General features: G+C 35.7%; 4 protein-coding genes across 6 annotated transcripts; 3 read left to right on the top strand and 1 right to left on the bottom strand.

Moving 5' to 3' along the window:
• Positions 1 to 7,152: 7,152 nt before the first annotated feature.
• On the top strand, positions 7,153 to 15,136 carry CRT3 (calreticulin 3). Its single transcript, XM_059591239.2, has 14 exons — positions 7,153 to 7,316; positions 7,963 to 8,070; positions 8,609 to 8,801; positions 9,173 to 9,431; positions 9,668 to 9,724; positions 9,810 to 9,857; positions 10,174 to 10,260; positions 10,343 to 10,400; positions 13,812 to 13,879; positions 14,268 to 14,360; positions 14,445 to 14,501; positions 14,618 to 14,701; positions 14,802 to 14,834; positions 14,940 to 15,136. Exons 1-14 carry the CDS (start codon positions 7,196 to 7,198, stop codon positions 14,949 to 14,951), a joined length of 1,278 nt encoding a protein of 425 aa, XP_059447222.2. The 5' UTR covers positions 7,153 to 7,195; the 3' UTR covers positions 14,952 to 15,136.
• A 2,936-nt stretch (positions 15,137 to 18,072) lies between these two features.
• On the top strand, positions 18,073 to 36,209 carry GLX2-1 (glyoxalase 2-1). The gene is made up of 8 exons (XM_059596789.2): positions 18,073 to 18,242; positions 19,278 to 19,460; positions 21,761 to 21,964; positions 22,659 to 22,782; positions 27,687 to 27,787; positions 35,045 to 35,119; positions 35,214 to 35,312; positions 35,815 to 36,209. Exons 1-8 carry the CDS (start codon positions 18,195 to 18,197, stop codon positions 35,959 to 35,961), a joined length of 981 nt encoding a protein of 326 aa, XP_059452772.2. The 5' UTR covers positions 18,073 to 18,194; the 3' UTR covers positions 35,962 to 36,209.
• A 4,279-nt stretch (positions 36,210 to 40,488) lies between these two features.
• LOC132166931 (3-beta hydroxysteroid dehydrogenase/isomerase family protein) lies at positions 40,489 to 49,765 on the top strand. Its single transcript, XM_059577792.2, has 12 exons — positions 40,489 to 40,823; positions 41,110 to 41,199; positions 41,311 to 41,444; positions 41,566 to 41,736; positions 42,229 to 42,345; positions 42,461 to 42,540; positions 43,785 to 43,980; positions 46,890 to 47,007; positions 47,679 to 47,853; positions 48,096 to 48,252; positions 48,828 to 48,891; positions 49,035 to 49,765. Exons 1-12 carry the CDS (start codon positions 40,571 to 40,573, stop codon positions 49,238 to 49,240), a joined length of 1,761 nt encoding a protein of 586 aa, XP_059433775.1. The 5' UTR covers positions 40,489 to 40,570; the 3' UTR covers positions 49,241 to 49,765.
• A 5,100-nt stretch (positions 49,766 to 54,865) lies between these two features.
• On the bottom strand, positions 54,866 to 61,900 carry LOC132166930 (beta-amyrin synthase). 3 transcript variants are annotated; one of them, XM_059577791.2, is made up of 16 exons: positions 61,555 to 61,895; positions 60,793 to 60,978; positions 59,284 to 59,481; positions 58,841 to 58,925; positions 58,517 to 58,683; positions 57,442 to 57,633; positions 57,241 to 57,354; positions 56,931 to 57,050; positions 56,724 to 56,846; positions 56,534 to 56,632; positions 56,285 to 56,341; positions 55,966 to 56,156; positions 55,697 to 55,874; positions 55,514 to 55,594; positions 55,334 to 55,417; positions 54,866 to 55,193 (listed from the first exon to the last, which is right to left on the bottom strand). In XM_059577791.2, exons 1-16 carry the CDS (start codon positions 61,753 to 61,755, stop codon positions 55,041 to 55,043), a joined length of 2,229 nt encoding a protein of 742 aa, XP_059433774.2. In that variant the 5' UTR covers positions 61,756 to 61,895; the 3' UTR covers positions 54,866 to 55,040. The 3 variants fall into 3 exon arrangements, with proteins under 3 accessions (XP_059433774.2, XP_088369927.1, XP_088369926.1); XM_088513800.1 differs by lacking the exon at positions 54,866 to 55,193 and adding an exon at positions 59,607 to 59,696 and having other exon boundaries at positions 55,313 to 55,417; positions 61,555 to 61,900; XM_088513801.1 differs by lacking the exons at positions 60,793 to 60,978; positions 61,555 to 61,895 and adding an exon at positions 59,607 to 59,647.
• Positions 61,901 to 67,874: the final 5,974 nt, after the last annotated feature.

The raw sequence follows: 67,874 nt of genomic DNA, 5'->3' as shown, positions 1-67,874 counted from the left end.
TAGAAGCCTGCTTCAATCCATACAAAGATTTAGTTAACCTACAGACCTTTGTCTCCCCCTTAGTACCCAAACGGGGAGGCATAGTCATATACACTTCTTCATCTAAATCCCCATGCAAAAATGCATTATTCACATCCAATTGATGCAAAAACCAATCCTTGGTTGCTGCAATTGTTAGAAAACATCTAACAGTAGTCATCTTTGCAACTGGTGAAAAAGTTTCATGAAAATCCAGCTCTTCACACTAAGTATACTCTTTGGCTACCAACCTAGCCTTGTACTTTTCAATACTGCCATCAGACTTGTGTTTCACTTATACACCCATTTGCATCCAATAGGGTGTTTGTTAGGAGGCAAATCAGTAACTACCCATGTCTTGTTTTCTTCCAGAGCTGAAATCTCAGCTTTCATAGCCTCACACCAATGTGTATCCTTGACAGCTTGATGGTAGAACTTGGGATCAGGTTGGGATGAAATTATAAGGCAAAAATGCTTATGAGAAGAGGAAATATTATCATATGGAGACAATGGATAAGATTTACCTGAATTAGTAACCATTACAGTAGATTGAGGTGGAGAAGCAGAAACTAATTTGCAATGAAAATCCTGCAAGTTGTTGTGAAATTTTAATGTACTCGCAAGTGCATGAATCATTTTGCAATATAGTATTACAAGTGCGAGGTCGAACCCACAAGGAATTGTGTTTATGAAAACCAAATATTTCCAAATCAATTAAATCTCAACCTAGTTCCGAAAGGTTTATGTGCGGGCTCAAGGTCGTACGTCCGCCCAGAAGGTTCAAGTAGTACCTCATTTGTTCCAAACGTCCTTATATCCTCCCAAACTGGTTCTAAAGAATTTCTAGGACCTTTTATCTCAAAATAATGTCTCCATGCATAAGAAAATATGTTCAACAAAGATGAAACACTAAACCAACTTAAACCATTAAGGGCAACAACATAACTAGAAGCTCTACCAACTAAGCTAACTATGAAAAATACTTAAACAACATAACAACTAAGTAAATAACAAGTTAGGTTTAGAAAATTACTTCCTTAAAGCAAAACCTCCAAGAAATCTCTCATTTTCTTTTAAGAACTCTCACAACTTACAAAATTACTCAAGCAGGGGTTCTATAGGGCAACAGGGGCAAAATGAGGCTTAATGGTCGAGCGGGGAGGGGTATTTATAGGGTAGGAGAGGTTGTGGGTGTTGCAGGAGGTGTCCTAAAATGTAGAGCACATACGGTACTATAGGGGTGTATGTCTACGTACTATTTTCCCAACGGACCAAAGGTTGCATCGTATATACGGGTATTAACTAGTGGTCAACCCAAAAGTTAGTGTATATCTGTGCGGTCCCCCATGTGTACGTCCGTGCACTATTTGCCGACGTACGTCTACGTGGTCCCCCATGCGTGCTTCCAGTCAAAAAGTCTAAAATTTTCAAAATGCCCTTCCAGCTGTTCCTAGTGACCTGAAGCCCAAATTAACCTTCTAACTAAGCTACCTAAGCTTAGTTAATTATTTGGGTCACTACATTTAGTTACCATGCAATAGAGTTGCTTATTCTCGGCTCGGCTCTTGATCCTCGAGTTGTGCATGAGTCTTTTAGAATTGATGATATTTGTCAATTGGTAAACAATTTTTATCCCCAAGACTTTACCGATCTTGAAAAAGAACAGTTGAAAATAGAACTTCACTATTATGAGCATAATGTAGTTCAACATTCAAGTTTTCAAGGATTGTTAAATATTTTTGAATTGTGCCAATGGTTGGTTAAAACTGGAAAATTAACTATCTACCAACTTGTTTTTCGAGTTGTTGTACTTGTGCTTACTCTTCTCATTTCTACCGCAACTACAGAACGAACATTTTTAGCCATGAAAATCATCAAAACTAAGCTTCGCAACAAAATTGAAGATGAGTTTCTGACGGATTCTTTGATGTTGTACATCGAAAAAGAAATTGTTGCGACATTTAGTACAGATTCAATTATTGATGATTTTCGGGATATGAAAGCATGATGGGTTCCATTTTGATAGGCGTTTGAGCTAAAGTTTGAAATGTATTATAAAACAATTATTTATGTATTTTTTTTTTTGTTTATCTTTTTGTTAAAAAGCTAATTTTATTTTTATATATTTTTAATTTATACCTTGGCCCCCATCAAACTTTCTGGTTCCATCATTGACCATGGGTCTCCTTCATAGTCTTGGTTCCTCATGATCCAAGGCTAAGGACTCACAGTCGCCACAACTATGGGTTTCTTTTATAGCAATGTCATGGGGACGCACGATAATGGACTCTCATGGCTACGAAGACCCATTATCATGGGTCTCTGGCCAACTATGGTCATGGAGGAGAGAGGAGGAGGATCCAGTAAGTAAAGAAGCAAATGGAAATAGTTATTTATTTTTTATTGATGATGTGACATGATCCTGGCCTTTCAATTATTGGCCATGATTTAAGAATTTTAGCCCTGACAATACCTAAATTATTGCGTAGATATTCATCCTCTTAAAACTTTACCAAACTAACACTGGCTTCGTTTGCTCCCGGCCATGGCCGGCACGGTAGCTAGAACGGCACTGTTCTAGCTACAGTGCCAACTGACAGGTGGCAGCAAAAATTGACTTTTTCATCTTAATTTTTTTTTTTTTTAAAAAAGCAAAATATTAAAAAAAAAAAAAAAAAAAAAGAGGGGAAAGATGTGGTTCCAGCCACCCCTTGGCCAAAATGGGGTGGCCGGACCACCCCATTTTTGGCCAAGGGGGTGGCTGGAGCCACCCCCTGGCCGATCTGGGGGTGGTCGGCCGAATGGGGTGGCCGAAACCACCCCTAGCCCCTTGGGGGTGGTCCGGCCACCCCCAAATGCACCCAATCCTTTTTTTTTTTTTTTTTTTGGCCAAGGGGGTGGCCGGACCACCCCTTTGGCCACGGGGGTGGTTCGACCACCCCCAGATCGGCCAGGGGGTGGCTCCAGCCACCCCCTTGGCCAAAAATGGGGTGGTCCGGCCACCCCATTTTGGCCAAGGGGTGGCTGGAACCACCCCATCTTTCCCCTCATTTTTTTTTTTTAAAAAAATATTTTGCTTTAAAAAAAAAAATTTAAGATGAAAAAGTCAATTTTTGCTGCCACCTGTCAGTTGGCACTGTAGCTGGAACAGTGCCATTCCAGCTACAGTGCCGGCCCTGGCTGGGGGCAAACGAAGCCACTCTGTACTGCACCACTCACCTCCTCCATCCCAAAACTGACATGGTTTTTGGATTGGTTTCTTCAAAGCTGGATCTCCTTTCCTACACTAGTTCCGGCCTCTTACATGTTAGTCCACCTTCCAACTCCTAGTTGTCATCCTCCGATCATCCATGTCCTACTCAAGCGTTGAGGTGCCTACGCGTGAATCTTACGCGCTAGTCAAATTCCTTCTTTTGCCTTTTCCCCCACCTATTTTTTCGCTGATGTTGCTGTTTGTTGATCTTTTTGTTTTTACCTTTTTTCCAATGTAAATATGTTGTTTTATTGTCTTTGTATTTCTGCTATTTGTTTTATTTTATGTATTGTATGTTGTTTTTCTTGATTTTTGTGGGTTTTAGTTTCTCTGTAATATTGTGGTTTGTATTTGTTGTGGAGGCTTGTACTACCAGAAATAGTACTCTCCCTTTATTGGGTCCAATTTTGGATTTTGACAATGTCTTTCCCACTTCAGCTTCCTTTTTGTAATTGTTGCAGTTTCATAGTTCAGTTAAGTTAAAGGGATCTTTTGAGGTTTGTTCACCTTTAAGTAAGATTGAGGGGCCTCTTGAGATTCGTGTCCTCATCTATGCTTTTTTTTGCTTTAGTAATCGCTTTATGCGGCTCCTCAAAAAACACCATGTCGTTCGTATGGCCTATTTTGTATTTTTTTTGTTGTATTTTTGTACTGTTATTTTTGTTTTTCGGTCCATTGTTCGGAACCCACCCATTTTTCAGCATATTGATTCGGTGTAACCCATTTTCAATTTGATTAGAAAAAATAAAAAAATAAAAAAATAATACCGAACCTTATACATTTTTCCAAACTAAAAGTCTAATTTTAAAGCGTTTTTTGTCTTTTGCCTTTTGTTTTTTTTTTTTTCACGTCCCATTATCATTTCCAAAACTGAAGCCTAAGAGCATGTGCTTTTACAAATTGCAGCCGAGTCCGGCAAAATTTACAATTGAAACAAAAACAACATTTTCAATTGATGAGACCAATTTGATCATCAAGCCAATAGCAGCTTCCAACCTAAAAGGTTTGGCTGGAATTTTAATTTAGAAATATCCTATGAAAGTACATTAATATTACTAAGAGAATGGTTGAAATTGCATTGAAAAATAGAATTTTTAAAGTCAAAAATAGTTTTTTTTTTTTCCTAAAAAAAGGCTTAATTTTTAAGTTTTTTTTTTTTTTTTTTTTTTCTCAATAATATGTTTCGACAATTTTTAGAGTGAATAAGTTAAAAAAGTGTTTTTGATATTTTATACCAAATATGTTAATTTTTTGTTTGACAGAACTTTTTAGGTATTAAAAATACTTTTTAAGTTAGCTGAGCATTCCCATAAAACTCTATATTCTTTAGTTAAAATTTGGCTAAAAAATTCACATTTTTAAGTTTAACTGATCAACTTAAAAATAGTTGTATAAAAATAGAAAAATGTGTCTTTTGAACAGCTAAAATAGCCATCATTGCTAAAGACAATGTCCCCTCAAACTTTCAATTAGAACAATATTTCATCCAAACTACTAAAGATGGTCAATGTTCATTCAAATTCCGAACTTAAAAAACAAGAAGAAGATGAACTAAAAGGCAGCATATGCATATAGTCAAACGGCCCATAGAAACGAATACATTCTTTGGTATGGATAATAGTCAGTTTTTGGATATGACTAACAATTATAAATTGGTTGTTAATTTGAAATATGTATTTTATATGCTTTAAACACATTGAAAACTTTGTCTCCACTTGGCTCTGCAACCATTAAGGTAAGAGTAGATGAGATAAGCTAAGGTTGATTTATTATTTTAATATCTCCAACTTGTTTTTTTTTAATTTCTTTGCAAACGATTACAATAAATAATATTTTTCTGAATTGAATACTTTGGCTCGAGTTTAATCATAAGTAAAGAGCTTGATGAATAAATAATTTTATGATTTTTTTTTTTATTCGAAATTTGGCCAAGCATTACATTACATTTGGGAGATACCATTAAAGATGGTCGCAATGTCAAACATGCCCTTGATGAAGAAACTAAAACAATTGCGTGGGTCGGTCTTTGTGGCCATGCCAATTGCCAAATTTCTACGCTCTCCTAATCCCAAAGTTGACTTCAAAGTCTTTTTACCCTTACTGATTCGGTCTTTGGGCGTTTCCACTACGGGTAAGAAATTCTAAGAAAACGACATTTCATTAAAGTCTTTTCTCTATAATAATAATAAAAAAATACAAAGAACCGACCAAAAACTTTTGCCACTCTTTGCAACCAAAATTACATGAATTTCTTTTTCTTGTCAAACGAAAATAAAATAAATTAGCAAGCAATTGAGGTCAATAAACAATCTGGGGGAGCAAACTCCTTGCTCTTATCAATCCCCTACATTTAATCGATTTTCATATTATTCCTATATAATTATGGTGATATGGTGAAAAAAAATCAGTCATTGAATCAATGAGGGCTTATAACAAGAAAAAATTAATAGCTAATTTTTATTGTTACATTACCGTAGTTGTATGACAGTAGTATGAGAGTCTACTAAATATCATTTCTTATCACGTATTCACCATAAATTCTCTTGTCCAACTTCTTGTACGAGTAATAGTAGAACGAAAACTTATATATTTTTTGGGGGGTTTTTTAAAAATTAATATAGATTTTAAAATTATTATTGAATCAAAATTTAATAATTATTTATCATAAATTTAATGGTAATTTTAAAAGTTATATTAATTTTGAGAGTACAAAATCGTATATGTGTGGCAAAGGAGTGGACTTGAGAAAGTAGACCGAAACTGTAGCATATTTGATTGATGTGAGAAAAAAAAAGAAGAATATTTTGTATAGAAAAGTGAAAAAAATTTGTTTTGTACTGATTTTTTTATTTAAATAATAATAAAAAGTGATTGATGTGATATAAAATGTAAAATTATTGAGATTAATTTTAAGAGAAATTTTTTAAAATTTTAGATAGGATTAGTCTACTCCTTTGCCAAACACACATTTAATACTAATACTAGTTAATCCACGTGGGTTCAATTAATGGGCATACTCATTTCAGTACATTCCCCAACTAACCAATAAACTCAAGTTTAAAACTCGGTTACCTAATTAGTCCTTTTTTTCTCTCATTCTTTCTCATATTCTCACAACAAATAAAAATTAAAAAAAAAAAAATCAAATCAATTCTTTAGGCTTGATAAAGCTTAAAAAAAAGAAGAAGAAGGAATTTATAGGTAAAAAAAAATGGTTAAATACCAAATACCCTCTTGGAATTTAGTAACTTTATTTTTATTCCCCTGGGGTTTTATTTTTATCACAGGACCCCTGGGGTTTTGATAAAGGATCAAATTAGTCAATCCGTTAGTTGACTGTTAGGACTGACACGTGGACCAATCAGATGTTGACCTGTGGCACCTATTTAATTTTTTTTTTTTAAAAAAATACATTTTTTTTTTAATTTTTTAAAAAATTAAATAGGTGCCACGTGTCAACATCTGATTGGTCCACGTGTCAGTCCTAACCGTCAACTAACGGATGGACTAATTTGGTCATTTATCAAAATTTCAGGGGGTCCTGTGATAAAAATAAAAACTCAAGGAGTAAAAATAAAGTTACCAAACTGGGTATTTGGTATTTAACAAAAAAAAAAAAAAAAAATGAAAAAGGTAAGCATCATGGACTTTACTACTTTTGAGAAAAAGGCACTAAAAGAAATTCTAAATTAACAAGACTTTTTTTTTTTTTTTTTTTTTTTTTTTTTTTTCTGTTTCTATTGATTGAGAATTATCTGAAAGAAAATGAAAAGTGGTAGCATCGTAATTAAATGGATATATAGGGGCATACTATTAATGTTTTTGTCCTTTTTCTAAAAACATCTCTCCCTCCCACTTCCAGGTCTATAAAATTTGGTGCAGGACCACTCTGTGAGGGTGTGGAAGAGCTTGGCAATAGCAGCAATGGGAGAGCCCGATGCTCTTCCTCTTCTTCTTCCTCGTCTGCTTCTTCTTTTGACTCTCAGCTCTCTCTTTCTCTTCCACTCTGCTTCCTCCGAAATCATTTTCGAGGAGCGATTCGAAGGTACGCTCCCCCGTCTTTCACCACTCTGTGTTCAAGATTTCCCTGTTTGTTTCTCGGTGTTTGTAGAGATATGAGAGCGCTTACTTCAAGTGAACTTTGTTTTGTTTTCGTTTCTCTTCCTTGCGTTTCCATTTGGTGTGTGTGAAGATATGAGAGCGCTCACTTCGAGTGGACTTTTTTATTTTTTATTTTTTCTTGGATTTTCTCGGCGGCCAATCGGATTTGATTTGTGAGCTAGCCAGTTTACGGTAGAATAATGTTTTTTTTTGGATGAACTAGAATGTGATTTTCTTGATGATATATGCGCGTGTTTCTCTATTATATTTACACAAAGCGGGAGCTTCTATGTTGGATCAACGTGTGAGAGTATGATTCGGTTTTTATCTTTTCAGAATATATTATCGGAAGAATTTGTATTTTCAAGTTTTCTGCGAATTTTGATATCCGCAATTTTAAGTTTTTATTTCATTTCATGTTTCTTTGTCAAAAAGATTTATTGAAGATCACTTCAAAATTGAATAATTGATCGAACCTGGTTGATTTGGACCGGGGATCAACTAACAATAAAATTGAAGATTACTTTAAAATTAAATAAGTTTTTTTTTTTTTTTTCCTGATATTTTTTTTCTGATTCATGTGGAGAAAGATGGGTGGAAGGGCCGGTGGGTCTTATCGGACTGGAAAAGGAGCGAAGGGAAAGCTGGCACGTTTAAGCACACGGTGGGAAAATGGTCCGGGGATCCTGATGATAAAGGTAACATTTATGTGCCAAATCCCGCCTTTTTAGGAATAGAAAATATTTATTGTTGTAAGAATTAGCTTTGAATGACCCACAAAAAAAAAAAAAAAAAAAAAAAAAAAAAAAAGCCTTTGAATGAACATTACTTGTTTATGCCTTAAGGTTCAAGTGTGAAGTGTCTTTTGAACCAGTGTTATTATTTCGAACCAGAGATTATCTTTTACTTATTAAAGCAAAAGGAATATGTAATTTTGAGCCTATGCAATCAAATTTATTCAATTGAAATTACGTTAATTGTATTGGTTTCATGAAGAATTACAATGAGAAAGATGCGTGAGAAGTGCACTCATAGAAAATCGAGCATCGTATGGTTGACATAGCTAATAAGGAAAAAACAAAATGCTCTGTACAAATTCGAGAAATCCCCATAATTTCATTTGCAAGTCACTCAGATGTTCAACTAATGTAGCCTTTAGTACCACTGCGGTTTGTAGTTGGTGTGTGCTGGGATCCTGGAATTAGAGCAGATGTTCATGATGCCTTGGAATTGCAGGTATTCAGACATATAACGATGCCAAGCATTATGCCATATCTGCAAAGATTCCAGAGTTCAGCAACAAGGATAGAACTCTAGTGGTACAGTATTCGATTAGATTTGAACAGGACATTGAATGCGGTGGTGGTTACATCAAGCTTCATTCTGGCTATGTCAATCAGAAGAAATATGGTGGTGATACACCTTACAGGTCTGTTATTTGTTACATTTTATATCTTTCACGATTCTTGCTTTGAGAGATTTGGAGTCGAATTGTCATGTGTGAACGGGTGTTTAGAAATTTTCTTTTGTGGTTACAGTTTTCAATCTTCTTAGAAAAATTATTCTACTTACTATATTCAGAGTATTTTTGGTGTTTTTTTTTTTTTTTTGACACTGGAATAATTTTACATGTATCAGGATTTTGTGTTTTTTACTATCATTTTTTAATTTTAATAACATACATGAGGTTTGGCTGAATCTTACCAGTTTTGGGGTGTTTAATCTCATTAGTATTTCTTATTACGACTGTGGGATTTAAATATATAGTGTTCCACTGACTGATTGCATTTTCTTGTGCAGTTTCATGTTTGGACCAGATATATGTGGCACACAGACAAAAAAGCTCCAAGTTATACTTTCTTACCAGGGGCAGAATTATCCCATCAAAAAGGATTTACAATGTGAAACAGACAAGTTAACTCATTTTTACACCTTTATTCTTAGGCCTGATGCAACTTATAGCATCCTGGTTGACAATAGAGAAAGAGATTCTGGAAGTATGTATTCAGACTGGGATATCTTTCCTCCAAGGAAAATAAAGGATGTCAAAGCAAAAAGGGTACGACCTTGATGGATGCCTTTTTTAGAATTTGGACTATTTATTGACTCTCGGATGAAGATATGTTGGTTCTATGAACAAATAATGAACTGCATATTTCAATTGAAGAAGTGCATTGTTCTAAAAATCATATATCTAATTGGTGATTGCACTATATGTTGGAGCATTCTTTAGCTATCTAGCTCTCTGACAAAGATTTTGCCGTTTTCCTTTATTGACTTGCTTTCCTCTCACAGCCAGCAGACTGGGATGATAGAGAGTACATTGATGACCCTAATGATGTCAAACCACAGGTACCATACTCTTCTTTTTTTTGGAACAGTAATAAGTAATTCTTTACTACATAAATCACACTCATGATCTGTCTTGATGTTGCAGGGTTACGACTCAATTCCTGCTGAAATTCCTGATCGAAGGGCGAAAGAGGTAAGTTGAGTGCTCATGCATATCAATATATTAAATTATCTGTTTTGTCTCACTAAGTGGGGTTTAGCACTGAACATAATGTGTAGCAGGAGGGTTTTCCTGTTTATTATGCATATTACTGTAAGTATTTATTTACTTCTTGTTACATCGTGATGATAGGATGAATTGATTATTAGAAGAATTAGTAAATATTAACATGGGATAAGTGATTGATTAGCAAATAATGACATTTTAATTACTTATAAAAAATAAAAAAGGTGATTGATAGGTAGTCATGAATGGGGTAATGATTTTTTTCTTTCTTTCTCCGTATTAGCCTGATAACTGGGATGATGAGGAAGATGGAATATGGAAGCCACCTAAGATTCCAAATCCAGCATACAAAGGACCATGGAAGCGCAAGGTGCCTTAACCTACACATAGAAAGTTGAAATTCAACTCTTGTTACAATTTTTTTAACTACTGGAATGCATGTTATACTACAGAAAATCAAGAACCCCAACTATAAGGGGAAGTGGAAGACTCCATGGATTGATAACCCTGGTATGTGTGCATTGCTGAGCACAATATGCATGTATTTTTAGCTTCTATTATCACAATATAATTACACATAGATCGACCTGCTGTTCATACTATTATCCTAATCATCTTAATATAAGTATTTTCACCCACTAGTTCATTCATACTGTTATCATCAAATCTTCTACTGCGACTGTTGCTACCACCATTGTGTCACCATTATTGCAAAGGTTAAAGTGCACTGAATTTTGAATTCATGTCTTGCAAGATTTTCTCTTTTAGCCAAGGCCATTCTTGTTTAAACATTATTAGTTAATAAAAGCTTTTATACAGTGTTTTATAATTACCATCATAATTCAGAGGTTAGTAATCTCTTCAAGTTGGCCCCTATTTTCAAAATTATGCAAGCCTGCTTTGAAAGGAGGGTCGATGAAATGTTTTCTTAAAATTTTTATAATAATCTCAGTGACAAATGATGTTGAGCTTTTATTTAAAGCCTCTTAGGGTTTCAAATGCAGCTGTAACTGATCCTCCTTTTTTACATGGTGAGATGCACCATTTACGCCATCATCTTCATACATCAATTCCACCTTTTCTGTTTTGCCATTTTTTCTTCTTTCTTCTTGTAGTATTTGGCATAGTTATAACACCATGATATAATTGAAGACAATTTTGAAGTCTCGTAGTAGGGCCTATATCCCTTTAGGTGTGAAAAAAGGGCAAAAAAGAAATGAGCCCAAACGGAGGGGCCTTTTTTTAACATGCTTAAGAGGTGGTTGACTTACAAAAAAATATATAAAATAAGTTTCAGACTGTTAATGAAGCGTGTGGAGGCAAATCTCACAATAGAAGAGGTGTCCTCATAATCTCTCCTTCCTGTGGGATATAGCTTTTTGCCACATGATGGCTTCATACTTATCAATTGACCTTACGGCCATGCTTTTATTTGTCAACACCCATTTGTTTTCAATTGATTTGCACCCAGGCAGGAGATCAACAAGCTCCTGAACTTGATTCTTTTCCATGAAATGACCTGATTTTCCATAGCAGCTATTCACTTTTTATAGCCAGTGATGATAGTGTCAGTAGATGAAGCTAGTTCATCATTATCAAGCAGAGCACGCGGAAGCTTCCGCTTAGTGTCAAAATGTGAGTTGGGAAATTTTTTTCATGTTTGTTTCTACACAATTGAAGATCTTGTGAGGCATAGGATGGCATGATACTTTCTTTAGGTTGATAATTATTCCCACTAAGCTGAGAACTATCCTCTTGAGCCATACCCATGCTAGGAGACAAATCAATAATTATTCCCACTAAGCTGAGAACTATCCTCTTGAGCCATACCCATGCTAGGAGACAAATCTCTCCCACTATCTTCAGCGATCTTATTAACAATAGGTTGAAGACTTATTCCCCTATCTCTGTGAAAAGATGTCTCGCAAAGCTTAAGATTCTTTCTAATTTCATCTCTTATTGGGAAATCATGCCTAAGAAAGTAGACATTATGAGTCTCAACCTTAGTCAATCTATTGTTAGACCGTTCATCTAGCAGGAGTTGCTCACTTATTTACTTCTAGGACTCAGTTTTTCATGAGGTTAAGATGTGGTTTGAACATAGCCAGCCAACCCCTAAGGTCTTAAGTGGTCCATGTTTGGTTTCTTACCAGTCCTTAAATCGTAGGGTATTGATGGGACTGACTCAGAAGCCACTTTGTGAAGGCACTCTATGAAGGATATAGGTCAACAATGGATCTCTTCAAAAGTTGTTGGGAAGATTAGCTTGCACCATCATCAAGCTTACCATGTTTAGTAGTGCATGGTTCCTTTGCTCCTCCAAACCATTTTGTTGTGAAGCCCAAGAAATTGTTAATTACCTCACGATGCTTTATTTAGACAAAGCTTTTGATTTGGTAAGAGAAATGGTAATGATATATTTGAAGAACCTTAAGACTTCTATCCTCTTGATTCTTAACCAAGTTAGGAAATCCTTAAAAACAATCCAATACTTTCAGCTTTCAGGAATTCGAATAAAATAACACCCATATCTCATGTAATCATCTATAAATGTGAGGAAATTACTAGCACTATGGTGTGCCCTGACATTCGTTGGTCACAAATGTTCGAGTGGAATAACTCTTAAGATAGAAAATGCTTTTTTACCATTACTAAATGGTTTCCTAGTACCCTTCCTTTTGAGGCAAGGTTCACTTAATTTTTGAGATAGAGATGCCTTTTACCATTACTAGATAATTTCCTAGCAGCCTTCCTGCAAAGGCAAGGTTCACATTTAACTGACTCCACATTGGACAATAGTACGAAATTATGTTTGTTAGGTTTTTAGTGTTGGCAAATTCAGTGTTAAAACATGTTTCATGTAATTTGGATTTTTGGGTGTAGAGGGGACAAGGTGTCTTTATCTTTGTATAATGTTAAGGTTGGTTTTGTTATAGAGAGCGGAGAGTACCCACCAATCCCATGGGTTTGGTCCAACCAATCCTATTTCCAACAATTTGATTACGGAAAATTATGGGAAATAGTAACATGCATTGGAAGGCTTTCGTGTAGTGCTTTACCAAGACTGGATGGTACCATCTAGTCAACCTGTTTGAATGATCAGCCTATCTTTAATCCAGGTCTAGCTCAATGTAATTTGGGGTTGAAGGCTATGTTTGGTAACAACTCTGAAAGCATATTTTTTTTTTTTTCAATGAATTGTGTTTTTTGGTGTTTTCCGACTTAAAACGGAGCCCTAGTGTCATATTAACCTTTAGCCTTTTAGTTAGGAGTGTACAAGCGGTTGCAGTTGTGGTTATTCTCTCATAATCACAATCGCAACTACTTTAGGCGTTTATCATTTTTAAGTAACCATAACAGTCCCGTTAGGGCCGGTTAGTGGTCAACTGCTAATCTGCGTTAATGTAGTTATTGAAAAATGATTATTAACCACTAATTGCCTTTCAAGTAATGGGCCTTTTCTAGTTTTTTGAGCCATTGTAGTAGTAAATAAAAAAAGGATATTTAAGATATATATCAGTCTATTCAACCATGATTGCGACTTTATTTTGGACTAATTATCCCTCCCAAGATATTGTTAGAATGATACTTCTAGACGCCCACCACCTCCCAGGCTAGAAGAAAAAAGAAAGAAAGAAAGAGAATAAAACACTGGCAAATTGGTTGATAAATATCTTGTTCCGAACTAGGAGATTATCTAAAAACATAGACAAAGATTTGAAGGGCCTGCATCAAGAAAAGAATGTACGTCTGCCTCTAATAATGGTAACAATAATTTTTTTATTTTATTTTATTTTTTTATGTAAATCTTATAAATCTTTAGAGGGAGATTACAGTAGTTAGATTTTTCACCTTTCAATTCCAACTTATGAATATTGATTTTTTCTCGTCTTTTTATCTTTCTTTTTCTATTTCCTGCAGAGTTTGAGGATGATCCTGACCTTTATGTGATGAAGCCAATAAAATATGTGGGCATCGAAGTATGGCAGGTAGGTGTCATGATTTGTTCTTCTGGAGTCCAACCAACTACATTATTAGGGAAACACAATTGCTTCATGTACACTCAACTAGGTGACCAGCCTTGCTGTTTTCTATCTCAAGTTGACAAAGAGAACTGCAGATTTTGTTCATCTGAATGACAAAGTTGATAAACTTGATAAATGATTATCGGTTAAGCTCTTCATCCCTTGTTTAGAAACCTGGTAGTTGGTTATCCCCAAAGCAAACCTCCCTGTCAGGTTTTGTATGAATTGATGAACTTACTGGTACATTTTCAAAGTGTCCAAGACTGAACCACCATCTATTTGATCTACTCTGAACAGCCAGACGAATATTTGACCTTTGCTGATGGGTGGAGTCGGATCAATTTTATTGCAGGTAAAGGCTGGTTCGGTTTTTGACAACATTTTGATTTGTGATGAGCCAGAGTATGCAAAACAAGTAGTAGAAGAGATATTTGCGAATAAGGAGGTGAGCTATTGCTTGAGAGTTTAATTGTCACTTAGCTCAAAGAAAATGTCTGAACTTGCTTGTTTATTATGCCTGAAATTTCAGATTGAAAAGGAAGCATTTGAGGAAGCAGAGAAGGAGAGAAGAGCTAGGGAAGAAGAGGTGATTATCATGAATTTTAAATGCTTTTGTAATGTTGTGACTTGACAACATAGTTTCACTGACCAGTTTCTTTCAGACTATTCAGTTATTGAGCATGTAATTGGATGATTGTGTAGGAAGGTAAAAGGGCAAGAGAGGAAGGTGAACAGAGGAGGAGGGATAGGGATCGTCGATATGGCGATAGAAGGCGCCACAGAAGGGTAATATATCATTCTTTTGTTTCAACTACATTTTCTATGAAATATAATTATGCTTATGATGATTTGCTATTGCCACTAAAACATAAATTTTGTCTTGCAGCATGATCCGCGCGATTACTTGGACGATTACCATGTAAGCATGAATCTCCTCTTTCTTTCTCTCCACCTCACTGCTCAGGATGAGCCTTGATTGTTTATGGTTCTTGTTTCTAATCTTAAAATCTTGTTGATGTTGCAGGATGAACTATGAGAGGCATCCAGAGCAATTTTCATAGAAGATTGTATTATGTGGGAAGGATGTCCAGCCCATGTGGTTGGTTGTATGATTATTGCTGTTGTTGTTGTAACATTGAAGCGATGAGGCAATAAAATTAGATCCTGCACTGCTGTTTGTTCCTAACTGAATATAATAAAAGAATTATAATTGTAACCCAACTTTACAAATGTGTGGGCCGTGAACGTGGTGAAGTATTATTATCTAGAGTTGGATTTCGCTGGCATGCAAAGCTGTGGGCTGATTCTAAATCCAGCCAAGCAGTAGTAGAGCTAATCATTTTGGTTTCTCTATTCTTTTTGTTTGTTTCTGTGCGTTCTCATTTGCTTTTTCTCATTTTCCATGCAACAAGTTTGTGGTTGCTAATTGCTATATATTTTGCTATTTTGCTTTATTGAATTTGAATTTGAATTTCGAATGGTTTTGCATTTATTACTGTTGGGTGTTGGGATTTGGGCCTGTAGGTCCACACAACTTATATGCTAAAGCCCAGAAGCAGTCAGCCTAGGGCATCATGGGAAATCATTATAAAAGATTAGTCAAAGTTCAAAAACTCTTACTCAGTACTTTCATATTTTTTTTTCCTAAAAAAACTATTGATTTTTAACGATCTCTTTTTGGCAGGTAGAAAACCTTTCTAACATTGGCAAAAGAGAATATTTTAAAGAGGAATGAATGATTAGGACATAAGTTTATATTTGGCTAAGAAAATTCCACCATTAATGTGTTGATAAAGAAAAGAAAAATCATTGCAGATAAGGAAAACTGGAAAAAGGTCAACCCATCAAGGAAGACACAATTTGGAAGGAAAAGGTGAAAAGTAGTATGCTTAAAATGCTTAGTCAAGAAGAAGGAAAAAAGAAAAAAAAAGAAGAAAAGAGTGAAGACAAGATCACGTGCTTTACATGTGATCATTTAGGGGAATTTTATAAGAGTTGTCGGTGAGGCATACATGTTCCATAGTAGTGACATTTGTACTACCCTCCAAGGCCGCATGTAATGTTTCATTGTTATCTTCCAATCTATTTAATTAAAGGACAAAAACAAAAAAACCAAAAAAAATCATAAGTTCAATCAGAAAAAAGAAAAAAAGAAAAAAAGAAATGATTGTCTTATTATACTATGAATGATGCGTGCACGTTTGCAGGCGGAGTATTATTTATGATAATTCATGTCTACATTAATAACATCGATAATATATACAATGGTGGGCATATTTAAGTGGTTTTTTATTTTTTTATTTTTTTAATTTCAATAAGTCTATTTTACCGTGGCATAAGTTAAGTTGGCTAACCCTTTACAAATATTGATGAATTTTTGTTTATAATTATATCTACTTATATTGTGTCCACCATTGTATTTCAATGTTTTAGTTGTCTTTAGATATGCTCTTATAAGCGATCCAGACTATTGGGTTGTAGATGTGATATATTTTTAGAGCGAAAAAGATGATTTATCTATCCATTAAGTTGAGTCTCTTTGGAACAAGTGTTACAACTGAAATGTAGTCATAAGTTAGCAAATGTCGATGTTATAAATAGGTCTTGAATGTTTGATTTTTATGTAAGAATCTATGATTTGTAACCTCGTAATTTCGACTATGATTTTTCAAAGCTTTTTGCTTTATAATGTAAGAGCGTTATGCTCGTGATTCTTCTTCAATGAGACTGTAAACAAAAAAAAGTTGTCTACTTAAATTGATTTGTGGCCCACACTATAAATAATTAATTATTTTCAAATCAATAATAAGGTTGCCTTTACTTCAGCATAAATTTATTTTGATTTTTGATTTTGATTTTTATCATTTTCTAGTGTGTAACGTGAAAAAATATATTAATCAATGAAAAAAAAAAATTGTTGCTTGAGGAGAAAAATGAGTTTTTGGCACTTAACAGAAGGCATAAGGCATTTTACGGACCTTATCTCCCACTCTCTCCTTTATGGGAAATGCTAGAATGCAATCAATTCCCCCACAATTTTCCCATAAAAGCCGAGGTGGCAAGTCCACTTATAATATTTTATTATTATTTTTAAATAAATTAAAAATAAATAAAAAAAACTTAAAAAAACAGAAGGGGTGGCCAGCCACCCCAGTATAGCATAGGGGGTGGCTTCGGCCACCCCATGGCCCTTGGGGGGTGGTTCAACTACCCCCCAAGGGCCAAAAAAAATTTAAAGTATTTTTTTAAAAAATGGGTTTGGCCCTTTGGGATGGCCGATCTACCCCTAAGGGCCATGAGCCACCCCCATTCCGGCCATTGGGGGTGGCAGAAGCCATCCCTTTGGTCCTTGGGGGTGGATCGGCCACTCCCAAGGGCCAAACCCATTTTTTTAACAAACAATTTTAAAAGTTTTTTGGTGCTTGGGGGTGGCCAATCCATCCCCAAGGGCCATGGGGGTGGTTTGGTGTGGCCGAAGCCACCCCTTCTATTTTTTAAAGCTTTTTTTTATTAACTTTTTTTTATTTTTATTTTGAAATCTATTTGAAAAAAATAATAAAATATTGTAAGTGGCTTGCCACCTCAGCATTTGATGGGGAAATTATGGGGAAGTGATTGCATTGTTGCATTTCCCCTCCTTTATTCCCTTATCTCCTAGGCGAAATATTGACTACTTTTTTAAAATAAAAAAAAAAAAAAAAAAAATTGGGAGTAAATTTGTAAATTGGCAAAGACTTTGTTAGAAAAATAGTCAAAACATATATAAATGAATCAACTTGTTACACAAGGGTTAAACTCATTTGTGTTTGCGTTTGAAGGGCTTAAAAATGCGCTTAACATTCAAAATGTTCGTTTATAATATTGGTTTAGTTAAAAAAAATTAAAAGCACTTTTAAGGATTTATAAAGCCTAAAAGATATCAAAACACATTTTTAACAATAGCTTAAAAGTAAAATTTTTACTAAAAAATATATTTTGATTTAAAAATTCTATTTCTCGTTCACAATTTGGAATATGCTTTTATATGTTATTTAAATATTTTAAAACTACATGAATTTATTTGATACATTATAATTTTCTCGAAAAAAAAAAAGAGAAAAGAGAAAAGCTAAATAAATGATAACGCGTGGTGTTGGAAGTGATGCTGTGGGCAAAATCATTTCCAACTCTCAAAATATATTGAGAGTTGCCTGCCAACTGCAAAAAGTGCCAACGCACCCACACACACCCACCTACGCACTCTCTCTCTCTCTCTCTCTCTCTCTCTCTCCCTGTGCAGATGTTCTCCAAGGCCTCCTCTGCCATGGCTGCCTTTCCTTGCACTAGGGTTTCTCTCTCTCTTTCTTATCAGTTATCACTATAGTTTTCTTCATTTTTAGCTTTTCAAGGAGTTACCACATGCTTGCAGTTTTTTTTTCCTTGGTTTTGATGAACTGTGAGTTTGTGGTCTTCGTTCTGATCATTCTCGTGGACATATTGTGATATGACTTGGGGGTTTTCTGTTTTTGTTTGGGAACACTTGAGAAAAACAATGAAATTCATGGGACAACCCCCTCCCCCCTCCCCCTCCCCCTCCCCCTCCCCCTTTTTTTTTTTTTCCTGTTAGTGTTATTTGGTTTAAGTGCTTTTTTCTTTATCAGAGTTTCTTGAAAATGCTGATTTTTGGTTTTGGAAATAAAAGCAGTGATTTGGATTTTCATTTTTGTTATAGGAGTTTCCAATCTCTTTATTTTCCAGGCAACCACTGTGACACGTTTTGTGTACTAGGAAGTGCAATCTAGGCTAGCAGCCAATACTAATATTGAGCATTTCATGTCATGTAATACTTCTCTTCGGAAGAATGATGTATTTTTGAACGAGGAAGCAAGTTTATTGTGGTGGCTTTCAGAATAAATAGAAAATGTGGAACTTCATATGAGTTTTTGCATTGTTTAGGCAAATGGGTTTTGAAAATTGCAATAATACTCTCTCTCTCCCTCCCTCTCTGAGTTCTAGTTAATCCCGAGGTTAGAAGCGACTCAAGTCTAGTTGGGACTTTGATACCAATTTTTGTATATGGGCATATGGTTTCTCACTGATACAAAAGTTTAATCAAGTTCTAGTTAATTCTTCAGTTAGATTCTAACTTTGATAAGATTTTGGCATAGTCGCAAATAAGTTTTGCATTTTTACGATTTTCACCCCTTCTAATCAATGCTATCGTTATAAGTAACTCAACTTAATTGCCTGTTCGTTATAGTTTGATGTTATTAAATGTGCAATGCAACATGTAATCCACAAATCCACACTTATCTTCAGCCTTTGTTTCAGACAAGATAATTACTAAATCTGGAGTTACGGTGTTTTATATACTTTCTCTTAGGTGAGGAGTGGGCTCCGTGTATGGCCGGGCATGAGACAACTTTGCTTCAGAGGAGGCCTTTTATATGGATTCTTTCGGTTCTTGTCTACTCCATTAAAAACCTTGCGTGGAGCTAGTCGATCACTTAAAGTTAATCAATTTTGCAGTGTTGTTAATCTGTCTTCAACCTTGCAAATTGAATTGGTGAGCAAATCTCTCTATTTTGTGTTTTACTGTTGATGGCTTGGTGATGCTCGTGCATTGTGATCTAGTGCTTAATTGGATACAAGTAGTATTTTTCTTTTCAAGTGATTATGTACATTATTTTTGTGACAATTACTTTTGCCTCTCTACACATTCATCCTTTATTAGTCAAGACTCTATGAGTTGTGCCCCTACACGTGATGTTGGATCTTCCTACTGAATCTTTCTAAATAAATTTGATGCATTGAACCAGAATGATTATCATACATGATGTAAAAGAACTGCACACACACACACATGTGTGTGTGTGTGTTAAAGGGAAGTGGAAATTTCTTTTGATAATGAGGAACACTTTCAAGGCAAGGCCATTTCATGTCACCTCTGGTCGGGTAAACCTTGGACCTGTGTAAAGCGCTTTCCCCACACCGATCAGATAATACTCTGGCTTCACCGGTGGGCTTGCCCCAATAAAGGGAAGTGGAAATATTGCAATTAACCGTTGGTTTGAAGCCACTCTGATCACAATACATGCATTGTTCCATCAAAATATTGCATTAGGTGTGACTATCAACCATGCAAGTGTCTATAACATATATGATAATTGTTTTTGGATGAGACAGATTGCTTTAAATCACTAGAGACAAATGAGTGGGATATATAAACAAAAAGCTTTGTAAGATCACATGTTGTGTTATCAGCCCCTTTCACTTCCCCTGCTGAGGTTATGGCTACTGGGCATTCCAAAATGGTAGAAAACCTTTGTGAGAAGCCAGACCGACCTGACACATGGTCACATAATCATACCTGCATGGTTAGAGAATATCTGAATAGATCTTCTATTGTGTAGCTTTGAAATCAATTAGTAGAAGTCAAAGGAGATGCTAGAAATGAGGGCAAAGATATGATTATTTATCGTCTTAAGTGAACCCAAATCCATTCACCTTAATGGGTACAACACTAAGCTTCAATTGATGTTGTCCCGAGTTTTTGAACATCAACCTTTATGTTTTCCCTTGCCCTTCTTATCAATACATTATGCATTCTGAAGATTTGCCTCTCTTGGAAAAGCGCTAATTCGAGGGAATTATGGTTGTTGGTAGAAGTATTGACTTCATCATAGTGACTCTTTTTAATTTTTTTTTTTTAAATAAAAAAAAAATAAAAAAAGAAAAGAAGAAGGAAAAAAGTATTAAATTCATCCTAGTGGGCAATAAATTAGCTCCATTTCCTACATCCTCCTCTCCAGCCTAGTGAGTAATAGTTGCTTCTTGTGATTTGACCCCTTATCTTGAGCATGAAAGTAATGAAAGCTGCATTTGTACTAAACTATTATATTGCATTTTTCTTTTGATATTTCCACATGTTGCAAAATCCCTACTTATCATCTTGTCACTTCATATAAGTGAGTGTAGTCTATCAGCGAGATAGGTAGGGCCTAATCCCCAGTTTTTGATAGATCTAGTGGAAGAATTTAAACAAGAACATTTCTGGAGCAGTCTATGCCCACATGGCATAGCCCAGCATTTAGATAGAGGCACCTGGCTTACATAAATGGTTGAAAGAACTATTTCTTGTAGTCTACCCTTTTTCTCTCTCACTCCGGCTGCTGGAGAGCCAAGAAAAATACTGAGCTAGCTAATCAGCCTTACATAATGCATTGTGAGAGATGGCGTTTTCAGGGTAATGTCCAATTAGAAGCTAACTCTTCTTTTTGATAAGTTCCATGGGCCTGCTACACTTCACTTTATGGGAAGGAGACCCTGTGGTAAAACCCTTAACTTGAAAGGACACATGCACAAAACGGAAATCAACTTGGAACCATGGCTCTTCTAATCAAAGGGAGGATAGCAAAGCTGGTGATATACTTACACCGGTCTGAGCAGTTTCAGTTAGGATCCTAATTAAAGGTTCTTTCACTTTATTGTGCTTAAGTCTGGTCCTTTTGTAAATAACACTGAAAACATACGGTATTTTGTTATGGATTTGAAGGAACTGTTAGTATCAATAGCGGTCTTTCTAGAAGTCTGCTGTAAAGGAACTTTCTTCTGGTTTGCAAAGAGTTAATTGATTTACTCCCTCCTTTAATTGGTTGCTTCACCTACACAAGTGGGGGGGTGTTTATCATTTCTGATGTGTTCTCTGTAAAGTTAGTGCATATGAATTTTTTTTTTTTTGATAAGTCTTACATGAAATTATGTATGTACTCTGTCCTCCAAGCTCATTAGTTAACTTAAGCAGTTTCCCACTAGAAGGTAGCTCTCCACCACTGGTGCCAATTCTAGATTTGTTTTCATTTTCAGGTACCATGTCTCAAGGACAATTATGCATATCTCTTACATGACGTAGATACAGGCACAGTTGGTGTTGTTGATCCTTCTGAAGCTGTGCCTGTTATAGATGCTTTGAGAAGGAAAAATCGAAATTTAACGTACATATTGAACACTCATCATCATTTTGATCACACTGGTGGGAATGCAGAGCTAAAAGAAAGGTACGGTGCAAAGGTACGATTTTGCCTTTTCTTTAGTGGTAAGTAAGTGAAATGTTATCTTTTGGTAAATTGTTGACTTTCAAAAGAATATAGGGAAAACAGACTTCTTTATACAATACCTGGACCCATAATGTAGATAAATCTTTCTTATGGAAACCATAATCTGCTTATTGTAATAAAATAACCATCTTGATCAGATTTGAGATATCCTTAAATATGGTCCTGGTTTTGTTAATTTAGCCTGGTTATCTGGGATGGGGTTAGTTTGTTTGGGCAGTCTTTTTGGTTTTGAAAATGGTTTTTTGACCACCCCTCTTTTTCTATTCTTTGTCAAATCTTTCCAAATTCTCTGTTGATTTTTTTTTTTTTTTTGATAGCATGTTCATCAAAAGTCAAATTTGTGATAATTTAATAATACAATTTAAGAGTTGCTGAAAATTGTCGCAAACTTGGAAAACTGGCCTTATTAACACCCTTACGACAGAATAAGAGTTTTTTTAGAATTTGTTGATCACTTCTATATTTATTTGAGGTATTGGCTTCTTTTGTGTCGCATTAGGTTTGGATTGAATGATGAAATAAATAGTCTCAGTTTAGAAGATTTCCTACAGCTTGACATAGGCCCTCTTGCCTTGTTCTTGAAGGTGTTCAATTTTATAATGCTCACAACATTCATAAAGTTTCCCACTTCTCTTTGTTACTTGTAGGTGATTGGTTCAGCAACAGACAGGGATAGGATTCCTGGTATTGATATTGTTTTGAATGATGGAGACAAGTGGATGTTTGCAGGCCATGAGGTTCTTGTAATGGAGACCCCTGGTCATACTCGAGGTCACACTTATTTCCTGATTACATTAAGAAATCTTCTGAATGTTGCTCTTGAGGAGCATGCTATTTCAAATCAAATTTATAAAAGGAACTTATTTTGTTGGTATTACTGGTCTGAAATTTCTGCATTGTTTCTATGCTCTAATAATCTTTTCAAATATTAGAAGTTTGTGAAAAAACTTGTAATGAAAAGCTCATAATTTTCATTACTGCGTAGGACCCTTATATCTATTTCTTTTTCAATGTTAATTATAGCCATTTTAGTTTAACAACTTTTATCTTCAATCCAACTATAAATTTTTGGACTGTTTCATCCTGTCACAGAATCACAAGGATTCTTGATGCTAGTTATGTAATTTATTTCACTTGATAGAAATCCAGCCAGTTTCTTAACATTTAGAAACAAATGATGTAGCGTGCCTTCAAGAAACAAAAATTGAATGGATTTTTGCTGATATAGTCTAGGGTTTATGGGGTGGTCCATTCATTGGGTGGACTGTTTGGGGGGGGGGGGGGGGTGGTATTCTACAATCCCAATGCTGATTCTGAATTGCATTATCTGCGGGGGAGAATTGTCAGGGGTTTTCAATTGGTGGAAATTTCCTTTGTATCAGGGGAGACTTTAATGGTATTTGTTTCCCAAACAAGAGTGTGAGGGCGACTCGGTTAACCTTGGCCATGTTGGAATTTTAGATATCATTTCAGATGAGGGGTTGATGGATATCCCGTTGGTCGGAGATGCCTTTACTTGGTCGAACAACCAATATCCACCCATTATGTCCAGAATTAATAGATTTCTGGTTTCTCTGGATTGAGAAGAGTATTTCTAGATTTGATTCAACGTTGCCTTCTTTGACCCTTATCATATCATTTTCCAATTTTGCTTGACAATGGGGGGATGTCTAACGGCCCATGCTCTTTTAAATTTGAAAACATGTGGTTGAAAGCATAAAGTGGTCATGGTGAAATAGTGGTGAGATTCTTATCAATTCCTAGGCACACCATGTTTTGTCTTTGCTAGTAAACTAAAGCAGCTACAAGTTGACATAAAGTGCTGGAACAAAAAATGTCGAGGAGAGGAAGAAGTCCTTATTGGAGGAAATTCAGTCTCTTGATAATCTAGAATAGGATAGATGTCTTGTAGAAGAGGAGAGAGTCAAGAGGGCCAAGGAAGAAGCAGATTTGAAGAATGTTGCCCTAAGCAAGAAGTTAGTTGAAGGTAGAAGTCTAGGGCGATCTCGCTAAAAGAAAGGGATTGCAATACAAGATTTTTTCACCACCTTGCTAATGCTCATAGGAGAAATAATTTCATCTCCAAGCTTTGTATTGACGGTACTGTTATCTCTGCCCAAGGGCTAATCATTGATGCTATCACTCAATATTACAAAAATCTAATTAATGAAACTGTTACATGGTCGCCCAAATTAGATGAATTGGAGTTTCTTTGTTTAAACTCTGTATAAGTAGTTTGGTTGGAGAGACTGTTCGAAGTGGAGGAAGTTCTTCAGGCTTTGCTTAGTATGGATGGTGACAAAGCTTAGGTCCTGACGACTTAACAATTGCTCCCCCCCCGAAGGATCTTGTTGGGTTATAGTGAAGGATGACCTTATGCATGTCTTTCATAATTTTCATGAGTGTGAAATGTTTGAGAAGAGCCTTAACACTACATTTATTGCTCTTATCCCTGAAAAGGGTGGGCAGTTGGAAGTGAAGGATTTCATACCTATTGGCTTGGTGAGGAGTGTTAATACAAAATTTTGGCAAAAGTCCTTGCTAATATAATGAAACAGGTGTTGGAGGTCTTATATCAAATAGTCAGAATTCTTTCATTGGGGGAAGACAAATTCTAGATTCAATTCTTATAGCTAATGAGTGTTTAGACAGCAGATTGAATTGGGTTTTTTTTTTTTTTTTTTTTTTTTTTTTTTTTTTTTTTGGCATCATTTACAAGTTGAATTTGGAAAAAGCATATGACCATGTCAATTGGGAGTTCTTATCCTATCTCACGAGGCGCCTTGGCTTCTAAATGATATATATATATCTCATTTAGAAGCTCTCTCTCCCATTTCCCCTAACCCTAGCCGTCACTCTCATATTCCTCTCTCTGTCACTCTCCTCTCATCTCTGCCTCTCTCTCACTCTCCTCTCATCTCGTTCTCTCTCTATCACTCCCCTCTCATCTGACATCTTTGCCTCTCTCGCTCATGACTCCACCTGTGTGTTTTTTTATCTGGTTTTGATTTTATTTTCTTGCTGTTTGGTTGCCGAGAAAGTGGAGGAAAAGAGGTATTTTCTTGCTAAGCATGTCTTAGACAGTGATTGGCTTTGAGTTTCGGTGCCTTGTTTGGTTCAAGTTGTGTTCTCTAATTGAGTATTTTTAATCTGATTTCGATTTTTTTTTTCTTGCTGCTGTTTGGTTGCCGAGAAAGTGGAGGAAATTTTTTTTCTTGCTGTTTGGGCTTGATTTTCCAATCTAGCCCATCATTGATTGCGCCCAACCCAAACCGATTTATACCGACCGACACCGTAACTGACTTGTCAGTGTTAGTCGGTGTCAAAAATACATTTCGATCAGTAAAGTCGGTGAATTTACCAAGGTTGCGCAACCTAGGGCTAAGGGCAAGAGAGAGCTGTTAAATTTAGAAAGCTCTATTAATTACGGCATTGCTAGCGCGTCTCCTCGGAGAAGGAAGGGCAAGACTATTGGGATGTAACGATTCGTGTGGGTTTTGAGGGCTTTGGGCTTCTTTGGGTTTTTGTTTTTGAGGGTTTTTGGGTGGATTTGTTGGGGTTCTTTTGTGGGTGAGCTTCGGCTTTCTCTTTTCTTTTTCTAGCTAGGCGTTTCCACTTGTATACTTTCATTGTACGTTGGGGCGCCTTACGCTTTTAATAAAACTTCTTATTACTTATCAAAAAAAAATTTACCAACTTTACCGACTTTGGTGCGGTTGAATTTTTTTTCTACCGACATCGACCGATGCCCAGGCCTACTCTTCCATAAGTTGTCCAAAGTGAGGATTTTTCTTACTGTCGCCGTCCACACAAAGAAAGCCACTCTCAAGGGAGCCTTCATCTTCCAAATACTCTTCCACGGAACAAACGCTTGTGCCGGTGTAGAGAGAGACTGATAATAGGATTTCACTTCAAAAGTATTTCTTTTAGATGGAATCCAACAAATTTTATCCTCACCTCCATATCTGATTTTTTGAGAGTACAACTATGCAAAAAAGTGTGTTACCCCCTCCAATTCCTAATCATGCACGGGCCGAAAAAACTGGACATTCCAATGAAGAATATCATTCAGCCTCTGCATGTACTCCTTCACCCATGCATCCTTATTACATGCAATATTGAACAAAGATGGATACATGAGTTTCAAAGGGTGTTCCCTACACCACACATCATGCCAAAAAAGTACTTTTGTACCATCTCCAATATCATACCGCACATGTTGCACAAAGCCTTCCCACCGCGTTCGATATTAGGAAGAATATTAGGAATGGCTAGGCGTATTTGGGGATGGATCCCACATCCATTTTGGGTATGATGTGTGGTGCGGCGTAGCGACTCTCATTCCCATAACTTTGTTCAATAGCTCGAGATAAAGAGGTTTTTGGTTTCAAATTACTTGGACTCCTCGGGCACTTGTATGCATTGGAATTCGAGTTTCAAATTTCTCATAAAAAAACTATCAACTGTTTGTCGTCTTCTTCCTCCTAAATTTTCTCCTCTCTCCTGCTTCTCTGCTTCTTCTTTTCCTCTTCCCTGCTTCTCCTCTCTCCCCTAAACTTTTCTTCCCATTTCTTGTTGTCCGGCATCAATATCTCATATGTCAGTTAATGCTTGCAATCATGCTAGATAATTGTTATTTGTGATTGGTTAAAAAAATGATTGTTCTTCCTCTTCTTTTATTGTTTGAACAATTTGCTGAGAAATTGTTTTTGAGGAAGAATTTTTTTTGTTCCTCAAATTTCCCTTTGCTTTTATTATGAACGTTTTATATTTTAAAATTTCAATAATTTGGCAATGTTCTTTGCCATGTAACAGTTATACTTATCAAAAGAAATAATTTGGCAATTTACATGGGTTGTGTCATTCACCATATATACATTGTTGAACAATAGAATTAAAATATTTCCGTATCCACTTCTGTCATCGTATAATAGCTTATGTGTTAACTAAAAAAAACCAGCTACTTACTTATCAAAAAAAAAAAAAAAAAAAAAAAAAAAGCTTATGTGTTAACTAAAGGTTGTTTTCCGTATCCACTTCCCTTCATGGACAAATAGTGTCTATTAAAGTAAAAAAAAAAATTATAAATGCAACCAAAGGAGGAAAAGGTAAGGATAAAGCCCCTTAGACAGAAATTCTTGCAAGAAATTAGAGTTTTGTTATATGCTATTCCCAATCGTCCTCAACTGCCTGGGAGTTCTACTTTGCTCCTCTCTCTCTCTCTCTCTCTCTCTCTCTCATTTTTTTTTTTTTTTTTTTTTTTTCTGTAGAAGATAAATACTAAAGACTGCCTTATTTGAGGTTGCTAAACCTTTCATATGGTTTGTTGTCTGGTAGTTCTTTGCCTGAACCATCTTGGTGGATGACCTGAACAATAAGAAAATTGCATGTATAGAGTATTTTACACTTTGTGCAATATATAGGTTTATGAGGAACCTACTTATCAAGAAAAAAATAAAAAATAAAAAATGAAAATAAGAGGATTAAGAGGAGCCTCTAATTTGAGTGTCCTTTATTTCAAAGTAGATTCATGTATTGCCAAATTTCACCATATTCTATATCTTATTGTGGATGTTTCTATTTTTTGTTTCATAAAAAAATGATTCCATTTTTTCTTCCTTAATATATATATATATATATATTTAAAATTTTCTGTAATCTTCTATTGCATGCAGGCCACATTAGCTTCTATTTTCCAGGATCTGGGGCAGTTTTTACTGGTGACACTTTGTTCAGCTTATCGTGTGGCAAGCTTTTTGAAGGAACCCCTGAACAGGTTAACTTGACTTGCGTTCTTCTTTATGCTCTGCTAAGAGATGTGATATCTGCAGACTACACACTTTGACCATTGCATGTCTCTCTCTGGATATATTGAGTTGGTCTTATATGTCATTTATTTTTCTTTTGTCACTTTGTATATCAATCTGTTGTACTTGCATTTTTTTGTGTGTTTGAAGAGGATCAAATGCATTTCCATTTGAGTCATGGAAATAATGCTCATCATTGATAAATATTTAGGACTCGTTAGAAAAATTTGATCAATAACAAACTAAATAAGGCTGTTCCGGCTCATTTTGTTGGTAGGTTTGTAGGCATAGTTAACACAAAGATGTTGAATTTGTGCAGGATGTGAGATGTCTTTGCAATCAAAGTTCACAATTTGTTTTCTATTTTTAATTATATTAATACGTGTAATGAGCTGGAAATAAAGAATCAAAACTCATACTAGATAGCTATTTGCTTTCACACTCCCTCTCTTTCTCTCTCTCCCTAGCAGCGGTGCATGTATGCATGTCCCACCAAAGCCCGTTATTAGTAAGCTAGTTCTCTTCGCTCTCTAGTTTCGCTGCACTTTGGGTGGCTTCATGGTTATCTTGGAAGATGTTCCCGACATTGCTTAAGGAGCTTGCTCCAAGGTTTACGTCTCGTGGAGTATGTTAGTGGTCTGAAGGCCTATAGGGAGTTCTTTTTTTTATTTTTGGTAAAATCGAAATCCTTCAAATTTATTCTTGAGCCAAGGGTAATTCTTTTAGGCTACGTATAGTGGAACAAGGGAAAGGTTATCTTCGCTTGATTTTCCTGGCAAGAAATGGAGCTTTTTGGTTGCTCTTTACGGTCAATGTGGTGGCTAGACTGGAAAATTGTAGAAACTCAAGGATGATCAGAGCGTATTCTTGGGTCAATGGTGTTGTAATGCTCATGATAGGTATATCAAAGTCGGTGTTAATCCCAGTGGGGAATGTGGAACAAGTGGATAGGTTAGCCGGTATCCTAGGGTGTGGGGTTGCTTCTTTGCCAGTAAAATACCTTGGTTTGCCGCTGGGGGCCTCTTGTAAGGCTAAGCATATTTGGGATGGAGTTATTGAGAAAATAGAACGTCGGTTGGCCGGATGGAAAAGAATGTATTTGTCGAAGGGGGGTCGAGTCACGTTGATCAAGAGCACGCTCGCCAATTTGCCTACTTATTTTATGTCTCTTTTCCCCATTCCGGTTAGCGTTGCTAAGCGGATTGAGAAGCTGCAGAGGGATTTTCTTTGGGGAGGTCTTAACGATGAGTTCAAGTACCATTTGGTGAAGTGGTCGAAGGTATGTACTCCGATTAAGGAGGGTGGCTTGGGTATTAGGAACTTATGTTTGTTCAATTGCGCCCTGTTAGGGAAATGGTTGTGGCGCTATGGAGTGGAGAGAGATTCTTGGTGGAGGATTGTGGTGGAGGCGAAGTTTGGAAGTGTTTGGGGAGGGTGGTGCACATTGGAGCCGGGTGGTTCTTTTGGGGTGGGGTTATGGAAGAACATTTGGAAAGGTTGGGCTACCTTCAAAAGGTTTATTCGGTTTGAGGTGGGGGCTGGGACTAGGGTTAGATTCTGGCACGATTTATGGTGTGGTAATACGGCCCTCAAGATTGCTTTCCCAGGCTTATTCAGTATTGCTTGTGCCAAGGACGCCTCAGTTGCGGATCACTTGGAGATGTTGGGTGGTTCTAATCAGTGGAATGTTAGTTTTGTGAGAGGCTCACGATTGGGAGGTGGATGTTTTGGCTTCCTTTTTTCAGATGTTACATTCTGCTAGAGTGAGTAGAGGGTGTGAAGATAGGTTATGGTGGATTTCGTCCAAAAGAGGTGGCTTTAAGGTCAAACTCTTATACACTTCATTGGCGGGCACAGATGGGAGGGGTTTTCCTTGGAAGAGCGTTTGGCGAGCGCCGCCGAGGGCGAGCTTCTTTGTATGGTCGGTGGCGTTGGACAAAATTCTGACTCTAGACAACCTCAGGAAGCGTCAGGTGATTGTAACGAACAAGTGTTATATGTGCAAAAGGAGTGAGTAGACGGTGGATCATCTTCTCCTTCATTGCGAGGTTGCCTATGCTCTATGGTGTACTTTTTTTGGTTGATTTGGGTTGTCTTGGGTGATGCCGAGGCGGATTTCGGACCTTCTCGCCTGTTGGTGGTCCTCGGGGAGGAGGGGGAGTGCTGCGGTTTGGAAGATGGTGCCCACTTGCTTTTTCTGGTGTTTATGGAGAGAAAGGAATAGAAGGTGTTTTGAGGATTTAGAGGGGACTTTGGAAGACATCCTAGCCTCTTGTTTTCATAATTTGTATCTTTGGACTGTGGCGCATGTCTTTCTGGTGTCGATTACTTATGATGATTTTCTTTTTTGCTTTTCTTCTTCTTGTTAGGTGATTCCGTTGTATACTCCCGGTGTACTTTGGGGCGCCTATACGCTTTTAATAAAACTTTTTATTACCTATAAAAAAAAATGCTCATGATAGGTATATGGCCATTGAAGAGTTTAATGGTGGCGGTGGAGGGGTTTTATTCCTATCCGGGAGGGAAAGAAAAAAAATGGGGTTAGTATGGGTTTGTTGAGGTGCTATAGTTTCTTTTATCTCCATTCATACCCATGAAAAGGGAACCCCCAACAGTCATTTTACAAGTTCTGATACCTCTGGCGGCACCCAAGAAATGCGCCTTTGATCAAGTGGTAGCAGGTCACGATGCCCGGACTTCCTCTAATGATAAGGGTGCCAGAGGAACCTCTGTCGTGTCTCACAAAAAGTTTTGGTCCTTAGGCAGTCCTAGAGTGCGATTGTGCGGCTCTCGTTCCTTCCAACACCCGAATAAGGACTAAATGTATGGGTGTTTTATATTTCCCCTCGTGGAAGACTCTTTTAGGAAATTGGGCACTGGCAATGTACCTCGTCTAAGGGTTTATGTGGACGGGCCAGGTAAACTCCACGATTTTTGGGACAAATCTTGATGCTTTCTCGCATAGGTACCATGAATTAGGAAGACTCATAAGGCTTCAATGTAGATTGGGCCTGGGGGTAATGTTCCTAGTAGCTCAAAGGGGGTTTCGAGCCCAGTGGAACTCATTGGCCCTATTGTTTTAGGCCAGCCAGCTCCAACGAGTTAGTAGTAGCTTCGAGCCCATCCCCAGGCTTCTATCCCATCCCAGCGCCTGTGCATTCAGTGAGCTCATCTCCTGAAGATGTCTTTAGAATGGGCTTTAGATTTGAACTGTTAGAAGGCTGATTTTTACTTATCAAAAAAAAAAATTTAGAAGGCTGATTTAATTTTGGGCAGCAACTGGCGGTTGTTAACTGGGGTTTTGCTTGAATTTGGGCAGCAACCAGCGGTTGTTAACCGAGGTTTGGCTTGAATTGAGACTTTCGGGTCAACTTTCGTTATTGGGCGAAAGGTTTTATCAGATTGTCAATGGGTCAACATGCTCTCCATTTTGTCGAAATTCATCTTATCGGGAAATGGGGTGGCCTAGTGGAACACCTGTCAAGACTGGCGGTAGAGCAACAAAACAAGACGAGTAAGGCTAAGGTCTCGCTGGTGGTTGAGAGTCCTTTGCCAGCAAGGGACTTTGAGGTATGTTACCTCCACTGTACTTTCCCAGTATCTCCTTGCCCACTCTCCTAGTAGGCGACAAAAGTCTACTGTTGTTTGCAATCTCAAGTGGGGTACCCAACGACTTTGAGTGGTTGTATTTGCATTCCACAGTGTTCTGATTTACACTAGAAAGGATGAATTTATTTCTTCGGTGGTTAATACTGAAGCAACTCGTGCACTCTTGTCCAGTTTCTGTGGCTTTCCGCTATTGCAAAGATGGTGTACATTGTTTAACCCCTGAGATTGAACCCTAGTCTCTTAAACCTCCTATGCAAAACAAAGTAAGAGCTAAGACTGGGTCAAGAGAAGAATGTATGGGCTAGAAAAATTCTTGGGGGTTTCATATGAAGGGTTTGTAGAGGAGGCTTCAGATTTGTTTGCAGCTATTGAGTTTGTCGTAAGGCGTTTCGGGTTCTCATGGTGTGAGTGTATGGAAGCATATTCGTCAAGGTTGGAGTTCCTTTGCCAAAGGTTGTAGGTTTGAGGTGGGGGTGGGTTCGAAAGTTCGTTTCTGGCATGATACTTGGTGTGTGGAAACTCCTTTAAAACAAGCTTTCCCTTCTCTGTTTAGCATTGCTAGACACAAAGAAGTTTGGGTGAAGGACAATTTAATTTGGAGGAGTGGGGTTATAGAGTGGAATGTCACTTTTGTGCAACATGTTCAGGATTGGGAGATGGATTTGGTTGCTCCTTTTTTTGAGCGGTTGTACTCGTGCAAGATCTCTGTAGGTACGGTGGATCGTATTTGCTGGGCCTCGTCTAGGAAAGGTAAGTTTGAGGTTAAGTCGCTCTTCAAGGCCTTGTCTAATTTTGGCCATGAGATGTTTCCTTGGAAGAGTATTTGGCGCACTAAGGTGCCTTTGAGAGTGGCTTTTTTGGGGTGGTCCGCGGCCCTTGGCAAAATTTTGACTCATGATAATCTGCGGAAGAGGAACCTTGTGGTGGTGGAGTGGTGTTGTATGTGCAAAAAGTCAGGAGAGTCAGTAGATCATCTTCTTCTCCATTGCGAAACCGCAAGAGCTCTTTGGCACACTATTTTCAGTCGGTTTGGGTTGCATTGGCTTATGCCTTGCAGAGTAAGGGATTTGTTATATTGTTGGTGGTCGGGAGGTCGTGCTAGAAGTGCGGTAGTGTGGAAGATGATTCCTCTATGTCTTATGTGGTGTATATGGATTGAAAGAAATGCTAAATGTTTTGAGAATTCTACTAGGACTATAGAGGAACTGACTCATCTTTTCTTCTTTACTCTTTACTCTTGGACAGCCGCTTGGCTAGCTCCTTTAGTAATTAGCTTTTTTGATTTTCTCTTTCATTTCTCTCCCTCTTAGGCGCTCTCTTTTATACTTCCCGTGTATATGGGTTGCGCCCCTCTGCGCTTTTGATATAAATTTATTACTTATCAAAAGGCTGTTGTGGGAACGTCGGTTTTCCTCAAGAAAGTGTTAGGGAATGGGGTTATAGGGAATGGGATCAGTGAATTATGATTCCAATAGGAACCCTCCTAGACCCCACCCTTCTTCTTGATATTGCATCAAGGCTCCTATCCCATTATGAATATGAAAATTCACAATGATGCAGAGAAAATATTCAGTATTAGCAACTTATTGAAAAATTGGAAGCCTGACGTTGTGTTTTTAAGAAATTGAAATGGAGCATATTACAACCAGTATACTCTGGGGCCTGTGAGGTAGGTCTTTCATGGGTTGGATAGTTTTGCCTGCCTCAAGAGCTTTGGGAGGTATTCTCTTAACGTGGGATATATGGGCAGTAAAATGCAGTGAAGAGGTGATGGGCACTCTCTCTACTTCCTGCAAGTTCAGATATGTTCTGCAATAGTTCGTTTGGGGTTTTTGGGAGTTCATGGTTCCAATGATTGATGTAGATAGTAGCTAGGCATTATGTGTGGGAGGAGCTTTCAGGGTTCTTCAGTTGGTGGGAAGTTCCTTGGTGCATTGGGGGAGACTTCAATGTTATTCGTTTCTCAAACAAAAGGGCAGGAGCAACTCGGGTAACCCTATGCCATGCGGGAATTCTCAGATTTTATCTCAGAGCAGGGGTTAATGGATATTCCATTGATTGGAGAGTCTTTTACTTGGTTTAATAATCAAGACCCCCGCCCTTGTATGATGTCGAGGATCGACAGATTTTTAATTTCTCTGGATTTTTTTATTTTGACAAGTAAACCCAATTTATTAAAAAGCGCAAACCAAGTACATAGAATGTATACAAAAGAAACACCTAGCTAGCAAAAAGAAAAAAGATCAAGAAAAATAGGAAAGTTAGAAATATTTAAGTCTAAGGTAGTTGTCCAGTGATAAAGAGTTCAGAAGAAAAAAATCCTTTAATTCCACCACCATCTGTTTGTGGTCTTTAAAACTCCGATCATTTCTTTCCTTCCAAAAACATCACATAAGGCAAGATGGAACCATCCTCTCCTTGACAACATTTCGAAGCCTACCAAAATACCCTTTCCAGCAAGCGAAAATGTCTACTACACAACTAGGCATAATCCACACCAACCCTACAAGGTTGAAGATGGTATTATGTAGGGCACTAGTCATCTCACAATGAAGTTCCATTGACTCACTACTGTTCTTACACATACAACACTAATCAACTACAATGACCTATTGCTTTCTAAGATTATTCATGGCTAGAATCTTCCCTAAGGCAGTCGACTAAGCGAAGAATACCACTCTCAAGGGAGCCTTATTCCGCCAAATACTCCAAGGAAAATGAGTGCTCTCATGGGGAATAAGGACATTGTATTAAGATTTAACATCAAACAACCCTCTCTTGGAAGGTACACAACAAAGATTGTCTTTGCCACCTCGTTTCAATTTCAATTTAAAGGAGTACAACAAATTGAAGAACGAGGTAAAGAAATCCACCTCCCAAATGTAAGCCACTCAGAGAAAGTTAACATTCTATTAATAAGAGTAATTAGAAAACTGCAAATGATTTGCCACAAAAGCATCCTTACAACGGGCCAAATTGCACAGGTTCAGAAAAGTTACCTTGAGGACTTGATCTCCACCCCACACGGCATGCCAAACTCTAATTCTGGAGTTATCACCGACCTTAAATCTAGTACGACAAAAAAACTCCCTCCAGCCCCTCCTAATATTCTTCCATAGCCCCACCCCATTCTCATCCACCACATTAGAACACCACTCACCCCACATGCTGCCATATTTAGAATCCACAAATGCCATCCATAAGGCCTCTCTCTCATGAACATAATGCCAAGGCCATTGCCCCAAGAGAACTCGATTGTACGAAAGTAAATTACAGACGCCTACCCACCCTCCTTCTGAGATCAAAGAACACACTTTAGACGAGCTAACCTAATGGAATTTGAACTCTTCACCAATACCACATCATCAAAAGTCCTTGGAAGGTGTGTTTATGGTGAAATTGAAGTTTAACAAATCAGGATGTCAAAAAATGCTTGTACATAAAATAAATATATCAGTGAGTATGTTAGATATTGAAATGCTTTAGCTTAGCAATGGTTATTGCTAAAAATTGTTCTCCATAGGGAGAGTGTAGACTAAAGTTTCATTGAACTCGATATTATTTTCATGCTTTTGTCATGATTTATGTTGTATAACAGTTTATTGTCCACGTTACAGATGTTATCTTCCCTTAAAAAGATCATGGCTTTGCCAGAAGATACAAATATATATTGCGGTCATGAATATACATTGGTTAGTTATCTTTCTATCTGCCTTTGTTCCCTACTTATTTTTCTGAAGCTCAAAAGGTATGAAGGCCCTAACTATGAGATATGCATTTTGACAGAGTAATTCAAAGTTTGCTTTGTCTATAGAACCCCATAATGAGGCTCTCAAGTCCTTTGCAGCCAATGTAGCCCATCTTCGCAGCAAGGGCTTGCCAACGGTAATTCCTATGACTTCCTTTTCTGATAACTAACATCTTGAGGTCACGTTTGGTCGACAGGAATGGAATATAATCATTCTTGGGAATAATCATTCATGTCGTTTGGTTTGTCTATTATTTGGGAATGATCATTCTACAAGAATGACTACTCTTCAATTTTTTTATTTTTTTTATTTTTTTGCCAAAAAATAAAAAATAATGACTTTTTTCTTGGAAATACTTTGTAGAGTTGGAGCATTTTAGAAAATTTGGGCAGAATATGATTCAATTATAATTAAAAAATTTGGCCATTCATGTGTTGTCACCAAATGAACTAATAGGAATGGTTATTCCATTACAGTTTCTTGTATTGTTTCTTGTATTCCTAATAATATGCATTCTTGTTCCTGAAGAATGATCATTGCAGTACACCAAACATATCCCAAGTCTCTTGGGGTACCTGAATTTGAAGTTTTTGTTCCCCCACCACTTCTTTTTAATTCTCCTTTGATCCTTGTCTCAGATTCCAACTACAATTAAGATGGAGAAGTCTTGTAATCCTTTCCTTCGCACTTCAAGTATGGAAATCCGACGCTCCCTAAAAATTTCGGACACAGCCGATGACGTTGAAGCTTTGGGTGTCATCCGCCAAGCAAAGGATAATTTTTAAGATGTTTTTGAGGCCTATTTCTGATTGTGTATAGGATCCATTTGTGCAATAAACTCCACAGATCTATTTGTTAATATATTTCTATTTTTTTTGAGTTAGAAATCTCTAGAGCTAGACTAGTATTTGTGTTGCCTACAAGAACTATGTTGATAATTAAATACCTGCTGTATTCCTGAAAGAAAATGCAGCATGTAATGATCAAAATTAGATTGTTACATCTAATGAAAATCTGTTGACGTGGTTAATCATATCTGCATCAATGCACTGGGGGGATGTTTATGGTCTTATTATACATAAACTACATATTCCCACCTTACATATTATTATCCCTTTATTTCTTTTTCTTTTTTTTTCCTGTGTTCAATGGAGGATTCTCTTATGTACCAGGCAACTTTCCAAGCTCGCATCATTGAAACTGAAGCCTTGGGATGGGATAATCCAGCCCAGCTGAATATCCATGATGGTAATCCTGCTACTCAAGGGGGATTTAAGTTTATTGGTAAGCTTCTAATGTTAAAACCTCTTTAACACGTACCACGTTCGTGCAACTCTCTCTTCTGTGTGGAGTTTTGCAGCACCTCTGACCATGGGGGTTTTGGCTCAAAACAAGTGTTTATTTACTGTTTCACTTGAAAGTCACTTGACCTGTATTCTCACTCAAGGACCCTGGAATGTTTGAGGCTCTCTTCTTCTTCTTCAGTCTTGGTCTCCCTAACCTAGCTATTGATGAAATTAAGATTCTTCTCTATTCATTTTGGGTGCAAGTGCATAATCTTCCACATCAGAATATGACAACAAAAAATGCCATTAAGATTGACAAAGGGATAGGTAAGGTTTTGGAATTAGACAATAATAATTCATCAAGTCTTATTTGTCGTCAATTTATCCGTTTCGAAGTTAAATCGACACTTCGCTACCTCTTGCTCCGGGCTTCTATATTTCTCGTTTAAGTATGAAACCTCGTTGAATCTGCTTCAAATATGAAAGATTAGATGCCCCTTCTATTTGTTTCTTGTAGTTTTCATTGAAAAAAAAAACAAAATGCGGCCATTGCCCCTTCATTTGGTGGTGCATATCTACCTTCGCAGAGGTGGAAAGGGTGTAGAGTCATCCCCACTGCCCCTTTGCGGGCAATGGGGGTGGATCTTCACCTTCAATTGTCCATCTCTACCATCTTTTTTTTTTTTTTTTTTTTTGGTTTAATGACACGGATCTGGATACACGTAACACATCTTTATTGGTTTGACGGAGAGGAAATGATGGCTCACAAGTTTTTTTGTTAGTAGGATAGACGATATGACAAAAAACTTATTTGTTAAAAAGGCAAAATTCAGATCGAGTAATACTAGAAATAAGACTCTTGTTTTTCTTGTATCGTTCCAAATGTGATATGACTTTTAAAATAATCAATAAATCAAAATTTAATAATAATTATCTCAAATGCAATAATGATTTTTAAAATCACATCATATTTGAAAAGACAAGACTTTAATTGTAAAAATAAAAAACTCAGACCTTTATTTTTTGAGTGACAAGCCTTTATTTGAGACATAGAGGCCCCGTTTGCCAACAGCCCGGGACCGACACTGTAGTTGGAACAGTACTGTTCCAGCTACAGTGACATCTGACAGGTGCAGCAAAAGTGTACTTTTTAATATTAATTTTTTTTTTTTTTTTAAAGCAAAATATTAAAAATTAAAAAAATAATAATAAAAAAAAAAAAAAAGAAAGAAAGAAAAAAGGAGGAGAAAGATGGGGTGGCTCCAACCAGCCCCTAGCCGATCTAGGGGTGGTTTGGTCCGGCCACCCCCAAAAGGCCAAAAAAAAAAAAAAAAAAAAATGGGGGGGGGGGGGGGGGTGGGGGGGGATTGGGTGCATTTGGGGGTGGCCCACCCCATTTTGGCCGAGGGGTGGCTGGAACCACCCCATGTTTCTCCTTTTTTTTTTTTTTTTTTTTTTTTTAATATTTTGCTTTAAAAAAAATAAAATATATATATATATATATATATATATATATATATATATATATATATATTAAAAAGTACACTTTTGCTGCACCTGTCAGATGGCACTGTAGCTGGAACGGTACTGTTCCAGCTACAGTACCGGCCCCGGGCTGTTGGCAAACGGGGCTAGATAGTCACAATTTCTCACTACAGGAGAAGTCTTAAATACAAATAAGAGATATTTCTCTTTAAGACTTTAGCCAACATATTACAAATTCCTTGCAATTGGAATTTTAAAGCCAGACGTCTTTTAAAGGGAACCATAATTCTTTCATTAAAAATCAAAAACGAACTCAACAAGTACAATGCTTTGAATGAAAATAGGATTATCCTCCATCCACACATGATCGAGAGGATTGAATGAGTGATGTTTTTCCCAATTTGTGAGCTGCTTCGTTGGCCTACCTACGATTATGACGGACAAAACAAGATTGTAGACTATTGAGGACTATTCGAGTATCCTCTATTAGTTGATTGTATATGTTCTAACATGATGTCTCTTGTTGAAGGGCGTTAACGAGAAAAACTATTTCTAATGCATCCCCTTCAATAATAACTCATTGATGCACCAGTTTGCAATAGAAAATTACGATTTTTTAAACTGTCACTGCCACCACTGTTGTAGGGTTAGAAATGAAAGGAACCGTGGTACACATACTTACTAGAACTAAACCTGCATCGTTTTTGACAATTACACCCACTCCCATCTTCTTGTTTGGAATATCAAAAGCTACATCCCAATTTAACTTGACTACCATCTCTGAAGGTTTCTGGAATTCACCTATCTTTCTATATTTTGATAGACTTCCCATTGCCAACTCGCCCACCTATCCTATTCTCTAGAAGACCACGCCCAAGACTTTGATTCAAATATTACTTACTACTTGGAGAGTTTTTGTAGCTTTTTTTGAAACCACTTTTGCATTATTTTCGCTTTTCTTTAAACTTTTCATCGCATTTTAGCAAAGCACCGGAAAAAGTAAATTGCAAATCGATCAAGTATGTGGGGTTTCAAATGGATGTGGACCATATGAGGCTCCACTGTTAAGCGTCGTCGTTTCATAAATGATAATACTATTAAAAAAAAAAAAAGAGTAGCCCTGAAGTTTGTAGGTTTTTGGAATGGGTAGGCTAGTGGGAATTGGTTGTGAAAGTTATTTATTTATTTTAAATTGTTTTGGACTTCAATGTGGTTGATGGATTTGGTTCACCAAACAGTACCTCCCTCCCTGCGGCTTACACATTTTTCTATCTTAATTAACTAACATGCCTTTTTCCTTTCCAAGGAACTGACGTCACCATTCACCAAAGACGTTTTAGCTGTTAGCAAAAAATAATTGATATGACAACAAATTAAGAGCGTTTAGTAAGAAAAAATGAAAAAAAAAAAAAAAAAAAAAAATTACCGCCAAACACAGCCTAGTGTTTATTAATTTAATGACTTGTTGTTAAGTAGTGGGATTGATAAGATGTGATGTCATAACCTTCTCTACAAAAGGGTTTGCTTTTTTCAAATTGAAGTAAACTCTTGAATTTGGCATCTACACATGATGTCCTAATTCAATCTTTGAATAAGATGCCTCAATGAAATGAATGGTCAAACCTACTCAAAGGTTAATCATTATATCTATATAGTTCTATAACAAATTATTTTACTATTATATGGTAACTAAATGTATATTTATTATATATTTGGGAAATGTTTTTTCCCAATGACAAAATACATTTAATAAAAAAAGAAAAATGGTCACCCCCATGGGTCTTCACCTTTATATATATATATATATATATATATATATAGATCATTAACTAATTTTTGGTAGTTTGGGAGAATCCTGACTTAATTTTTAATTTGGAAAGACATTGACAGTCGAATTATAATTTGAGAGGAGTATGTGTTTCTTTCGGTATGAGTAATGATATTTGGTATACTACTATACGGTTGTCATATAAATTGACGATGTGCAATGAAAATCAGCCATTAGATCATCACATAAATAAAAAATAAAAATAAAATAAAAACCTGATTTTTACTGTCACCCTATCCCAACTATATAACAAGTCTCCTAAATAACATTACTCTTTTAATCTTTTAGCATATATTTTAAGAGTAATGTTAAATACTCAACTTTCATCTCACGTTTATACAATTGGACTGATGTTGCACTGCCCATAAATCAAATTTTATTAAAAAATAAAACTAAAAAATCTAAAATCCGATGAGCAATGCTAAATCAGTCCAATTATATGAAAATTACTCGTTAATACTTTCATAATCCTTTGAACAATTATCAAATTTCTTAGATGGTTATAAATAAAAAAGTATTTGTGGGAAACCCAATCAACAAGTAGTAAGAAAAATAGTTGCTTAGTGGAGGGGCCGGCCAAGGCAGTCCCACCCTCCATAAACAGTATCAACAAACAAAACAAACCATTATGTATAAATTCTTTCCGCGCCAAGCACAGGCTTATAAAAGGCATATGGTCAAAGACTATTCTGCCCTCCACACACACTCTCTCTCTCTTTCTTACTTTTCCATTCTCTCCCTTCTTTTCCCTTTCGTTGTTTGTTCCGAAGGAAATATCAGATATAGTAGTCGGAAATGGAGGAGCGGTTGGCGGAGCTGAACCCTCGGACCTGCGTGGTCCTGGGCGGGCGGGGCTTCCTTGGGCGATCGCTGGTCCATAGGCTCTTGAGCCTCGGCAAGTGGATCGTCCGAGTCGCCGATTCTGCTCAGTCCCTCCAGGTCCACCCCTCCGGCGACCACCACGACTCGCTCCTCCCGCAAGCACTCTCTTCCGGCCGTGCTTCCTACCACCGCGTCGACGTTCGCGATTTTTCTCAAATCGTCGAAGGTATGTCATGTAATGTATGTTTTATGGTTGGCACCTGTTTGGATGCTGAGAAAATTCGAGAAAAGGAAGGTAAATTTAAATGTGACATATGCGAGAAATTCCAGTCAACCCGAACAAGTGGTCATTTCTTTACATGAGACCAAGTGGTTGTATGAAGCCATACCCACTCACACCCATAAACAAACAGGCAAACTAGTTGTGTATAAAAAACTGCTGCCTTAGTTTCCTGTCACTATCTATTTCCTTGGTTGCTACTTTTGAAAATTAATTGCATATATGATTGCAGCAATCGAAGGTTCGTCGGTTGTGTTCTATATGGATGATAGCAACTTACAAAGAGATGATATTTACAATTGCTACATGATTATAGTTCAAGGTAATGGATCATTGATGACAGTTCAGAAATTTAATCTGGCTAGCTGTTTTTTGCACTGAAAATGTTTGCAGGAAGTAATAATGATTGTGTGCACTGTGAATTTTCATTCAGGTGCAAAAAATGTCATTAATGCTTGCCGAGAGTGCAAAGTTAGAAGGCTAATATACAACAGTTCTGCAGATGTAGTATTTGACGGTTTACATGATATAAATAATGGAGATGAGTACTTGACATACCCTTGGAAAGTATGTCTCTACTTAGAGGGCTTCTACTCCATGTTTTTAATTGGAGATATTTTGTCTTCTTTTTTCTAAGTTGTATTGCTTTTGTTTTCCTTAAATTAGTATCTGTTGATGTGTGCTACAGTTTGAGGACATGATGAGTGACTTTAAGGCTCAAGCAGAAGCACTGGTCCTGTTTGCTAACAACATTGATGGCCTCCGAACATGTGCACTTCGTCCTAGCAACATCTTTGGGCCAGGAGACACACAGCTTCTCCCATTATTAGTTGATTTAGTGAAATCTGGTTGGGCAAAGGTTTGACACAATTAGTGCAGATTGTTATATAAGTCACTTCTTATTCTAATTACTGTGATGAGTATATGAACATCATTAAACCATCAAAAGTGATGGATGTTTGTACATCAGTGTTTTGTTTGCAACTGAAATATCCACTTAGTAAGAAGCTTCAGAGATCCCTTTCTTTTTTCTTTTTTTCTATCTCTGATGTTTTAATTTTTCTTAGTTATGCTTTAGGAACTGCTCTGCCTAATTGTTTTTTTTTTTGTTATTTTCCCTTTGAATCTCTAGTAACTTACAACCCATAAAAGAGATGATTTCCGGGTGTTCTGCGGATGGCTTTGTGTTTTACATAACATTGATTTTTTGTCTCCATGTTTGGAGGTTACATTTTTACTACTTGTATTTCTAACTACAGAGAATATGTCTATTTATTCCTTTTTTATTTTTTTTATTTTTTTTTTATAAATTATTTATTCTTTTTTTAAGTAACAGGTTTTCTCATTTCAGTATATTATAGGGAGTGGTGAAAACATGTCCGACTTCACCTACACTGAGAATGTTACTCATGCCCATATCTGTGCAGAAGAAGCTTTAGATTTTCGGATGGTCTCTGTCGCTGGAAAGGTATGCCTATGCCTAAATTGTGAATTGAATATTCTTGAGTGTATGTTCTACCAAATTTTTTCCTGTCCTATTCATATACGCATGGAGTGAATATTCCCTTGTAATCAATATGTAGGCATTTTTCATCACTAATATTGAGCCTATGAAGTTCTGGGAATTTGTATCTCTCATAGCGGAAGGCTTGGGATATCAAAGGTAAAGTAAGCATCTGAATTTCTTAAGTGAACTTTCATTTCTTATCGGTTGTTGCACCAGAGTAGCTAATATATGATTTCCATCTAGAATGACACGATTTTGGAACATGTTATTTGACCAAAGTGAACAGAACTTGGAGTGAAAGTGAGAGCCAGATCTGAGAGCACATTCCTCTTTAGTCTAGACCAAATCTCAATCGTCCATCTATATTATATACGCATGCTTTCATATTTTCCTTCAGATGCTATGCATGTATTATATGTATTGGAATAAATTCATACTGTTTCTGTAGTTGGTGTGGTCGTGAATTATTTATAGTCGACCCAGATGAGTGTTAGGTTGATGGTGGATTTTAGTTTTTAGTTTTTGTGGCTGGTGTCTGATGATCAACATGCTAAATTTCTACTTGGGCTTTGCCCTCTTTTCTTTTCTGACGAAGTTTTATTTGTTGAAGAAAATTCTGAAGCTTGATAATTTGTTTCTGCAACCACTGTGGTTGAGAAATTCCAGTCTAGCAAATTGCTTGGTAATTCACACTTGCGAAAATCAGATCTTTCAATTGGTGGTGTGTGTTGGTTTAGTTGCGTAGGTCATCGTTAAATTCAGTAGACTGCAGTCAGGGTAGGGTAAGTTGCGAGCAGTGCAGCAGTTTACCCCCCAATCCCCATGCGTGCCTCAGCCACTAGGAAAGAAGGTTTGAAGATTGCCCAAATAATTTATATCCTGCTTATTGCTAATTTGAATTAGATGAATTTAGATACTAGCTTGCCTTGCTACATTTTGATTGAAGAAGTAACTGTTTAGAGCAAACAATGTCCTGCCTTTTTGGAAATTATTTATCATGGTATAGAAAATATATGGCGTTATTGTTTAATCTTACGTGAAAAGAGCAAGCTTTAGAATGAATTTTCCTACTTCCGTTGAGAAACTAATTATAACATCAAGGCATTTTAAAATTACTTATCAAAAAAATAATAATAATAACATCAAGGCATTTTGGCAGCTTGAAAGGAGAAGCGCATGAGGTTAATTTGATCCTGCTAGTGAAAACATTTTCTATTATATCCTCTCCTTTCCCTGTTTTTGATATGTCATATCCTTTATCAACATTCTCGTCTTGCTTTTAGTGTGCTGCCATATTGGGTACTAGTGAGGACAAATTCTTATTTTCATTCTTCTGATGCTTGTACAGAATCTTTTAATGTTATTCTTCAATGCTGAATGGCTGCTCACTTTGATTGCAGACCATTTATTAAAGTTCCTGTCATGGTAGTTCGGTATGTACTCTTGCTTTTCAAATGGATGCATGGAAAACTGGGCTTCAGAAAATACAACCATTCTGTATCAGCTTATTACATCCAATTAGCCTTGCACACTAGGACATTCGACTGCACTGCAGCTCAAAAACATATTGGATACTCACCACTAGTCTCCCTAGAAGTAAGTTCTATTTTTTCGTTTACATTCTTTCATGTCTTTCCCTTTTCATTTATTAATTTGTATCATCTGTCTGGCGGGTGGGATCAGTTACCTGTAGGAGTTTGATTAACGGTGAGGATTGTTGTACAGTATGCGTTTGCGACATGCAATTAATCTGAGTAAAGTTCTCCTACGTTATCAAAAAAAAAAAAAATTGTATCATCTGTAACTATTCCCCTACATGTCATTCTTTTATATATAATATTATTGGGCCTTATTAGCCTAAATATTTTCAAGACTCAAATTTGAGGAAATTTTGCAAGTTAGTTCAATTTCCTTGCAAGATGTGAAGCACCCAAATTATATTCAGCTGAGTTCATTGCAGTTTTTCCATTTGCAACTCTTGTTCTCCCCAAATTCTTGTTCTCCCCAAAAAAAAAAAAAAAAAGAAAAGAAAAAAACTTATAGCATTTTTTATGGTGGCGAAAGAAGAGTATTCTCAATAGTATACGTATCTCCTTGGCCAGTAGCAAATTATTATTTTTTGATAAGTAATCAAAATATCATTAAAAGGTGGAAAAGGCGCAACCCAGGTGCAAATGAAGTATACAAGAGAAACACCTAGCTAGAAAGACAAAAAAGATCAAGAAAATTATGAAAGCTAAGCAAGTTAGGATAGACAAACACAACTGTGTAAAGATTATTGAAGAAAGACTTAATGTCCACCAACATCCTCTTGCGGTTTGCAAAACTTCTATAATTTTTTCTCCCTCCAAAGACACCACAAAAGACATGACGACACCATCTTCTACACAACTGCACTTTGAGGACTACCATATAACGCCCTCCAACAAGCAAACAAGTATATTACTTATCTAGGTATAACCTAAAACAACCCAACACGACTAAAGATAGCACTCCATAAGGCACTAGCGACCACACAATGGAGAAGAAGATGATCCTACGACTCCCTACTCCTCCAACACATACAACACCAATTGACCACAACAATGCGCTGCTTCTTTAGGTTATTCATGACAACAATCTTCCCTAGGGCAGCTAGCCAAGCAAGGAAATCTGCTCTCAAAAGAACCTTAATCCACTAGATACTCTTCTAAGGGAAGGGAGTTTCATCATGAGGGACATAGATGTTGTAGAAAGATCTAACGTCGAACAACTCTTTTGGATGGAGCCTAGTAAAGCTTGTCTTTAACTTCCCGTCTTAATCTAAGGGATTACAACAAATTAAAAACCAAAGCAAATACATCCACCTCCCAATCATGAGCCACTCTAATAAAGCTTATGTTCCTCTGGTGGGAGCCATTAGAAAGCTCCTAGTGGTCCACTATAGAAGCATCCTTAACACTAACATAAAGCTTTCTTAAAGGCCTGCTCCCCACATCATAGGTCATTCCACAATCTAATCTTGGAGAAATCTCCCACCTCAAATCTGGTATGGCTAAAAAAACCCCCCCAACCCTTCCTGATATTCTTCCATAACTTCACCCCATACAACCCATGAACCTCGTTAGAACACCACCTACCTAAAGAACTACCAAATTTAGAATCTATCACAACCCTCCACGAAGCCTCTCTCTCATGTCAGATTCTAATCTAGTAACAAATTATATATTAGATCTACACAACTTGATTGACTATAGAATATTGCAGATGTTAATTTGAAGTCTGATTCCTTTATTTCTTCACAACTTCTGTTACATTCGAACACATATTTTCATTATTAGCTAATAGCTAGTAACACATTATGTGTAATGACCTAGGAAAAGCGCTAGCCACATCTGCGTTATTATCCCAAAATGACTAGTCAATTTGGAGCTTCTTTAGAATCACTTATACAATCCAATTGTATGTAATAAGTAAGCAACCTGGGACTTGCACTTATGAGTCTATTTTATAAATCACTCACTCTATGTGGACTTCTTATCTTCCCAATATTGGACTGTGGTATTACAATCTCCACTCCCCCCCCCCCCCCCCCCCCCCAAATCCCTGACATCTTCGTCAGGGTCATATCATGCAGTAGGCTAATAACACATGTCGTTACTATATGCCTCTGATACCATTTGTAAGAACCCAAAAAAAGCGCTAACCACATTTGCACTATCACCCAAAAAGGACTAGTCAATTTATAACTTCTCTAGAATCACTTATAAAATTCAGTTTCACCTAATAAGTAAGCAACGTAGAGCTTAGCACCTATGAGTGTCTTTTATAAACCACCCACTATATGTGGGCGTACTCATCTTCCCAATATGGGACCAAAGTATTATAATATGTTGAATTTCAGCATAACAACCCCAGGGGGTTGGCCCAAGTGGTGAAGGCCTTGGTCTTGAGGGTTTGCTCCCTTCAAGGTCTAAGGTTCAACACCTCATGGGTGCAAACAATCCCTTGGAGCCACACCCCCTGGTGAAAAAGCCAGCGATTTAACAGTTCCGTGTATGAAAACTTCTGAGGGTGCGGTGCACGGGACTAGAGTTTGCTTTGCAGAGGTGGGTCCCAAGGGCCCTGCCTTGGAGAGGTTCACTGACATCAAAAAAAAAAAAAAAAAAAAAAAGCATAATTTGATTGATTCTAGCATATCGTAAGATGCTAATTTGATGTTTGATTCCTTTAGCCTTTCACAACTTCTTTTGCATCCAAAAATGTGTATTTTCATTATCATATAGCTTCATTTTACAATTTGGAAATTACCAGTGGGTTCTAGTTGTTTAAATGGCACTTCCTCCCCCTACTAAGAACGGGGTGGAGGGTTAAGTCATGAGTTCAAGGCCCATCATGTGTGTAACTTACCAATGAGACAAAATAATAATCATAATAAATATTATTATTATTATTATTATTATTATTATTATGTGGATATTCTAAGATTTGAGGTTTTACTTTTGTTTCTGCTGATTACTGTACAGGAAGCTGTCACTTTAACAATTGATTCTTTGTCCCATTTAACCAAAGACTCATATTATGCGAGATACAGTGCCTTCAATGAACAATCAAAAGTAGAAAAGCTGCTGGGCTGCGGGGAAGGTTCAAACCTTATTTCAGCTTTCTATACTTTATTTGTGCTCCACAATTCAACCGAATAAAACATTGATTTAGAAAATTTATATTCTACTGATTTAAAATGTGAAGAAGTGTCCTCTTATAGGAGCTTTAATGATCTGAGCCATATTGATCAATTTTAAGCTCATAATTGTTGTAGGCCTGTGGCTTTTGACATAGACCTGGTTAATCTTAGCCTGCAAATATGCATGGGCTGTACATAGACTTAATGGGTATGACCAGCATTGTCCTAGCTACAGAAAACCTAGCTATCTTGGCTGGGTTCAGTCACCTACAACCAAATCTTCCCCAGCACTCTTAAGCCTGCTTTTAGATGCCCATTGCTGTTTGTTGTATGTTATTGTAGAAGGGTACCCTAGGCAGAATATGTGTAATTTGATCCATTTCTTAACTTAATAGCACATCTTTCTCTGTGATTATAGTTACCAGCCGCAACATAGTCCATGTTTGATTTCAAATTAACACCTATGTTACTATTGCATGCATCTAACTACACAATTAGATAAAGCAAAATGCACGTGCTTGAACATTTTCTAATGGTACATCCATGGAACTTGCGCAAATAGGCTTCTGCTCCATAAGGTGTTGATTATGTTGTTCTTACCATGGCATGACCCTGAACTATGTTGCTCCAGTGGCAGACATTTTGCTGTGGAGAGACGAGAAGAAGACGTTTACATATTTCCTTGCTCTGGTCCTGTTGTTTTACTGGTTTTTCCTTTCTGGAAGAACTTTCATGTCATCTATTGCCAAGCTTCTGCTGCTGATCAATGTTGTCCTTTTTGGATATGGTATTCTACCATCAAAAATGTAAGTATTGATGCTCATGAAGGCTAAATTGGATAACCTTGGATAACCGTGTTTACTAGATTTTGTAAACATTGTCTTCCCCCACCACCACCCCCCTGTTGAGGTCTTCCACTCCCCCTGAACCCTCCATATTTGGGACTTGCCGTTGTAGTTTCCTTATTCTTGTTTTTGTATTTTGAGCAATTTTCTATATGGCCAAACCCTCTTGATCCATTTCATTGATTATAATCCCTTTTCAACAGAGTTGGTATCACTTTCCAGAGAATATCTTCCTCTTGTTTTGAGATCTCAGAAATGGCGGTGAAAGATTCAATTACAACCCTGGCATGTCTGTGGAACAATGGGGTCCGACATATACGATCATTGGCTCAAGGAGATGATTGGAGTAATTTCTTCAAGGTATGGAGTTGTATGCACTGATGATGTCATAAAGTAGAAGTTTTATCTGTCTTTAATCATGCACATTTGAGCCTGAAAGTGTCCGAACACACTTTCTTGCATCTATCCTTTTCTCTTGAAGGTGCAACACCCCCTTTTCCCCATACCCAAGCCCCATCAAAAAGAAAATTCCAGACAATAGCAAATCCAATCAAAGTCATTTGTAGGGGATACCAGGGGAGGGGGGTGGGTGTTGTGGGCGAAGGGCGAAGGATTTGAACTTTCTTCTTACAGCCGTATGGTTTGCATCAACTTGATGCATGTAAATCATAGACTCTATTTTATTGCACTTCATGAAACATATGAATTCATATAGTCCTGTTTAATAATCATAATTGAAGTAATAATGTTGGTTGATGACACATGAGAGCCTAAAAGCGACTTTGATGCTTAATCTCCATTAGTGCCGTAGGGTCAACAAAATTTTTTATATATCAAGTTGAATGAATTCCCTAATGTAAAAGGGCAAACATGTTTTTCTACAGTTGTTATTTTGTGGAATCTTTCCCTGATATAATTCCTGCAAATCAATGTAGGCAGCAGTTTCTCTCTATTTTCTGAAGCTGATTTTGCAATCCTTGACTGCGGTGATTGGCATAGGTAAGAACTGTTACCACTCCTGAGCTATTAGATGCTTCAATATTTCTTTGTTACATTCACTCTTTTTTTATTTTTTTATTTTTTTTTTTAATTTTTTTTTTTATGAAATTCATTATACTGATCTTGTTTTATATAAAATGCAGCACTGGTCTTTGCTTTCACAATGTTCTTAGTTTATGAGCAATATGAAATGGAAATTGATGGGTTCACAAAGGTTCTGTTCAACCTTATAGAGGAATCAATGGGATTGTTGAAAAGAAATTTACCTACTTCTGCATCATCATTTCTTCTAAACAATGATAGGTTTCATAGAAATAAAGGGTCTGCTGCAGTACAGCATCAGAGATAGCTGACATCGGACTTGAGAGCTTTCCAGCTAAGTTTTAATTCGTTACGTGCCTTCTGCTAGCTTAGTTAGGCTTTTTATCAAACTACAGAGATAGGGTTGTATGTCCCCAGCACAAAGAGAAAGAGATGGGGTACGTTAGTGGATTTCAAACTCTTGCTGCTTATTTTCCTTGACACTACTATATATCAAAAAGTTAGGGACTAAATATCCATTCCTTTAACAAATATGTGATGTGATAAAATACTTGAACAAAAAGTTGAAATATGATCACCAATTGCTTGCATAAGGATTAACAGCTTTTGTCAGATCTACTAGCTCAATCAAGCCTCATATTAAGATTAGAGGTTGGTATTCTGGTCCAAATTATTATGCTTGGGAGTGGTTGACCAACTGTAAAATTGGTTCATAATTGGATGAACCAATTCTAAAATAAAAACTACTAGTAGTTCCATATTGAACTGGTTTTGGTTTATATGCAATTTTTTCAAATCTAGACCATTTATAATTGACATGTAGTTTATGCCATTCTGGTTTTCTTTTTCTTTTTTTCTCTCCTGGACAAATTGTTTACACATTTTACATGTCATATGGCAGTTGAATTGAAAACAGATGCTGTTTTCGGTGGCTATAATGAGGATGAAGGAAAATTTTCATTATTTTATTATACCCTTCAACATGACTCATTTTCTATAATTGCGGTGATGGGCAAGAAATTATGTGAGAGGTAATGGTAGAGAGTTGGGGGGTACAAATTCCCAACTGGGTAAAACTTGGTTGTCTATATACACATAAATTCCTTGCGGGGCTTGAGACATGGGAATGGGTTCAACTTGTCACGTTTTAGGGCCTGGGTTCTTCAAAACTCGAGTCACATGCCCGGGGCGTTGTAATAACTAATAACTCAAAGATTAAACAATTTAGTTCCCTATATTTGGAGGCATTTATGATCTATGCTTGAATTATATTTATATCATCAGCATGACAAGCCATCTCCATTTGGCCAAAGGAGTGGCCAATAATGGCATATTAATGGATTCTGTCAACTTTTTTAAAAGTCAGACCTTTCTTTTTTCTTGTTTTTAGGGTCCATTTGGGATTGCGGTTTCAATAAGTGCGATTTAACAAATTGCGTTTTTGAAATCGCTATTTTTAAAATTGCAAAGGCGTCCGGTAAAACATGTTAATTTTCTATTTATTTATTTATTATTATTATTTTTTTTTATCAAATATTTGTTATGTGAAATTGTATTTTGGTTTAAATTTGCCTTTTTTTCAAATAAACACCCCTTAGCTTGCTTATAGAAATTGCCGATTTTTTTTCTTATTTTTAAATTAAATCGTAATGCCAAATGCCTTACATTTTGTGATATCTTTTAAAAATGCAGATTATTCTTTCAAAATCGCAATTTCAAATGCAACCTTATCTTTAGACTTTAATCACTCTTTAAAACTCAAGAAATAGAGAAAACTTTCTATCCAAATTTGCTTTACGACCTTCAATAAGGATAAGGATTTGTCACATCACTTAAAAACAAAAAAATTACAATAGAGATTAAAACACTGGATCATTGCTTTTCTCATTTACTTCTAACCCTAGTGAATAACTGTTACGTGAATACCTAACGGGGTAGATTTTAGGTTCTGAGGAAACCTAAACCTTGGATTTTAAGGGAACCTAAACTTTTTAGATTTTGAGAAAATCTAAAAACCCTTTTCAAACTCAAGATTTGAGATTAATTTTCTCAAGGTTTGAGATTAATTTTCTCATTTTCTTCCATTAAAATAATTATCCTTTAAATAGGAAGATTATGACTTGGACTTTGAGTAGAACTCCTACACTCACTTGGAGATAAACTCTTACTCTAAAATAAATAACTATATATATATATATATATATATATATATATATTAAGCTTAGAATCTTACTAGCCGTCTCTATTTAAATTCATCATTATGTCTTTAATTCTTCCGCTTATGTCAACTCGTTATGTGAGTCCCCTTATGGTATCAGAGCCATGTGTGTTTGATGTGTTCATCTTGATATCTATTCATATATTTGTTAATTCCAGAAAACAGAGTTGTAAAACAAGTATATTTTCAGATGTTATCTTTAGCAAAATCTTTGAGTTATATGGGATGTACGCTGCTTTGTGCCGTCAATGTGCCGTCAGCGCAGTTAGGCTGGGTAGGCTTGTAAGCCGGGAGGACATACAGTAGGACACACAAATAGCTATTCCAGAACACTTAAAGACCCGTTAAAGAGAAGCATTTGGAAGTAGAAAGTCTTTAATTTTGTTGTCTTGTTCTTAACAAATATTTTGAATTATGACTAGGTTGTTTAGATCCATATCTTCTATGAGCTCTAGATCTAGTTTACCCTCTTAACTTCATTTCCGAACCCCACATGCAGTTTATATGCTTTGCCGAAAGATGGTCAACTAGCTCTCTTTCTCGGTTCAAGGCTTTTATTTTGGAAGGAAACTCCCTAGTGGTCATCCTTGCCCTTTCAACATCCAAATATCACTCAAGAATATTATTGGCGGATCACCCCATCATCAAAGACACCATCTCAACCATCCCTCACTCTTTCTCTTGATGAGAAGTAAGAAAAATTAACAGAAGTGTAAACTTTGGATCCATCATGCATGTGCCATATTGAACCTCTAGCAAATCCACTTCTAGTTGTATTCTCATTTGTTGTTTTCCTAGGATATATTTTTATATATTATGTATATTTTATTAATTCATGAATTTATTTATTTATTTTATTTATATTTCCTCAAACTTACGTGCCGACATTCGAGTTAATATATATATATATATATATATATATATATATATATATATATATATAAACTAGATGGACGATGGATCCCAATGCTGGCTTGAACGTATATATAGCCTAGCTAGCTAGTATATAAATACATCAAAATTTTGCTCATTGTGACAAGAAAAAGTTCCGTTGGTTACGTAAATTTAATTTCTCAAGAAACGGGCTTCTTCATTCTCGAAGGCTACGGAATCAAATCTGATAGCCCATGAACTTATCCTCTAGTTGGTTCCCGCTGGACCCAACTAGATACTTGGAGCTTAACTTTCAATGTTTTTATAGGTACTCTTGGTTGAAGATTTGACCTGATTATTCCATATGGAAAGGAAAAGAAAGTGACAAATTTAGACAAAGACAGAAGGAAAAGACTTGTGTAGCAAATCATGGACAAAATCAAAAGTATAAGGTTTACGATAAAAACCAATAGTTTATTGATTGAAAGTTAGAAGAAGAAGCTGAAAAATGGGATATACTCATATACACTACACGCTAGCAGCAACTGCCAAATGTTCCTTGAGATTCAATAAAATAAGGTTGCATCATTATTTTGCACATCGATCCTCGTTACCCTCCAGAGAAAGAAAATGGGATGCCCGGAACGTGGTCCAATTAATTAATGGAGTGTTTCCTGAGGAATGATTGGTTGTGCATGCACCACATGATGAATCCCCTTTGTTTTTTTAATTTAGGCTAGATGTCCGTAATGAAAGAAAGTAAACAAACTTGCTTTTGGCGGAATAAAATCTCAGCTTCGTTCTTATTATATATATAAGCAAAAAGTTACAATCAAAATCAAATAGGAGGAACTAATACAACTAGAACTAGGAGAGCTAATACACCTAGAACTAGAAGAACTATTACAATTGGAAAGCTTTAATATAAACAGATATTAACAATATAAAACATATTGCATTCCGATGCAATAAAAACTGTAAGAAGTGCAGTGCGCTCGAGCGCTAGAGGAGATGCACTCGAGCTCACTCGTGTTTCTTAACATGTAATAATGAAAACTAGCTATTGATTTTTTTAACAATTAATTTTTAGTACTACCACGTCATTTCAATTATATGGTAATGCAGTTTACTAAATATGATTATTCTTTTTTTTTTTTTTTTATATATAAAGTTCTTATTAATTAGTTCAAATTATGATTTTCGTTAAGATGTTATTTCTAACAGTTATGTAACAGTTTACTAAATAACTGAATTGTTTGCCAACACATTTATGTTACGTGTTAGAAGTTGCATGCAAGAGAACTCCACCAAGACACATGCATGGCTAAAGTGATGTGGCTGGGGATCAGGTTGCGTAGGACGAATTAATCAATAGCTGGAAGCCTGGCAGGAAGCACAATAAAGAGCTGGAGCTGAACTATCACAGAAACGTATGTTGCATGGGCACATGACCTGGCGCTATCTCTTGGTGTACACGGATTTGGATGGGTCTATCTGCCCTTGCAGGTAAAGAACTCACATGTTCTCTTATATTAACTAGTAGGACAATTAGTCAATAAAATAATCGTTATATTCCGTAATTTTAAGTAAGTACAATGATATATTATATATTCAATTAAAATATAAACCACAAGAGTCTCTTTACCGATAGGAGTTTCGTCGCGCGCCCTTTGGCCAAATAAGAGTAGCGGAACCACCCCTTATTGGACAGAAGCTGAATATTTGTAGCCACCGCAAGCCCTCCCAGTTGAGATATTGTGAATCAATGAGGAGGATGTTAGGTCGATGGTCAAGTATAGGAAGGGATTTTGTTAGTCAGGCTGGCCGTGGAATGGTTCGGTCGGTCGAGCTACCCTTAGCCAGCCACTCCATTTGGCATTTCTTTGTTTTTTTAATAAATATTTTAATAGTTATTCGGAATTGCTATTCCTTTAGAAATACGCTAGCTCTAAAACTCATTTCCAAAACAACCATTTTCTTAAAAAAAAGGAAATTCTGGGCACAAGAAAAAGGGTATTGGTTCGGCTGTCGGTGACCACCCCCATGAAAAACAAAAAAAGCAAACTTTTCGTTTGGTTGCTCTATTACCGTTCATCTCGTACGAATGAACGGACGTGAGGAAACAAAGCTATCCAGTCAATTGACTTCAATGAAGGAGGAGGCTAGGTGACAAAATTCCAGCTCTATTGGTAAATAGAATCTTGTGATGCGTATTTTAAAGGAATGATATATATATATATATACTTGTGTCGTAGTTACTTAATTAAGATTATGGACAATAACAATAATTTTATTGAGTTTCAATAATTAATATCGTTAATGTTTATGATGTGACATAAAGACAAAAATAATTTTGGCCAATCACATAAAACACACATTTATCACACGCATGTTCATAATGTGTTTGGTATCTTTAGAATATTGAGGAGAGGGAAAGAAGATTACATTTTGTATTGCATATGTTTTATTCTGTTTTGGATTTGAAAACTTCGAGAAATTTCCCGTAGCTTAGCGCTACTATTAGGTTCAAATGATTGGATAGTTTTGTTAATTTCCTCACGTCCCAAATGAAGAAAAACTCGTCCATTAAATTTTTGGAAGGCTTCAACTCTTAATGGATTTTGATAATTTGGGGGTCAAATTATGTGTAGGGTGGTACTTGGAATGAATTTGAAAATCTGGAGTGGAAGTTAAGAATAATGACTTTAGCTGCTCAAACTTGAAATGGATGTACGTTGGAAGTTGGAGAGAGAAGATTATGTGTTGTAGAACTACATCATTTCTGATTAATTTGAAATAAATTACCCAACACTCGTACTTATAAATCACAATAAATACATGTGCATATATATGGGTCACACTTTAATATAATTAGGGAATTTCTTACATACTGGTACAACATTGTATAATATTCCTTAATCCCATCTATCTTTGGTGGCTTTGTGTTTAGACACTTATTACACACATCAACAGCTGCTAAAGAGAAAGTAAGAGAATTAATAATTGGCTGGTTGAGCTATATATATATATAGTTCACTAATTGATTCAATTTTTTTTTGGATGGCAATGGGACACGATTGCAGTATTCTGCAAGAGCCCACAATGGGTGAATATATCTGTATGCTGCATAGTGAAACATACAATTCTTTAAGTAGACTCCAAGTATTTCCTGTATGAAAGAGTGATCAATGGTTACGAAGCTTTGGAGGTAAAATTCAAGCATAGTATATATATATATATATATATATATATATATATATATATATATAGATTCTTTCTGAACTAAATTCATGTTTTAAAGAGAGGTACCTGTTGAGGAAAATCGCCATCCTCCAGTTGAGAATTAATTATCAGCTTTGCTGCACGATGAAGAGGTGTCGGGTCTATTTCAGCCTATTGCAGATACAATTTTAACATCAGAATGAAGATGCAGGATCAAAACATATGAAAATTAATGACAGCATAATATATATAAACCATGGAGTCTACCTGTCCAGCATGAATGAGACCCATCATTGCCCATGCAGTTTGTACCAAATTTGATCGGTTTCCTTCAAGAGGTACATATTCCTATATAATCAAGCACAAAGTGTTTATAGTTTTATTATCTAGCTAGCATCTGCCAAATCTTAGAAAGACAAAACATGTTATTAAAGGTTCTTAAAACATTACCTTGGTTGGGCATGAGAGATAGCTCTCTCCCCAACCACCATCATCTTTTTGTGTTGTGAGTAGAAAATCAACAGCTCTGCGCATAGCTGGACAATTGTTGTAAGTCTTGTCAGCTGCAGCCAATCCTCCAAGTCCAAACCATGTACCATATATGAAGCAAATTCCCCAATTTCCATACCTGTGGAAATGCAATCATGCATTAGATTTCTCTGGTATAAAAACAGACAAATGTCAAAAAAATATCTAAGAAACCAGTGGAATTAACATACCATGAACCATCAGGCATTTGTATATCTTGAAGGAATTGAGTAGCATTTTTTATGAAATTTTCGATCTCTTCCTTACGGTGCTCGGGGTATAACTTCTTAAACAAAACTAAAGCTTGGATTGCTGATGCAGTGCACTCAACGTACTCATGCTCAACGACAATGTCAGAGAATAATTCTGTGGGATTAAGCACCTAATGAAAAAAAAAAAAAAAAAAAAAAAAGGAGAGAAAATTCCCATTAATATACGATAAAAATGTTGAATTTAGAAGCACTAGATCGTTTTGAAGTATTCCCATAAGCATATTTCAAGGCTACTTACTTCCAACCATTTTTGGGCTCCTGCTGGTTCCCACGCAGATAAACCACCATTTTTACTCTGCATTAGAGCTTAATGATATGAATGCAATGAAATATTTAAAACAAACAGGGTTGGGCCTTACTTATTAAAGGGTAATTTGAGCGAGGAAAAATGTTCAAATATTATTTAAATAATTAAAACCAATTATTTTTCATTAACTTATGTTTTTGAGATTAGTGGTGATTTAACAATGTGAAAATTAATCCTTACCTGTAGAGAAAGTATCACATTTATAGAATCATAAAATTGCTCGGGTTCCATTTTGTCACCAACAATCTCCGGTGGCTTTGTAGATAAAAGCATGCAACACTGAATAGAGGAGAATTTCGAGAGGAACACATTAATTACGGAGAGGATTCAACGCTTTACCCCATTGACGCATTTAAACGAAATTAATTACCTTCAAAGCTTCTGCAGTGCAATCAGAAACTTGCCATCCCTGGTCTTGATCAGAAAAAGTCCATGATCCTTTTGAAATGTGACGGTACATGCTTTTAAAGTCTCCAGAAGGGTTGTCCTTGACCTTCACAATTTTTAAGAGAAAATGGCGTAATTAGTCTGAATGAATATTGTGGTGAAGAGCTGAATTCAGAAATGAAAATCAAACCTGAGATTTCTTGAAGAAGTCATGCCCTCTCGCAAGTGTAGGTCCAATTTCATCAGTGAGATTACTAGCAAGTAAAGCTTGAATAGCGAAACCGGTATCCCATAGTTGACTTCCACAACCCTTCATACAAATGGAATAATCAAAGTCAATTGTCTCTTCCATTTCCTTGCAAAGACTTAAGACTTACAGACTTGAAGCTAGAAAACAAGAGCTTTGGGGGTTTATACTCAAGTTTGAATAGTTATATTTCAAATGTTCAACACACAAACAAAAGGTTGTACAAATGTTTTTGTACAATATGGGTACTAACCTGCATCTTCATTCCATCTTCACCGACCCATATGAAATCTGGGATCCTGGCAATATGCTTCTTGAAATAATCTCCATTTGGATCTTCAACCCAACAAGCAAGCATAAATAGGACCTGTTCAATGCAAATAGCTTTAGGAGTAGTGTTATATAGCTCAAATAGATGCTCTCCATGGATGCCCTTTATTTTTGATAACATTACCTTTTCCACGCATCCAACGGTGATGTATCGACTATTCTCATCTTCATAATGAATGTGCTTCATTGTTACTTGAAGAGCTTTCTCTCTTACCAATTTGTTAAAAGGCCAACGAGTGAGAAGAGGCTCAGTGCATAGGTATAGACTATCCCAACGTAGATCTTGTATCAAAGGATGAGGATAGTAGAGATCCTCCTATAACAATAATATTGCGTAATCAATGTCTTGGAAGATGTTAAAACAACACTTACTCCAAAAGTTTAAGCTGATAGGAAGCAATGGATTTAATCATTTAATGTATATTCTAACACTCTTCCTCATTTGTAGGTTCAAACTTTTTCCTAATAGGTGAGACCTAACACATAAAGTATTTAATAGATATGGGAGATTAATGATGAAGACAACGTTTCAACTCAGAGAAGCGGATCCTTTCCGGTCCTTGAAGGACTAGAGAGTATCTAGTTCACGGTTGGAAATTCCCTAGAGAAATCCCAATGCTACAAATAAGCCACGTCAGCCTTCACTAACAAATAAAAAATAAATTTTATATAAAAAATAAATTTTATTTTCAGGTTAATTTATTAGAATGTGTTTTAATATATATATATATTGCAGAATGGGTGACGTTGGGGTGGCTCAACCACCCCCGTTGCTCCTCGGGTGGCCGGCCACCCCTCGGGCAATTTTTATTTTTATTTTTGGCCCTTGGGGGGTGGCTCGGCTACCCCCAAGGGCTATGGGGTGACTTCGGCCACCCCAGACTAGCCACCCTATATGGCATTATTTTTTTAATCCTAAAGAATATTTTAATTTTTTTTTTTTTTTTATTAATGGGACATGTGTCCCATTTGTGGCCCAAGATCTCAAAAACCTTAGCCATTAACTGGATACTTCCTAATCCAAAATAAATTGGAGAGGATCCGAATCCTGAACTCAGGGCATTTGTTATGATATCATGTTAAAAGCTTAAGCTGATAAAAATGAATGAATTTAATTATTTAATTTATATTCTAATAGAAGAATATTGGAAAGCATATGTAGCAATGATCAGTGAGTATCAACCATGAGAAAAATTTACCTTTGCACATAGATGACGTACTTTCTTCCAGTTAACTTTATTGTAAGGTTGAGTGTAGAGTTCATTTCTCAATTGAAGAATGAGAGGTGTGATTGGGCCTACAAACCTTTTCCCATAAAGGTATGACATGGGCAGGTACACCAAGCGGCAAAAGCACCACATTTTGGCTGCATTTTAGGGGAAAGGAAATTGATAAGCAATATGTAGCAAGTTTAATTATCAAAAAGAAGAAAGTAAAACCTCTACCTAACAGAGGCTTTCAATTAAAAATTGTACAAACCTGGATGTACGTATAATGTACGTAGTAAGCATATATGTACAAACCTGGATGAATGGGAAGAAATGAAGGAAGCATCCAAAATTCCGGAGGCATTGGGTTGGTTCCAATCCACTCGAACACACCAAGTATCTACAACAAAGCGAAAAATGCATATTAGAGTTAATTATCAGCAAACAATCATCACGCATAATGAAAATTTTGTTTCACTTTGTTGTAATTTTTATTTCAATTAGACAATAGTGTACTTAATATTTTTCATTTAGTCCAATTTTGTGTTCTAAGTTCGAACCGAAAATTTACCAGTTCGAACTAGCCAGTGGAAGAAGTAATCTCAAGTTAGACAAAACTTGCCGTTTCAAGCTTTGTATTAATTTGGTTCCAACTTATTCTTTTATTTAGTGGATGAGTTTTATGGGTTTGGTCATCCCGGAATAGTTTGACTATTGAATATATAGTTACTCAAAAGATTTATGAAACATGATCATACCGAAAGCCAAGTCTTTCCCCAAGAAGGTATGTGTGTTACACCACCATGATCAAGGATCCACTTTCGTGCTCTTGCACAAGCATTGTCCTGACCACCATCGGGTCCTTCCCCGAGTATACGCATACAAATGTAGTTGAGAGCGGTGCAAAACATGGTACTATGGCCCTCTATGTGTAATCCCCACCCACCATCTTCATTCTACATACAATATGCAAAATTTACAGCATACTTGTTAAACATGACAGCTTAAACACACACAAAAGAAAAGGAATCAAGTAATTCAACAGAAAATCTAATCCTATGATGCTTCCAAGAATATGCACCTGATGATAGTATATGTATCGAAGGATTTCATTTTGATACTCTGCAGAGAACACAATATTAAGATGCCCTGTAATGTACAAACACATTACCTGCATTTTTTCGGGTTAAAAGAATACAACTAACAGTTTCATCAAGATGAAAACCAAAACAAGTCGAAGGTAGGCATGTCCCCATAGATCTGATGATAATATTCATAGTCTGGTCTATCTTAGAAGATGTTTTAGAGATAAATATCTTTAGTAACTTAAAAATTAATTTTAGATGAGGCAGGACAAAACTATAAAAAATCTTTAAGGTAAAAATTTAATGGGTAAAGTCCATATATCCCCTCAAATTACCACCCAATTGACAATGTCCTTCCGAACTTTTAATTATGACAATGTCTCCCCAAACTACCAAAACATTGTGAATATCCTCCCAAGACTAGCAAAAAGATAAAAATGCCCCTATAAATTTCTCAATGAGACAAAAATACCCTTATAAAATACAAAAATAAAAATAAAAATAAAAATTTATTTAAAAAAATATGAATTTTTAAAAATTTTATTATTTTTAAAAATGAAATTTTATTATTTTTTTAAATTGGAATTTTTTTTTCTTAATTCTATTTTACAAAACGATTTTTTTTTTTTTTTTTAAAAAAAAGGAAAATTTTTATTTAAAAAAAAAATTATAAAACAAATTTTTTTTTAAAAAAAAACGAAATTGTTTAATTTTTTTCTTATAAAAAGGATTTAAAAAAAAAAACAAATTGGCCACCCCTTGTAATTTTTTTTATAAGTTATAGTATTTTTTTTTGCTTTTATTTTACTAAGGGTAGTTTCATCATTTGAGAAACATTGACAATTTTTAGTAGTTTGGAGAGACATTGTAACAATTGAAAGTTATGGAAGACATTGTCAATTAGGTGGTAGTTTGAGAAGAAAATATAGACTTTTCCCAAAAATAAAATTTTGATGGTCCAATCCAAAAAAAACAAAAAAATTTAAGGTAATTTGAAAAATTTTAGGGGACTAGCGCCCCAAGGCTAGGGTAGTTCTACCCCTATTAGTAAAAGCCGTTATGTTTTTGATGATTTGTCTTGATGTCACAAGAAGTTTCTTGGTGTATATAATTTTTACGTAAATATATATAATGATGACATTGAAAAAAAAAAAATCGTTAACGATTATGCATGAGTCTTACCAAGGGGGGAAGGAAATACAAGTTGCCAGAATTTTCAGCAGGCCAATGGCCATCACTGGCCTGCAAGGCAGAAAAGAAGTGGACGGCCCTTCTTAGTGCAGTTGTGGCCTTTTCATATGTGATTTCCTCTCCATCCTCAACCTTTACTGGGGGAATTGTTTGTTTGAAGTTTTTCTCCTTAAGAAACTGCAATCATTTTGACAAAGAAATGAGCATATATATTATAGTAAACAATTTCTGAATTATTAGATATCTCATGATATTTTGAATTTTAAAGCCGCTAGATTACAATATATCATGGTATTATGAATATTTTATATAATATTTATACGACTTCTGAATCTAATACAAATTTAGTATTAAATCAACATGTTACAGTTAAGAGATCTAATTTGTTTAATTCAATGGTTTGGATTAAGGTTGATCTATATAATTTTATACCCACACTCTGACATGACCCGAACCCGGCACACAATATAGGGCTAGTACTAATTATTGACATGACCCGTGAACTTACACGAACTTAATACTAAATTAGTTAGTTAGTTAGGGTTGAGTCATTGATGAATTTAACCGGTTTAATTAAATAGATCGAGTTAGAATTGACCTATATAGTTTTATACTTGTATATCGACACAACTCGAACCTCAGATGTAAACACGAATTGTTACCCCTACTCTACGACAAAGATTTTGATGCAAAAAAGTAGGTGTTTTTAGTATGTATAGATCATAGAGAGAGAGAGGATGAGGGTACGTATACCTGCATTCGCCATATGAGATCACTGCTAGGTTTCACTTGAAACCGGTTCTTGTAGAAATTTTGACGAGCCTCTTCAACCTGAGCCCTCTCTTCTGGGGTACCAGCCTCAGGGTCAAACTCCCATGTCTGCCTTCCAACAAAGTTGTTTGTGGTGAAGATATAAGGGCACTTTCCACCATCTGCTATCTTAAGCCTCCACATATTCTTCCTTATGATCACTTTCTTTCAAACTAATTTGAGCAAAAAAAACCCCATTACGAAAACCTTTTATAGAATTGCAATAAGGCCGATCGAGGATGTTCCAACTTTGGGTGTTCATAATTGCATGGCATCTAGTAACTGTACTTCACTATTTTGTGGGGTGGGCATAAATCATCTACTTGCATGGATATTGGTCCTTCATTACTCCATTCATTTATTGTGAAGTAGGTCTTGTTTAGACAGCTAGCTTCTCTAGTGGTTTATCCTTATCCAATTCTTAAAGGATTTGGATATTTCAATAACTACGTGTTCACAACTGCACATATATAGCAGAGAGAGAGAGAAAAAAGGTGTGATTTGATCACCCCAAATGCCAGAAGTGATAATACAATCACTTTCAATAGTCCTATTAAATATATTGTTGAATATATTGGAGCGAAAGCATGAGAGAGGGAAGAGAGAAAGAGCGTAAGGAAACAATGGATTACATTGTATTATTGTGATTACAGATGCCTTTATATATAGAGAGATTATGAGTGATAAGCAAAAAACCCTAAACTAAACCCTAGAACATATAAGACAACTAGAATAATATAAAATACTATAACATCCTCCCTCAAACTCAAGGTGGAAGCTTGAGTTTGAGAAAAAGAAAGGGAAATAAAGAGATTTTTTCTTTTTTTTTGGGCTCGCCGGCGTAGTGGCTGGAGAGTGGCAACCTGAGGCATAATATTATTAAAAAGAGAATGGTTAATAATTTTTGTTAAACTTACCATCTGACATCATAGTATTGGGACCCTTGTATTCATGGTGGTCACGTGGGTTTGTTTTGAAGCAATTAATTGATCATGGAGTTTTGTGAGCTTGCCCATGTTTCTTGCCGTGATATCTTTGATTAGAGTCCACATTGGAGGCCTAGTGTAAGGGTATGAACCTCAATTCAATGTACATTGGGCTAGGAGATTGATACAAAATTTGATCCACTCCCAAAATACTGTACATATATATGGTCCGTAGTTGACACTGTCACACTAGTCACCAATCCAATAGTGGGTGATGCCAGATGTGGAAGGGCAGAGACTGATGTTCGGCCGAATTGGAACTTGCTCCACTGGCACGACTGAAACTGAAATTTCCCTTATTTTAAAGGCAAGGAAAAGCCAAAATTGGAAGGTCCAATTAATTTAGAATCTAAAGACATTCAAAATCTAATTAAATACAATTATTGTAGGTATGAATTGTATTTAATTAGATTATCAATGTCTTTAGATTCTACATTAATTGGAATTTCCATTTTTGGTTTTTCCTTGCCTTTAAGATTAAAATCTGATACACTATATAATATTGAGTAAAGAGTTGAAATACTATCAACAACCAAGTAAAATTCTCAAGTCTTCAATCACAAACTTTCTAACATTAATAATCAGAGGGTGATGTAGAAACTAGCTCTATCTTTTGATTGTTGATGGAACTTACCCTAGCTTCATTCTATAATCTATATCAATGAGAAGTTATCAATCGTTTTCAAAAAAAATTTAAAAATAAAAAAAGGCGATGGAGAAGGCTTCTTTCAAAATGACTTTTTTAGTCGTATTATTTTTTGCATCTTGTTAGTCTTTGTCTCCAATAACCCTACTATTCTTTGGTTTTGTTTTATATAATAGTCTTTTATCTCTCTTAACAATAGTTTTTTTTTTTTTTTTTAATATGTCCATAGTGACTAATGAAATACAATTCTACCAAGAATGCAGAAAAAATAGAAAAATATAAGTTAAAATATACAAAAGAACAAAAAATAAAAAATTTTGCAGAATGGGAAAAATTTATGAACGAACATAAGTTACATATAAACTTCTTTGAATTCATTAAAATATACGAAAATCAAAAATTAAATATGTTAACTCAGTAGGAAAAAGAAGATAAAACTATAACAGAGGCAAGTCACCCTCCAAATAACCGATCTTTGTAAACTTTAAAGGATCAAAAATTTCAGCCTCCTCCTTTAAAACTTCCAAAGAAGAAGAAATAAAAAAAGTCATGGAACAAAACAATTATATAAACCAAAGCCTTATAACCATAGGAAAACAATTAGATCGAATAGAAGGCAAAATTAAGGTAACTACATCCCCAACTAAAACTCAAACTGAAAAGAAAAAACCCTATTACGAATAACCCCTCTTAAAAATTTCATAACCCAAAACGTTAAATCTAAAAAATAAAAAATAAACCTTTCTTGAAAATTTAGATAAAAAAGAAACCTTTCTAGAAAAAATCAATAACATGCTAAAAGCCCTTGAAAATGTCAAAAATAAAGCTCCGGCCTCTAAAACTGTCCAAATCATTAAAAAAGATAAACAAATAATCACATATGAAACAACAAGTGAAACACAAAGTTCAGAATCTGAACAAACTATAGATCATGAAATACAGCAAATTGAACAACAATTCAACGAATTCCAAGTTAATAGAATCATTAGATCAACGACTAACACTCACAATTGGTATTCTAGACCTACACTACCAGACATTCAACATGAAAAAAGAAATGTTCTTAACCAATTCTCAGTCTCTTCTGATAAGATTTATGAATGGAATCTTGATGGTTTATTTGAACAAGAAATTTTAAATACTACAGCACATGTCAATGGTTACTAATAATTATCTTACAAATCTAGAAAAAACGAATGCAGAGATTGTAGACATTTTAACCTCAGGATTTACGGGAACTTTAAAAGTTTGGTGGGAAAAATACCTAACTGAAGCAAATCATAGTGAAATAAAATATGCAGTTTAGAAAGATGAAGAAGGAATCTCAATTTATGATCAAGCACATAACAGAGGAATCCCTGATGGAATTAATGTTTTAATTTACACCATAATGAAACATTTTATAGGAATCCCTAGTAATGTTACATTTAGAATTCATGACCAACTAAGTAACCTTAGGTGTCCAACCCTAAATGATTTTAGATGGTACAAAGATGTTTATATGTCAAGAGTAATGTTAAGAAATGGTTGTAAAAATGCTTTATGGAAAGAGAAATTTATCAATGGTCTACCCAACCTATTTGCCCATAAAATTCGTGAAGAATTAAGTAATAAAACTGGAATTATAGAATACGATAATCTCACATACGGAGACATCATAAGTAAAATAGGATTAAAAATTGTGTATAGATATGAAGATAAATAAAAACTTGAACAAAGACAAAAGAGAAGCAAAATATGAGATGGGAAATTTCTGTGAACAATATGGTTTATCTCCTATACCACCCTCTAGAAGAAAACATAAGGATAAATACCAAAAAACTAGTAAGCATTACAAAAAGAATTATAGAAAAAATAAAAATTTTGAACCAAACGAATATTACAAGAAAAGTAAAACAGCAAGAAAATATTACAAAAAACCAAAAAAGGAAAAATATGACCAAAAAAAAAAAAAACAGTAAAATGCTTTAAATGTGGAAAGACTGGCCATTACAAAAATGAGTGCAAAGTAAAAGATAAAATCAACCAATTGAAAATTTCCAATAAAGAAAAAGAAGACTTGTATAAAATCCTAGAACTCATAAATTCAGATTCTAGTGAGTATGAGGACGAAATCTTTAACACCTCAACAAATTATGAGTCGAGTCAAAATTCTAGTAATTCAGAAATAGAACTAGGTTGTAAAGATTCATGTTGTAAAACAAAACTTAAGATAAATGTATTAACTAAACATGAAGAAATGTTAATCGATTTAATAGAAGGAATAGAAGACCCAGAAACTAAAGCTAAATACCTTAAAAAATTCAAGAGTAATTTAATAAAAAATGAAGCCAAAAATGGACAAACAAAAATTATAGAACCACAAATTAGTATTGATAAAATTCTCAACAGATTTAAATCATAACAAAGGGAAGTAACTATCCAAGATTTATAGCATGAAGTCAATCAAATCAAAATAGAAATAAAAAGATTTAAAAGCCAAAAACAAAGAGTTGGAACAAGTAGTAATGATTTTAAAGATTAATAAAAAAATTTCTTAACAGAGTCAATCTGAAAGTGAACATGACTCAGAAGACAAAAAATCTACAAAATCTTCAACTAAAAGTTTAATCTTCAAAGAAACTACAGATGAAAAATACTTAAACATAATTGATAGAATCCTTTTTGAAAAAATGAAACTCTAGAGTAACAATCATTATTAACAACGAGTTCGAGTTTGAAGTTATAGCTTAATAGATTCAGGTGTAGATTTAAACTGTATCTAAGAAGGAATGATACCTACTAAATATTATTCAAAAACTACAGAACATTTATTATCAGCCAATGGCAGTAAAATGCAGATAGATTACAAGTTGCCTAAAGCACATGTCTGTCAAGATAATGTTTGTTTCAAAACTTAATTTGTCTTGATAAAAAACATGCATGATTCAAAGGTCATACTAGGAAATCCCTTTCTATGTCTTTTGTATCATTTTACTGCAGATCACAAAGGAATTACCACAGAAGTCCTAGGAGAGAAAGTGAAATTTAAATTCTTTAAAAAACCTCATGCTAAAGACCTTAATATGTTAAAAGATGTTTCAATTTTTAAAACAATTAACATTTTACAGAAAAAGAGCAAGCATTTGAACTCCCTAAAAGAAGAAATTAAAAACAAAAGAATTGAAGAACAGCTATCAAGTGGCATCTTCCTACAGAAAATTGAAAGATTCAAAGGTAAAATACAAAATGAAGTTTGTTCTGATCTCCCCAATGCCTTTTGGCATAGGAAAAAACATATTGTAAAGCTCCCTTACGTAAAAGACTTCAGTTAAATAAATATTCCTACTAAAGCTAGACCCATCCAAATGAGTCAAGACTTAATGGAACTTTGTAAAACAGAGATTAAAGAATTACTTAACAAATGAATAATTAGAAAAAGCAAGTCCCCTTGGTCTTGTTCAGCTTTTTACGTACAAAAAAATGCAGAATTAGAAAGATGAGCTCCAAGATTAGTAATAAATTACAAACCTTTGAATAAAGTCTTACAGTGGAGAAGAGATCCTATTCCAAACAAAAAAGACCTGATAAACAGAATAGGTCAAGCTAATGTTTTTCAAAATTTGATATGAAGAGTGGATTTTGGCAGATCAAAATCCATGAACAAGATAGATACGAAACATCATTTGTTACACCATTTGGCCACTATGAATGGAATGTCTTGCCCTTCGGGTTAAAAAGTGCCCCAAGTGAATTTCAGAACATCATGAATGAAATCTTTGACCCTATAGCACATTTCTCAATTGTTTATATAGATAATGTCCTCATATTTTCAAAGTCCATTGATGAACACTAAAAACATTTTCATTCGTTTCTTGGTATCATCAAAGTTAGTGGTTTAGTTGTTTCAGCTACAAAAATCAACTTGTTTCAAACAAAAATCAGATTTCTAGGATTCAACATCAGTTAAGGAATGGTTAAACCCATTGATTGGGCCATTCAATTTGCAAACAAATTTTCTGATGTCATCATTAATAAAAACCAGCTACAACAGTTCCTAGGATCTTTAAATTATGTTGCTGATTTTTATCAAAATCTTAAAAAACATTGTAAACCATTGTATGATCGTCTTAAAAGTAACCCTCCACCTTCGACTGATCTTCATACTTCAATTGTCCAAGAAGTCAAAAGATATGTCAAGACTTTGCCTTGTTTTGGCATTCCTGAAGTAAAAGCTTTCAAAATTGTAGAAACAGACGCGTCTAACATTGGATATGGGGGTATTCTCAAACAAAAAATCTCTCCAAATTCTCCTGAACAAATTGTTTGTTTCCATTCAGGAATTTGGAATTCAGTACAAAGTAATTATAGTACTATTAAAAAAGAGATTTTATCTATAGTATTATGCATCTCAAAGTTTCAAAATGATTTGTTAAACCAAAAATTCTTAATTCAAATTGATTGCAAAAGTGCAAAACATGTTTTAGAAAAGGATGTTCAAAACATAGCAAGTAAATTGATTTTTGCCAGATGGCAATCAATTTTAAGCATTTTTTATTTTGAAATTGAATACATCAAGGGAGATCAAAATTCTATACCTGATTTCATCACTCGTGAATTTTTGCAGGGAAAAGCCACAATCAAGTAAAAAC

Source organism: Corylus avellana, chromosome 2 (assembly GCF_965113065.1).
Source record: "Corylus avellana chromosome 2, dhCorAvel1.hap1.2, whole genome shotgun sequence".
NCBI classification, from domain to species: domain Eukaryota; kingdom Viridiplantae; phylum Streptophyta; class Magnoliopsida; order Fagales; family Betulaceae; genus Corylus; species Corylus avellana.
The sequence above is the reverse complement of the archived record's forward strand: the minus strand, read 5'-3'. Positions and strand labels throughout refer to the sequence as shown.

What these genes read in the sequence shown, in the direction of transcription:
- GLX2-1 (XM_059596789.2), top strand. Translation starts at nt 18,195, where the DNA reads ATGTTCTCCAAGGCCTCCTCTGCCATGGCTGCCTTTCCTTGCACTAGG. An exon ending in AAGAAAGGTACGGTGCAAAG is followed by an intron (nt 21,965 to 22,658) that starts GTACGATTTTGC and finishes TGTTACTTGTAG; the next exon opens with GTGATTGGTTCAGCAACAGA. An exon ending in GACCCCTGGTCATACTCGAG is followed by an intron (nt 22,783 to 27,686) that starts GTCACACTTATT and finishes TATTGCATGCAG; the next exon opens with GCCACATTAGCTTCTATTTT.
- CRT3 (XM_059591239.2), top strand. Translation starts at nt 7,196, where the DNA reads ATGGGAGAGCCCGATGCTCTTCCTCTTCTTCTTCCTCGTCTGCTTCTT. An exon ending in GGTGGTGATACACCTTACAG is followed by an intron (nt 8,802 to 9,172) that starts GTCTGTTATTTG and finishes TTTCTTGTGCAG; the next exon opens with TTTCATGTTTGGACCAGATA. An exon ending in AAGGACCATGGAAGCGCAAG is followed by an intron (nt 10,261 to 10,342) that starts GTGCCTTAACCT and finishes GTTATACTACAG; the next exon opens with AAAATCAAGAACCCCAACTA.
- LOC132166931 (XM_059577792.2), top strand. Translation starts at nt 40,571, where the DNA reads ATGGAGGAGCGGTTGGCGGAGCTGAACCCTCGGACCTGCGTGGTCCTG. An exon ending in GAAGGCTTGGGATATCAAAG is followed by an intron (nt 42,541 to 43,784) that starts GTAAAGTAAGCA and finishes CTTTGATTGCAG; the next exon opens with ACCATTTATTAAAGTTCCTG. An exon ending in GACTGCGGTGATTGGCATAG is followed by an intron (nt 48,892 to 49,034) that starts GTAAGAACTGTT and finishes TATAAAATGCAG; the next exon opens with CACTGGTCTTTGCTTTCACA.
- LOC132166930 (XM_059577791.2), bottom strand. Translation starts at nt 61,755, where the DNA reads ATGTGGAGGCTTAAGATAGCAGATGGTGGAAAGTGCCCTTATATCTTC. An exon ending in TGTATTTCCTTCCCCCCTTG is followed by an intron (nt 59,482 to 60,792) that starts GTAAGACTCATG and finishes TATTGTATGTAG; the next exon opens with AATGAAGATGGTGGGTGGGG. An exon ending in AAGATGGAATGAAGATGCAG is followed by an intron (nt 57,051 to 57,240) that starts GTTAGTACCCAT and finishes ATTTGTATGAAG; the next exon opens with GGTTGTGGAAGTCAACTATG.